Here is a 71,780-nt window from a genome sequence, read left to right as displayed (position 1 = left end):
ACTCTTACAGCTAAGCAAGACTCCTAACCACAAGCAGCTTGAGAGCACGCCGAGAGCCAGCAGCCCAGTTTTACACCCTACTTATAGTACTGGTTTTCAGGGAAAAAAATACCCATACCAAATGACCTATTGCACCAATGCATTTTAAAACCTTAATAGAAGTCATCCAGTGATAGCTGAGAGCGACTGCCCTCTCTCCCTGCTTTCTGGAGAGCTCTTGCTTGCTACAGCAGCACAGAGGCAGCAAACACTTCTAGTCCGTACTGAGGCACTTCGGCAGTGCTTTGTCACCGAAAGACATATAAGCACCACCTGGCAAGGTTTTACTCAAAGAGCTGCCTGTCTCGTGCGGTGACTGGCTGCCAAAACCAAATTACCCCCTGTCAACAGGTGAGAGCCTCTGCAACGACACCCCAACACTTCAGCATGTTGTCGTAAGCGGCTTTTCCACTCGCAGTTCTTCCTTTCAGAAGGTCAGGACCTAAATCCGTGGTGCTGACCACTTTGTTCTGCAGCTGAGAATTCAAAATATTTGTCTCCAGAGCTGGTTGTTCTTTTGTTAAACCGGTTTCAGTGCACCGGGTCTACGGAAATCGGCAGTCAGCTTTTGAATGGAAGTAGTGCTCCGTCTTTAACTTTACTATTAAATGCTGATAGTATGGGCATAAAAAAGTACAACAAATAACTAAAATTGGAACCAAAATGCCTGGCGGGCCAGCATGGAAGCTCCAGTTCCCTACACACCTGCAATTTAGGAAACATAGGAATTGTAGGATTCAGTGGCTGCTGTTTGGGGTTAGGTCTAAGGAAAAAAGTCAAAGCTTTGAAAAAGTCAGGCAGCTGAAAACAGAGAGGGTAAACACAGCTAAAAGAAGCGGAGAGCAAGTCCCCACAGATCTTCTCCTAGCGCTCAGTTTGGAGGGTGTTGCCCTCTGACTTGGTCCTATGGCTGCAGGCACAAAACGCGGTCCCAACTCGGAAGGCGAAAGGCGCTTTATTACTCACGGTTCCCGGCAGATCCTCTGGCCAGGGACAGGGCAGAAAGCAGGGCGATGAGGTTTTGCTTTCGCATGTTACCTTGGCGGCGCTGCCACCCGAGGGGTGCTTCTTCGGCGGGCTCCCCGCTTCACCCGAACATTTACATTTCCTGTTTCCTGCCAGGGTGCATCTGAGCTGCATTTCTTCAGGAGATGGACTCTCTTTGATGGGTTTTAGGAAGTGATGTAATTTCGTCTGGGCCTGTCAAGCAAGCAATGATTGCAAAAGGAAGAAGAAAAAAAAAAAAAAAGTTGCTTTTCAAGCACTAACTTGGCTGAGGCACCATTATGCTGTAGGTGAGCGAGCTCCGACTCTCCTCTACTTTTTCGACTCCCGACTTTACTACCATCTGTCTTCATCTACATGCAGTGTCATGGGGACAAACATCATACAAATACAAATCAGACACAAAATTTCATTTATGTGTGTTAACAGGAAGGTTTTAGGTTGCTTTTCAGGGTGCTTGAGCAAGCAGATTTCAATAGTGCCTCCCCCTCGTCTTGGGTTTCAAGCTGTAATTCTCCCCCCAGCACCCTGGGACACTATGTGAGCTTATGACCCCAACAGGCAACCCCAAAGCGGGGCTGTCTCCAGCAAATGGGAAAAATGGCTGGTTCACTTGGCAGCCTATAAGTGAGTGTTTTGGGCTGTTTTGAGCCAGGGAAGAGGAAAAAGCAGAAAACCACATCATTTTTCGTTAGGAGCAGGCGGCTTAGCTGGAAAACACTTAGGCACAGGTGTGACGATGGCTGTAGATGACAGGGGACAGAAGGTCTCGAGCCCCACCAGGATGCAGTGCCTGGCATGGGCGTCCATGGTGCCACGGTTGATGGAGGCGATGAGGGGGCAGGTAACTCCTGCCTCCCTTCCTCCCTCCTCTTGATTTTCGCTCCCCCCCCGGCGGTCTCTGGCTGGGCGTGCAGACGGCAGGGCACGGCTGTGTCCCCCCCACGCTGCCCCTTCCTCTGCCCACTCACTCAGGAACATGCAAGGGCTGAGCAGGGGCTTTCACGTATCGCCTGTCACTGGATAAGAGCAACGGAAGAGCTCAACACTAAACCCAACATTTTCAGTCTTCTTGCTATATGGGGCGGGCCTAGCCAGGGCTCAGAATTTGGACCTGGGTCTAAACCATACCTGTCCCCAAGCAGGGAGGGTGGCTGGACCTTAGGTTTGGCTTGTTCCACTGTACAAATAAGTGCTAGGTCTAAAATTCTTCCCTCTGAGTCCAGAAGAGTCTGCACTCCAGGTTTTACTCTGGAGCATTCAGATTTGAGCCATTTTAAATACTTGCATAGAATTTTCCAGTAATAAACTAAGGAAGAAGAAACGTATGCTGCCTGTGTAGCAGCTTCATGGTACTTCCCCTAGATATTACTCTGTGTCAAAATCTGATTTCTGGTGAATTAGTTGAAGCTGGCATTGGTGAATCTTTCTGTTAGATTGGTGGGAGCTGCTGAAGTGACCGATTGTTGCTCTGCTTCTCCAGCTAATAATTTTTCTTAACACACTGATGCTTTTATAGGTCATCAGTTATAGTTTCTTAGCTTGAGTAGCTGAGAAATAGGTCAGTGACTCATTTAATGACCAGCTTGTTAATAGATTTAAAACACTTGAATGATTTAGTTAACTAAAAATCTGAACTGCTTGCTTATTATTGGCAATGTATGTTTATGCTCTTCATAAAACAGTGGGGGGAAAAAGCAAAGCCAAGTTACAACATTGCAGCTACAAGAAGATAAAGAGGAGCTCTGATTTATGAAACTGCTGACTGAGTAATTCAATATTGCTAGGAGATATTCTTTAATATGATGTCATAGCTATACATGATAACACTTACCAGACAGAAGTGTCAGAGGTGAGACTTGCAAATGCTTTTAAGATTTCCCCATTAAAAAATGACAGAAGTTCCAAGCATTAGTAATAGTGTCTAATTGATATAGATACTTTCAGTTACGAAAGTCCAGAAATTGAGGCTACCCAGGCATCTCCTCTGTGCTCACAGGCACCTTGGCTTTGTCTCGTCTGGTGATAGGAAAATGGATAATCAGCCATCGGGCCAGCATGGGCAAAGACTGTCTGTGTTTTCACGAGCGTAGACTCAGGTCCTAAGGCTGTTACTATTGTCCAGCCCCAGCTTTTCTTTAACTTTAGTCAACAGTAGGCAAAGTCACACTTTTTAACAGTATTTTTATTGCTTTAGTGTATAAAGGATGTGCTATCCTCCTTTCCATTTCTTCCCCATCTCCTTCCCAGGTTTGCCGCTCTCAGTCTTCCTGATACCACATGGGCTGCAAACATGCTCTCCCGGTTTATTCTGCCCTGCGTATTTGGCTATTTTGCCCCATTCTGTAGACTTGGCCCAGCTCACTCATGCCTTGAGAAAACATAAACCTAGATAGAAAGACTGGAAGGGAAAAGAGGAAAGGACTTGGATCTGGTTTGTAACTTTGCTGCATTTTTATGTGGTATTTCTAATGGCTAGTATCTACAAGGCTATATCCTTTCATCTTTTCCCTTCCAGTCTTTTTGCATAGGCTGTAGTATTTGCCACTCAGATTCCCATCAACTATTTTTGACACATTTGGCTAACAACTTGTTGCTTACCCTTGAGAGCAAGATAGCCACCCACTGGTGTGCACCCAATTAATGATTTCGAAGGCAAATTAAAGTTCAGGAAATGTGACTTTATGCCACATTACATTTTAATTAAGACTTTAGAGTGATACAAAGGCAGCTTGGCATGCATTTGACTATTTTTTTTTTTTTTTTTAAATTGCAGAGAAAGAGGAAGAAGATATTTTGGATGCTGACAAATTGGACTGTCAGGGAAGGGCAGTTACCTTGGTCCATCCCCACCAATGCCACGATCGTGCTCCCCTGAAGCACTCCCAGTGGCCTCCCTTTTGCCTGCCTGGGAAGCAAGTTTAGTACCTTCGCCTGGGCCGTCATTTTCAGCCACGTGCTTCTCTCTTCACAATAGAAATATGCAAACCAAAAGCTATAGTGACAACCTTGCTGCAAAACAAACTTGTGCGTTTGGAAACCTTGGTGGCTTCAGTCACAAATTATTTTTGTAAGAGGGGTAGATTGTATCTGACAATTTCATAGGCCTTAGTGTATTTAGTAGGATCCACAAGGCACCTTAGCAAAAAGAAGTGTCTTTTCACAGGTGAGACACCTAAATTTCCTGGGTATTTTCAGCATGTGTTACCCAGCTGGAAACATCTGTGCATGCTTTTGGTACTCTTTCACCAATTTTTATGTTATAAAGGGCGTTTCTGACAACCTAGCTAGGCTGTTTGGTAATGTTCTTCCCTAATCAGAGAAGGGTTTGCATCACTGAGATTACAGGATGTCAACAGTGTGACACTTTCAGAAAAACAGAAATGTTTTGTAACACTGCAGCCACTTGATGCATGCTCTTCTTGTTCCCTTTTCCTATGAAAACTACAACAACAACAGCTAAAGTTTTGAGAGTGATCGAGCAAGTTGCTGGTTAGTTATAGGGCTTATATGATAAACTCCTGCTAGTGCAGCTTGTCTGCCGCAGATGTCAGTGGCTCATCTGCCTGCTCTGAAGTGCAGGGGCTAGTGCCAGTCAAGTTCTGCTAGTCCCTTAGTGACTTATTTCTGAGACTGGCATACGTTGGGAAAGGACAGATAACATTTTCCCATAAGTCACTGTGAAAGGATGGGAAATTGCACTGTACTGCAATTCACTGCAATGTAAAAAAAAAAAAAAAAAAAGAAAAATTAAAAGAAAATCCCTAAAGCAAAGGAGGGTGTGCAAAGCCCACAGGGATCTTCTCAAGCCAGCCTGAGCACCGGCTGCAATGGTGCTTCTGCGGGCTGCCGAGGTAAGTAAGAGTTGTAGAATCAAGGCTAAAATCCACAGCACCCTTGTGTAGAAACCTCACGTGGATCTGGAACTGCATCTGTGATTGCACTTGTTTCAGGGCAAGCTTTGCCTGGGTGAGTTGCAGAAGATAAAGCTCTCTCTCCAGTAAACTCTCTCAATTCTGGATTATATGAAAAGACAAGTTACATTTTATTTCAGCCACAGAGGTGCTCAGGAAAAAGACTTACACCTTTCTGAAATGAATGCCACCAGTATAAATTAGAACTATGCTTAGAACAATGAGATATTGTCCCTAACTGGGTATCATAAAATAACATAACTAAAATGAGAGTGATGATAAAAGCATAAAAACAAGCACCTGCCAGTTTTAAGTACCTCTTTGCTTAACTAGGCCTGTAAATTTCTACTTTCTTTTATGGTCTTTTTCTTTATTTTCTTCCTTACCCACAACACCGGCTGTTAACTCATGGCTATAATATTTTGGAGACTTCAATAGGAACAGAAAGAAAACACAAAACTATACTTGAAAATATCCAAGTATTTGTATCTAAGTTTCCTTTAACAAAATAAAAAATAGATTCAAAGAGAGAATTCTAACATCAAAATATCCTCTGAAATGAAAAAAGCCGCAGGGTGCAGCTAAGGCTCTGGCAGACTTACGTTGAAGTGTAGCTGGACGCTTTGTTTCTGCTCATTTTTTGGAAAGCAGTACATGGATTATAAATTTTGCAGACACCAAAAGCTTCTTAAGCTATTTGTAACTTGTGTATAGTCTTAAAATAGATGACGCCTGTATTCTGTTGTAGTACTGACTGTGTTTTGAAATACACTTCCTCCTGGGGGCTCAGCTGTACTTCGGGCAAAATCCGCAGCTGAAGACTGCACTTTTGAAAGGACGATGTCTGGTCAGCAAAGCCATCTCGTTACCCGACCGCTAGAGAAACATGGTGTTACTAGCCCATGTAGGTACTCCCAAGCAGTGCCTCCATGTAGCCTAGCACGGGGTTTGCCCGTGAAATCCTTCACCCGCAATATTCCAAGACTCCTACCATTGAAATCTAGGTGAGACTCCACAAGGTCTAGCTTTGTCTCAATGCAGGCTGGATAAAGGTGGGATGAACATCCCAAAGTACAGCTTCAGGGTTGGATTTTTTGGGAAGGCCTGCACATAATCCCAGCGCTGCCAGCTTCACATTCCCTTCAGCAGCTAAATAACAAGGGCTCTTATCCTAACTTTGCAACTTCTGATCGCTCCTGTGCTCCAGCAGCAGCCATGCCCTTTTCTGCCCCCCAAACTATCTGGTTTAACATGGAAAAACTGAGTGGTTGGGACAGGAGGCTGTGCCCCACTTTATTTCAAAACTATGCAGAGCACCCTCAAGAGATGTGAAGCCACGAGCATCTCAGACAAGCAGCCAAGGTCTGCGCAATGCAATTCTGAGAAATGAGTTTTCAGGGACTTTTATTAATTCTAACAATATCGCTATTATGACAGAAATTTACAGTTTATTAATCTTTTCTATTTGGATCCTTTGAGGCCAGTGATGGAATGAAACTGAAATAAAATGCATCAGTTTCCTGATCTTCTATGTATGGATAAATCAGGTTTTCACTTCTTTGCGAGCAGCACAGGGAATTATTAGCTAAAGGTTTGTCTCATTCTTTGAAAATAATTATGTAAGTGTCGTATTACAATGCTTAGGGTCTAAGCTGGAATTAGAGACTGAAATGATCTAAATATAAATTTTCTGCACGGTTGCAATGTATCCCAAACTTGTAAGTGCACATTTGGTACAAACAGTTCAAGACAAACTAATTTAAGGAACAAGTGGTTCGTTGGGGTACTACAATTCTGTTGGCAGGAGCGGGTCCCCTTCCACTCCCCATCAGAGGCTTGGGAAGACAGCTGACCTGAAGCGGACCCCCCAAAAGTAGAGTTGTGTAACAAGCTAGGAGGAACAAATTGCTTGAGATGCCCTGCAGTGGGACGTAAATGTGCTCAAATGCCTGTTCAGAACAGGAGCTGACTGCAGTCTCCGGTATCAGGAATAAAGCCATTTTGTATGGAAATGACTGTGCAGGCACAGGAGGGGAGCAGACCTTGCAGTACAGAGAGATACAGGATGGATAATACAATTGTAATGCTAAAAAGAGCATCTGTGCAATTTGGAAAAACACTTCAGAGAATGGAAATTCTCGGTGACTGCTCCTGGGAGCAAGAGAAGAAACACTGCCTGGGTGTCGGGCACAAGGATCAGAGCCATGTCTGGCCACAGGCTTTCATGTGCCAGCTCAGTTAATAGATGCACAGTCAGCAACTTAAATGGGGGAAAAAGCTGTTGGCCGGTGAATGATCTTTACATGAAATGTCAGTACTGCGTGTCTTACACGAAGGTGCCTACCCATTAGTTATCACTTTCAAGTCAGTGTTAGCTTAAGATCTGCCTTGAAAAAAACTCACAGTGCTCTATAGAAATGGAAACATTTCTCTTAAAGAGGTAGTGAAAAGTGAGATTGATGAGGTAAAGGATTGAAAAACAAACATAAATCTGTCTCGGGTGTAATCTTTGGTGAATTTAGTAAAATGAAGAGTAGAGAAACAAGGTACTTGAGGGAAAGTAAACTAGATATTTTAAACCCTTCTTATTTTTATTTCTAGGGTGTTTCAGCTGACTGTTTGAAGGTATTTTCTCAGCTTTGAACAATTCATAAGAAGATAATAAAATCTGAAAAGCACATTCCTTCAGTAATACTCGACCATAAAAAAACACACCAGCACATCCAAACTGTAATGTGAGATTTTTCCAGCCACGCCTTAAGTATCTGAAGATAAACTTTGATGTCCTAAAATTATGCTACTTAAATGTTGCTTGATACTTTTTTAGGCTGTGGCAGCTCTCATTTGATCCTCCCATCTAATCCCTTTCTCTATTCTTGAATTAAAGTGTTCTCTTCTTTTTCCTTTGCATATTTTCACTGTAATTACTGAGCTTTACTTCACAAATAGTTAATATAGAGTCCAGACTCTAAAGAAACATTAAAGGTGAGCTTTTTCTAAAGCTACGCAGATACTTAAAGATGCAAATAAGCACTAGCTACTTTCAAGACTATGGATGTCTGATCTGGGGCAAGTTTGGTTCCTAGATACTTTGAAAAAGTGTATTTTCCTAGATGGTCATTTAAATATCTTTAAAGGATCTAATGCAAGTGCCCACTTCTAGTATAGTGTTATAAGCCACCCTTTAAAATCATGGAGGCAGCCTCCAGCCCTGTCTTAGTCCCGCTCTGCAGAAGTTGTGCACATATTTAAGCGTATAAGTAGTCCCAGTACAATCAGAGCGACATCATCTGGCTGAAAACCAGACAGATATTAAAGGAAAAAAGTGTGATAGTCTATGGAGAAATTGTATTTATAATGTGTATACAAGCAAGAGGCTAAATTATGGCTGTTTGGATGGCTTTCAGCCTGTGCTTCCAGCATGTGCCTTTTTAACTTCAGGCCCCTGTACAGATAAGTGTCGAAGCTCCTGAAGGCACTTTGCCCACTCTTCTATGCCAGTGGAAACTAGGACTGAAGCAATGAAGCATAGGTGGTTATTTTAAAATGGACCTAAAAATATTTTTGAAACACAATTTAAAAAAATATATGCAATTAAAGTATTTTCTATGGCACTATATTTTTAATACTGGTTTGACCATCACAGATGCTAATATGCGATATGTCCCTTTGCCAGTGTGATCATATTAAGCACACAGATTGCTAATGCTACAAGTTTTCTACAGTCTTTGCAATGCCAAAGACGCTATTTCAGGAATTTGTAAACTTCTGCCTAGTATCTGAAATCATTCAGACGCTATGCTGAAACGTGGACAATCATGTACTACCTCCACCCTCATTTTCAGTAGGCAATGCGAGTAGTATTTTGCCTACAATTCCTACTTCTCTGAAAACAATGCCCTGTCTCAACACGTGATGTGTTAAACCACTGACCACAACTTCATGCAGGTGGTAATATTTTTTTTTTGTGGTATTTTACTCATCCAAAATGCAATCGATCACAACCCAGGAGGGACATGCTGAGTGGAGTTACGGCACCACTTCTCAGCACTCTGTGTTTAAATCTAACTTTCAGTTCAGTAGAGCTGACTGTAGTGCTGCAAGACTACCTGAAAAAAAAAATCAGAAATTTTGCCTTGTGTCTCTTCTGCTGCTTTATTTTTGTTTCTTTCTCTCTGAGATATGCCTCTCTTCATTCCCCATGAGGAGCTATGCCAGTTTATGACATTGTTAAAGTAAGTGTGTGTGTTTATTCACTTAATTTTGTCTGAACATACAGAATAGCTTCCTATTTAAGTTGCAATATAGCTGTCACTTAGTCAAACCTTAAGAATTTGATTGTTTGGCAAGTGCTGAGCTTATCAAAATGTCACTTCGTGAAACCTCATGAATCTGTATAAATTGTAGAAACGTTGAGTTTGCCAAATTACAAGCAGCTGTCTATGTCCTCTTCCTCCTGTTTGAGTCTGGTATGGGGAGAAGTCCTTTCCAAACAGCTGGGTTAGATGTGCTGTAGCTCATTTTCAGGTAGATCCATGTTTTGACCGGTATTTGTGACAGCAGTGCAAGTTGGCATGCTTTCATTAGGTATTTTTTTGGTTGCTGTAGAGAGCTGTGACAGTGAAATATACTTCACTATGGGCTAGCAGCCCAATTGCATATTTTAATAGCAGTATACAAACCGATACACCTTAACTCCTATGGCTCCCTTTCCAGGTACCTATCCATGCCAGAGTCACATCTCTGTGCCAAAGTGTAGGTGCACCAAGTGTGGTGTGATGTGAGAAGTTCCTGGGTCCAACAGGCTGCTATATTGCCTATATGCTGCTCTCTGAAGATTGATCTACTGTCAGAAGGTACCATTTTTATACTTAAGGTATACTCTCTGTACAAGGTATGCAGTATTAAAATTCTGTGAGAACTGGCATTTGTCCAGTTACAGGCAGATGCATCAAGAGTAAAACAGGTCAATGCTAATGGCTGGTAATGAAACCCATGACGGAAAGAATTGTAGATGTGATCCTACAGGAAACAGAGGCTTCCTGGAAGCTAATGTGTAATACCTCTGTTAATCCATTTTGGTTCTGAGTACTTAATTGTGAAGTTTTACGTCTTCTACCATGTCTGCAAAGGTCAATCCACATATAGCCTGAGTCTACAACCCCCTTGAAAGTCAGTAAGGGCAGATCTCCACGTGGTATAAATTCTTATTATCTCCACACGGAGAGAGAAATGTGGAGTTCATTTGAGGTCCACAGCTCATTCTTTTCCCAATAGAGCTGGAAATGCTTTTAGAGAATGCAAATATCTGGTACTCAAAAAAAGCAAAAAGATGCCTGCCAAATATAGGAGCTATATTTAAAGCCTGTAAATGAGGTGGGTGGATGGCATAGAACTATCCCAGGTTTCCGAACTGGGGGACAGATCAGATCAGGCAGGCGGCTGACGGGGAATTTTTAATCTCTGAGGAGCTGGAATGGCAGACAGGAAGGAGAGTGAAGGATGAATGATGAAAAGCAAACCAGCACCTGCATTTCTGCTTTTGGAAGATGTAATCTCACAAATATGTGCCTTGCCTGAGGAGTCGGCATCCTCGTAAGAGGCTGGCTCAACCCACTCGGGAGGCAGAGCAGCAGTTATACCTCCCGCTGGCTGGAGCATAAGGGCTGTTTTCCATAAATTGCAAAATTTCCTCCTAATTCTTGCAGACTAATATGCCTGCAAATGCTAGCAGAGCTCCCAACAAAGGCAGCTGTTCAAAATGATCATGCTACCTACCCCCCATGAGACTGCACCAGTGTAAGCACTAGGTTCTCCCCTCTGTGAGATGAAGTGAGAGGATGAAGAAATCTGAAGGAAGTTTTAAATTCATAAAGCTACCTAATCCCCATTCTAAATAATCCCTTAGGAAGCTTACATTAATGTAAATTTCATATAATCTCATTGTCCAAGATGCTATCTGCCATCCGGTGCTAGTCCTCAACAGACCAACACTGAGAATGCAGGCATTTAAAGAGGAATACAGGTTTGGAGCTGCACATGTGCATTAAGGCGGGGTATAGATAATGGTGTAGGTATTGTTAGGGAATGATCAAGTTCTTTTATTTTCCTAAAGTTATTTAACTATGAATATTTAAGATGAAATTGCAAGACGGTTTCTAACCTTCCAAGCATTAAGTTTGCCAAATGCTCTCTTGTTAGCTGTAGTGGGCAAGTGGCTGGCATTAAATTAGATTTTGACAAATCTTTGAAGGGGCTGTATGATTTAGGGCTGAGCGAAGGCCAGGTGAGAATGGGACATAAAAACCTACAAGCTTCATTATTTGTTTACTTCAGCTTTACCTTTTACAGTTCTGCTGCCAACTTCTACATACTACAAAGGTATGAAGCACGACATTGCCAAATTGGCAAGAAATTATCATATCTTAAATCTCTTTCAGTTGCTAAGAGGATTTCTTTTGCTTTTTGAAAAAAAATGGGTTCATAATGGGACATGTAGGAAAAGCCTTTCTGCTGGGGCACAGGAGGGTCCTTTATAGTCATTCAACAAGGAGAGCCGAGAGCCTGTAGCTCTCTCTGCCTGTATTTGTCTTTTCAGTCTCACTGTTGCATGTCTACAGCATATGCCACCTCTGCTCCTGCTTCTCTGCAGATGCTCACCATATAATGCAGATTCCGGTTACCCTCAGCTCTCACAGGGAATTGAGGGTTTGTCTCTGCTAGAATTTGAATTGTAGTGTTTCTCTGTGCCATGTGTTGAACGTACATGTAACGCTCTTTGCCACTTTTTCTCAGAGCAACAAAATTGATATCCATCAAGCTAGCTTTTCAAAAGTAGTTCAGTAGTTGTTGGGAACAGCATACAGTAACTATCTCTCTAACTCAGATTCCAAGCCTGTACTACAAAGTGTCTCTCGGTAACTTCTGAAAGGCCATGCCAATTTTCAAGCTCATCTGACTCTTCCTGCAACTTCTAGACTCTACAGAAATACTTCTGTTACACAGAAGTGCTGTTTCAGCCTTGCCTTGTCTCTAGGCAAATTTCTATTTGCTTACTGAATGTAGATGAGCCCTGGGCAGTGCAGTGACACACTGTTTACATAGATCATGTCTCATTAGCTCTGGGGGAAAAAAAAGCCTTGTGTCAATTAATTCTGAAGTGGAGCTGAATTATGGGTGGCCATTTCTTGCCATTCTAAACTCAGACAACCTGTGGTGTTATCTCTCGTATCAATTTCTGTGGCTAATTTGTGTATGGATATCGACTTTCAGAGGACTCTGAATATTGATTTCAAGTAAAAAGTTCTGCTGAACCTGACTTACAAGTTCTCCTCAAGTTCCTGCAGGGGAATCTCAATGGACAAGGACCTTGCCTTTTAACTCCTCCTTTTTTATGATCTGCCATGATCTCAGGCCATATGGGCTGGCTTCAAAGCCAAACTGGACATAAATATCTGAAATCTCACAAACAACTATTGAAATAGGAAAAATCAGAGTGAAAATAAACAATAAAAAATGTAAATTCAAATGGAAAACCTTGATAGAAACTAGCTACTTTCTGAGCTGGCTTTCAATCTGATTGATTCGATGCAACATTGTAACATGGTTAGCTATGTAAACAAATAGCCCCAAACTCTTTCTTTGTGCAGGTTTTGTTTGTGGGTTTATTTTTTTACAAGCTTAAAAAATGAACCAAATTCATGCTGGTGATCAGGAGTGCAAAAGAAAGCCTCAAGCAAAGGAAAGACTTGAAAGTGCTAAGAATAAAGAATGGGAGAAAACAAAATGCAAAGAGGTAAATTTAGGGAAAATAACATAGTTTTAATTATTACATAATCCTTGATCTAAGGGTATCATGAAGACATGCCAAGCAAAATAGAAAGTAAAAAACTGGTTGTCTCCAGAAACAGTTAAATATTTGGTTTTGGAGAAGAGAAATAGACATCAAATCATGGAAAGGAGGAAAAGGAAGTTTGAAAGGTAGTTTAAACATTAGATGCGGCCAGTAAAAGAGAAGGGAAGAAAGGTACAAAGAGCTGAGGTTAGGAGTATGATATTTAGAAATGGAAATGTAAAAGTGAACTGTGGCACGGATGCTATACAGGCAGATAAGGGTAAGAGATGAAAGAGAAAACGGAATGGTTTAGATGAAGATACTAAATGTCAAATTGAGAATCTCAAAAGTACAGATCAGAAGGGACCACGGACAGAAGGAAAAAATGGAGACGCCTGACAGGAGAGAAAGATTATGTGTTTTATTACCAATTCTCTCAGACATCTTGGGCGACTGGTGGAAAAAGCACTGCTCACCCTTCTGTACAAAAAGAAATATAGACGTACTAAATGTTCTCGGCTAAATGAAGCAAGGGTTTGGGAAGGCCACTAAATACAGCAATGGAGAAATTAGGGCCTGAGATCACGAGCATGTGTACCAAGAGGGTGATACTAGCTGATACATGAGATGATTCAAAAATACTACCTGCAAAAGATAATATTAGAAATAGGGAGAGTAAGGAGAAAAGCAGCTTGCCAGAAGGTTGTGCCAATGATTCTAACATTAACACTAGAATAAGCAGGATGTCAATGAATATAAAACGATGGAAGGAAATGGATGAAAAAAAGGTGGGAGAGGAAAGAAATACAATTTTGAATAGCAAAATATCGTATTGCATCATTTATACAGCTTAGAAGTATGAGGCACCAACCCTGCTAGGAGAAAAGCAGTGGTTTCAGTAAGTTGTCTCCTTGTATGGCTGACATGATGGCAGCCTCACAACACATGTCTCAAGAGACGTGGATGACTTCAGATGAGCAATCCAGCAACTAGTTATCACACGTCGAAGTAATCCTTCTTGAATAGCAAGTGTTTTGCAAGAACTTCTCCAGAGAGTAGAGCTCTTCAGCTTTCCTCCTGAGCAGGGGCCAGGAGAGCTGAGACCCCTTACCACCTTGCCGGGATGTCTCTATCAGCAATCCCGGGTCCCACAGTGTTTTCAAACTGCCATTCAATATATTATGAATGGCATTGCATTCGGTGTTTGGGGTGAGGTTGCACCATCCCATCAGACTACAACTTTCTCAGACAGATGAGTCACCACCCCAGTGATTATAACCAAGCGCTCGCACAGGCACACCAAGCAACACCAACGCAGAAGTGGAGGATGCAAACCAGGTCTGGAGCTCACTCCCCCGATGACGTGGCCGACAACCTGCGTGCAGGCTGACAGTTTGCACGGATTGTAGCTACGTGTGTGGGGAGGGGACTGACCTGTTCCCCTTGGTGCTATTCACACACAAGGCTGGGAAGTTGCACCAGAGGTAGGGTGGCATGAAAGTTTAGGAAGAACGTGACTTTCAGCTGCAATATTGTAAAGGACAGTAAGGCATTTTAAAAATTGTTGTAAATATGGCATCTTCTCACTCAGCAGATCTGGTAATTCAGTGTGGTTTTTGTTCACACTACTGATCACAGAAATATGTAATTTACACTTTTCCATTCCACTCAGAGGTGACACAGCTATGAAAAAGTTAGCAAGACACTAGTGGTTTCCCCACTCTGCCTTAACCCAGAAGTTGTACGGTTTTTACTAGACCAATGCAGTTAAACAGCTACAGTTGTAAGAGAGAAAATACATCTCAAATGGAGTAACCGTAGTAGCAAGAAGGGCAATGAGCTACACTTGAATTACTAATCTTATGAAACAATGATGTGGTTATACCCCAGTGCAGTTGTATCAGTAAAAAGGAATCACATGTCCATACAATGCTGCTGTACCAGTATAAAAGCTACATGTGAAAACAGGCTGTCAGACATAAAATTGTTATCTTTTCATCTGTTGCAAAGATTTTTCTATTGTTAATGAATGTATTGATAGAAGTACACTGTCACTCATCACATCGCAAAAAATTTCAATTAGATTTGTTTGCTTATGAATTGGCTGGGTTTGCTTCTGATTTTCCAGGAAGCAACCCCCAAAATAGGCATATTAAAACATCTAGATACAAATACTGACTTCCTTGCTTAAACATAAAAAACTCTTCTCTGCCAACAGCACCGTTCAGTTCCCAATAAGAACTTTGCAAAGTCTTCCTTTAACAATTGCCTCCCCAAAATAGGAAGCACCAGTTTTTATTGATATTAAAGGTAGAAAATAATGTGAAACACTGTCATTGCATGCCATGATTGCCCAGTTACCACACATTTTAGTTAAGTGTTGTGTAGGCCAATATTCACTCTATCATTTCAATGAGCACAACCACCAAAAAAATCTGGAAGGTATTTTACTAATATTTTAATGTTATAATTTAATTTACATTTAAGAAAATATTGCAGTTAAAGTTTAAAATCACTGAAGATTCTGTGTGTTTGAGACTATCATTCTCAAAATTTACATAGGAATGAGAAACCATCGACTTATTTACTCCCTTAACTACTTAGCTATCAAAATGTCAGAAATCTTGGGTATACAGGCACATATGGATTGCTCTCCTATAAATCCTTGACTCCCCCCTCCTCTGTTTTTGCCTAGGGCTGCAAAAACTTGTTAAAGTAATTTCCGTTTTTGGTTAGAGGTGAGTAACCTTCCTTTGAGTAACATTTTTTAAAAGGAGATGTAGTTTTATAGTTCTGAAAAGTATTGAGAACTGCACACAACAGTAACACACACAAAAAATCCGAAACAGTGTAATATTTATTAAAATTTTCAAGTGCAGATGTGTTTTGAAAAGCATACTTCATTTCACATATTACTTGTCTCAAGAATGACTCTGAGAATGCTTTTGATTATATCAAACATACTTTCCAAATATTTTTTTCTATTTTGGCCTTGTTTGGAAGTCAGTTATATTTTTAAAACTTCGTATTTTCAGTTCACACTTCTTGAAGTCACTTTGGGTTACTGAAAGTGACCTCACTGACTTGACACCAAAGCACATAATTATTATCTAACCATAGCATAAAGTAGAAAAGCATATGGGAAAAAGCACATAGTTGTCCAAACTAATACCTGAAGTATTAAAGCAAATGACAACCTTAGTAACCTGCCTTTAGTAGAAAAGGCTCTTATTTTTAAATGTGGTGCAGTCTAAAGCAGTATTATTCCTCTCCCTCCAAATCATACCACCCCAGACATAAAAAGCCACTGTCCTGGTGGTTTACCTAGACAATGTAAAAAAATCTCTAGCTCTAGCTGTGTACACAGGCTAAAATGACTAACATTTACATAGTGTACCACTTCCTTTTTCACTGCTAGCATTTCGGATCTGAGGAGCCTGCATTTCCCCGTGAATAAACACCTGAAACAGCACCAAGCTTTGAAATGGATTTCACGTTCTCTGTTTGACCATAAATGTGACAAAAATCCAAGTGAAAAGAAATATTTGGGCTCCTAAATAATTTTGAAGGCTATAGTGTTACAATATAAACTGTCTGACCTACACCAGTTTCAGTGAGTGCATTTTAGCTTGGTTTCTCAGAATGAGCTAGGAGGCTAGGAAAAAAGTCATATATTCTCTAAAGATACAGGATTTCAACGGGTTGTATGCTTTTTAAAGCAAGTTCCACAATTCACCTTCGAAGTCCAGGCCGAATTAGTAAATCCTTCCTGTTGTTTTCATGAGGGACTATGACAGCACTCAGTAATGTACTTCCTTCGTTACCAGCTAACAACGTTATTTCCCATCTCCTGATTTTCTAAGCCTCATCTTGCAAAGATTACACTTCTTATAGATCGAACCCTTGTTTAACCAAGATTTGTTGCTTACTTATGCAAGTCTTTCTCGCTCAGATCCAACACTTTGACACTCGGTATTCTCTTAGAAGGAAACAGAGTCTCCTTATCTGGATCCCAGGCCGATGAGGTCCACGTGGAGTCGAATCTTAAAGAATATACACATTTACTATATGGACAATACAAACTTTTCCCTAAACTTGCGTTTAGCAGGAGAAGCTGTCGCAAGAAAACCATAGATTTTTAAATCAAAAGAAGATTACTATAGGAAAATTATCCATAGGGCTCTGTGGGATTTATATGAACTTCAAATAAGCTTAGCCAAAATAAAAAGTACTTTTCGTAAGCTTGTTCTAAAAGTATTTAACCAAGCAAAATGTGTTGATTTATTTGACACAGCTTCCAAATTTAAAAGACTTTGCATCTGTATTTTAAAATAATAGTTTTAAAAAATAGTTAAAAGAGATAATGAGGAGGGGTACCTCTTTCATAGAATCTATAAAACTCTGTGTGGGACTTTATTTATTGGAAATTCAACAGAAATTTCTTATTTAATCAGAATATCCTTTGGATGGAATTCACATCAGATATTTCATAACAGGAAACCAGAACTTTGTGGGGTTTTTTTGTAGGGGTTCTAGTAAAACATTCATACAGTTTAGCCTTAGGCATTTTCTCCCCCCCACCCCCCAATAGTTTCAGTGTCTTCCAACAATTTGATACATTTCTGAAATGCTTTTACAAATGGATAAACTGTCCTCCACCAGAAAGAACAGTAAACAAAGCTTTAGCCAAACTATTTATTGAAAACTGAAGACGCAAATAAGTGAGAGATTGTTTCTCATGGTTTAATTATAGGCACCATAATTAACTCTATTACAGAGGTTTCCTAAAGGGCTTCCATAAAATATTATTTTCTTCCTCTAAATTAGAAAGATTATTATCTCTAACTTTTGAAAAAAATTAAAATTGACAGATATGGAAAACATTTAAAACAGGTTTTGAAAAAAGTCACAAGCAGTACATCTCATAAATTGAGATTTTTGGCTCTGGTATAATTACAGTGCTTGAAACGCATACTTGAAGATGTGTAAATGTACTGTGCATTCATGCAAACAGCACCCCTGTTAACGGTACTTAGAATAATAAACCACACTGGTGCACTGAATCCTACAGCAAAGCCTTCAGGTATAGTAAATAAAACAAGAGTTCAGTAAGATTTTGAGTGCAGATACTGCACAAGCTGATTTTTTTCTGTATTTACTGTAGAAATACATGGAGTTGCACAGAGGGACCTACATCAAATCCAAATACCAAAAAGGCTGAAAGGGAGAGAATGACCTTCTTTTTTGACCTCTTCAAAGACCAAGTAAAGGTTTGTTTGTCTTTCGACTCTAGGATAAACGATTATGCCGTTCCTGTGTATCGAGCAGCTTTAAGGAAACAAAACACATCCAAAGCTGCTAACTTTCTGCTGTTCATCATCTGCTGCAGAAATAAACTATGGCCAGAATTCTTGAACAAGGACAAAAAGAATTTATTTTAAAAAACCCTTAGTTCTCAGAACTTAAGCATCTATTTTCTGTGTTATTCATTTTTTTTTATCAAAAGCACCAAGCTGATAAATAGTTACTGTTCAACTGTCAACAATTGCAAAGACACCAATGAAATTATCAATGTGAAGAATTGCTAATCTCTTCCTGAAAAAAGAATTCTGAGTGGGCACCAGTTTACCCCGAGTGCACCGAACTGCTCAGAGAATTGCTTTTGCCTCCACTGTACTTAACTACAGTTATCATTTTAAAGGTTCAACTTATTTCCTCTCTCTACCCCAAATTTTGTGTTCTTTCCTCCTGATTTTGTGGGAAACTTCAGTTCACAGCCCTTTTTCACAATTTCAAATTTCTTTCGTTATGTACGTCTAGGCACCTGAGCAAGACACACTAGAGAATGTTGCAGCAACACTTGTTATTAAACTGCCTATTTTTGTTTACCTACACAATTCCCTTTTTTCAATTACATGCTTTCACACTTTGCTAAAATATTTATTTACATGCTACTTGTTGAATAAAACTCTCCAGGTCAGCTAGGGAATCGTGAAGTGAATCATTCGTGTCTTGACTTCTGAGAAACTTTCGAAGGGTATCCAAAGCACTCAAAGCCTCATTTTTTGATGGTAAAGGCTGCTCAGCTCCCTGAAATCGATCACTTTCATCCTCATCTTCATCACCAACACATATCCCAGCTTTATCTGCTGTTCTTTCTTTGGCACACATCCTTTCATTATTTGCGGGCACTTCGTAAATTACCAAGCCATCATCTAGAGCTGCATATTCCTCCAAAGATAAACCTTCTGGAAACTCCACTCCAGCTGCCTGTGCATGTGCAATCACATCAAAGTTACTTTCAACCTCTGTGTCATTACCATTTGCTTTGGTTTCTAATCTGAATCCTGCTTCATTGTAACTTTTTACAATAGTCTCTGGTGTCACTTCCCTCCAGCACAGGTACAACATCTCAATTGCATCAAGAAGAGTCAGCATAAACTCTTTATTGCCTTCTACACAGTCAACAAATCTCTTGATAAGACAGTGCCTGTATTTAACCTTCAGACTTCTGATAATCCCTTGTTTCGTAGCTGTACATGAAGAAGAGTCTAGAGGAGAGAACACTAATTTGACAGATTTCAGGTTCTTTACTTCTGTGTGAGCTGGGAGAGAATCAACGAGAATAACTACTCGTCGCTGCTGTGCTTGAAATCTGTCATCAAGTTTACGCACCCACTGTTCAAACACTTCTGAAGTCATCCACGCCATATCATTTGCTTCATAATCCACAGGTAGCGACTTCCCATCTTTAAAAGAGCACGGACTTTTTTTTCCTATAACAAGCAAAGGAAGTTTCTCGGAGCCATCCATATTTGTACCCACCACGACGGTTATTCTGTCTTTGCTTAGTGCACCTACAGAACAAGTCTCCCCTTTAAATGCAAATGTGTTATGTGGTAACATCTGATACAACAATCCAGTCTCCTGTATATAAAACACGTTTTTTGGCTGATAATCGTTTAAATAATAAAGAAGAACATTTTGGTACCAAAGAGTTGGGGCATCCACTTGGGTAGTATGAGCTGCTTCTACAGGCTGAGCTCTGAAAACTAAACCGTACCTTGACTTGAAACGATCGAGCCAGCCATTACTGCATTTAAAATCACTATGTCCGAGCTTCTGGGCAAAATCATTGGCCTTGAGGCGCAGCATAGGACCGTTTACCGGCACATTCAAGCACTGAGCAATTCTGTACCATTTCATCAACGCCTCCTCCAGGTCGACGTAAAAAGCAGTCCTTAGCCTTTTTCTTTTCGGATCAAATCGTAAAGATTCAAAGGCTTCCAAAACTTTTTCTTTATTCTTCATAATCGAAGACAAGGAATTCTTCTTTATGCCGTACTTGGCTGCAACGTCTGCCTTTTTCTTGCCACTCTCCACGGCACTGATGATGTCAATTTTCTCCTCAATAGATATGCTTTTTTTCCTCCTCACCGCGGGTTCGGGCAGAGGACTCCCCGAGGCCTCTGCCATGGCACCGCCACCGACTTCCCGGCGCGCACCCCCACACGCGGGCGGGCACCCTGCGGCTCTGCCGCTTGCGGCTGCGGGCGCCTTCGACCGAGCCGGTTTTCGAGACCGCCTCTGATCTCAGGGGCATGGCACCTGGCAGACGCCGGAGCAGCCTCCCGACTGCAGCCGGCGGACACACGCCAGCGCCGCGGAGCAGCTTAATTCCGCCAATGCCTCGGCCGGGGAGCAGCCGGCCCTGAGCAGCAGGCCCAGAAGGGCGCCTCAGGCCCGAACGAGGAAGACGGCCTGCCCGCACGCCCGCCGAGGGCCGGGCACCGCCGCCACCACCGCCGTGACCGGTGCAACCCGCCCTCGCCGCCGCCTCCCCGCCTCTGGGCGCCCCCCCAGACCCGGGCCGCGCTTCCAGAGGCCTCCGCCGGGCGGTAGTACAAGACAAGCGCCGGCAGGAGCGGGCAGGGCGAGCGGGCAGGGGCGGCCCCGTCTCCGGTTGCTATGGCTACGGCTCGGCGGGGCAGCGACCATAGACACAGGCGCGCTGCCGCCGCCTAGAGAGACCGCTTCCCGCCGCACCTCCGCCGGCGAGGCCGCCGTCAGCCTCTTTTCCGGCCAAGCGCTTCCGGCTCCTGCTGGTACCGGAGAAGGAAGAAAATAAAGCTGGAGACGGGGCACCGGCGCCGCCCCGCCCCGCTTCCTCCTTCCCCCCCTCCCTCCCTCCGCCCCGTCCTCCCTCCCCCCGCAGCACGACGCCCCTGGGGCCGCAGCAGCGCCGCCGGCAGGTGAGGGACGGGCCGGGGCAGGCCGTTGGGCCCCGGGTTCGGGTCGGGCCGGGCCTGACCTACGTGTCGCACGGCGGGAGCGGCCTCCGCTTGCCCGGCCTCCCCGCCAGCCCGCGGGTGCGGGCAGCGGCCGGCTGGGCCTGCCGGCGGAGTGGGGGGAGCCCGCAGCCCCCAGCGGGGCTCGGCTGGGGGCTGCCCCCGCCCGCCCTTCGTCCTGCCCGCCGGCCCAGGTGCTGGGCGGGTGCCCTCGCCGTCGGGTTCGGGAGTGCGGTGCGGCTTGGGGGGTCTGCCCGTCTCCTCGCCTACTTGCGGGGTTCGCGGCGGGGTCCCCGCGCCGGAGGGCGGCGGGCACCCCGAGAGGGCGGGCAGAGCCTGAGCATGGTAGAAGGTGGGTTTCACGAGAGAGAAGAGGAACCTGTTTGTTGGTGGAGGAAGAAAACTCTAGGTGTTGCATAAATCTCACGCCCCTGGGACTTATTCCGCACCCTGAGAGTTACTGTTCTAAGTGTTCCAGTTTGTCTTTTGCAGCTGGCTTACTATTCTTAAAACGTGGAAGCACTGTGGTGGTGTGTGAAAAGCAGGTGTTGCATCTGGTATTGTTTATAAACTATAAGCAATTCTTCTGGTGTTGCTTATAGCCCATCTCTGATCTATCGTTTTTAACTGAAACCCCCTCATAGCCTTTCATGTTGCGTCCCCTGAACTGGATGTAGTTTCAGCGTCCAACGTGTGCTTTTTATGCGTGGTGGAACTAGTAACAAGGAGTTAGCTCTTGCAGTCGGTGGTGCTGTTATCCAAGTGTTGATTCTGTAGAAAAGATAGCAGAAGGGTTCTTTTGCAGGGCTGGAGAAGGATGTCATGTGATCAGTGCAACTCCAAAACTAAATGGCTGTCTGAATCATGTAAATGTTTATGTATATATTCATGTACACACACAGTTAAAAAGTAAGGAGTAAGTAATCCAGAAGAACATTAGATTGGAAAAATCGGAAGCTGAGGATATATCTTGATCAGCTGCTGCTTTCTGTTTTGGTAGAAGTTGAGACCGTAACGGGAGCCCATGCCATAGCTAATCTGGAGACGAGCAGGGCGTTAAAGAACTTAGGGGCAGGTTGACCTAGAGTAGGGAGTGTGGAAGTTAGTGGCAGCCCTGTTCTCCAGTCCTTATCTCCATCATGTCTTGTAACTTGCAAGCATAATTAGATCTTGCAAGTGCAGCAGCCAGGGAATTCAAGAGTGTAAAGAGAAAACTATGGTGTGATTGCAGCAGAAAGTATTTAATGCAGTTCTTCAAATTCTTTTTAAAAAGCAATTGATCTTGAAAAGAACTAGTGATAGTGTTCTTAGTTAGAAATTTAAATTCAGAAAATATGTTTTACATACATCTTGTTTTCCACGAGCACTTGCATTTTCTGCAGTGTTACAAAAACTTTTATCACTTATCTATGCAGTGGAGTAATAAGACAGCAGTAAAAGTGTGTAATAAACTTTATTTGGACAGAAGATATCTTGCTTTTACCTTACTGGCAATCAATTTAAGAGAAAACTGAAGTGAAGCAGCCAGTGCATCCTGCTTGGAAAAGCAGATGTAATTGTCGAGAATCCCATGGCTCTCGTTTCTGACACCGTAAGTCATTTACTTAAGTAATGTAACTATGTTAAAAATAAACCCCTTATTCAAAAAGGATTTATTGTTGATGACGTTTAATTCATATTTGCATGAATAAACAAATACAAATCTGCCTTTTTAATGAAAAGTCCATAAGTGTGCTCTTATAACCATTGATTATAATTGGTTAAATGTCTCTGAAGTCTTCATCCTAGAGGAAGCTTAGTATGTTGTTTATAAGTTTTTTGCTTTGCTTTGCTTTTTACTTTGCCAGTTGAAGAAATGGTATATAAATCCCCAGGACTTAAAAATTGTGCAGTTTTATTTATGGTGAGCAGAACTTAAAATGACTGAGGTTGTGATCTGATGTGCATTTGAGGTGGCTTTGCCATGTGGGGGAAAATTCTCGGTCTATTTTGTCTCTTCTGTTCTACTCTGGTGCCGTAGTTCTGTGGATTTGCAGAATTGGTCTAATGGGGGAAAAAATGAAAATCCAGAGGGGCAGGGGTGATGAGGGCAGGGTTTCAGGCTTAAATTAATGTCAGAATATGGATTAGGTGTGTATTTCCAAGTAGAATGTCTCTGAGTTGCTGTAGTTGCAGCTGATGGTAACGAATGTTCTGGTACACTAAAGAGTCACCTACTATGTTCTAAAGTTGTGGCTGTTTTAGTGAAGAAATAATCAATAATGCAGAATTCATACTGTACTGAAGATTAGCAAGCTCTTACAAAGAATGGCCCTTTGACACCTGTAAGAGAAAATCAGGAACTACTGAGATACAGAAGTCTATGTGCATTTCTGTAATGGAACCTTAAATATAAGTAATATATGTATGTAGATGCCATGTTGGCCACAATTTCACGTGAACATCTTAACTTCTGAATCTTTGTAAACATGTAGAAAGTTTTCATCCTTACATCCAGCATTTGATATGTACATCCCCATTTTTTTGCTATAGAAGCAGTTGTCAGGGAATTCTGTAGTTAAACTAGAATGTGCAGTTAAACTTTTTACAAAAGCCACCTTTAATCTACAGTTTTCCCCTTCTCTTGTTTTCCAGTTTGTCAGTGTGATCCTGCAGAGCTGTGTTAGAAGCGTTGATACTGTTTGCAGGAAAAGAATACTGTACAAAAAGTTGGTGTGTGGGGGAGGCTGTAACACAAATGGTGAATTAAATTTGGATTTTTAAAAAATGAATTCTTTGTCTTTACACAGTGTCGTCTACATGGGTTTGTGAGATGGTTCATGCCTCTAGATTAGGTTATTAAGAGTTCTTAAGGCTATCAAGAAAATGTTTTTGCTGCTTATAGCATTTCATAGTTTTAAACAGCGATACTGTGGTGTGTAAGTTTGTATGTGAGGTACAAACATAACTCCAGGATCACTGATGTGGTAAAACTGAGGTACAGATTGTCTTAACCAAGGCTGCGCTACAAGATGAATTTAGCTTCTTGTTTAACCATCAGAGCAAAGAAGTCACACTTACTCTTCTAGTCCATAATGGAAATTTTTTATCTACTTGGAAATAAGCTGTAAAACATGGAGGTTGTTTTCAACCTCAAGCAGAGTTTGGACAGGATTGTGTGGGAAAACAGCATCTCTGCTGTATGGTCTTTCATATTCAAAAGAATTATAGAAAATTAAGAAAGTTATATAGAGTAGTTATACTTCTTTCTTAATTACTTCAAAAGGAATTTTGTATTGGTTGGAGAAAAATCCAACTTCATTCAGTGATAGCCCTGAATGAATTGTTTTACTGAATGAATTGTTTTACTGGAGGAAATGTCTTATTTTATTCTGTTTTCCAAAGTAAAGTAGTAGGTTATCCAGTGTAATATGATCTAGATGATTCAGCTTCTCAGCCTTTGTGTCCTTATTTTATTTCCCTTGTCATGTGAGCTGCTTACCTTATTAATTATTTGCTTTAATTAAAATGTTTTATAGCTTAGGAAATTGAAATACAATATAAATATAAATAGTGATCTCTATAACTTTTCTTAATTTGGTATGTGGCTGAACATCTGTAAAATGGTGTAAGACTTAATGAACTGAAGTCATGTGTGATTATACTCAATACTGACAGACTCAGTTTAATTTTTAATGATTGGTTGTCTCCTCTCAAACAGCTGAGGGAATTGCAGTATAACCTGTAGTTACCAGCTATTTGAAATCAAATTTAGATACTTTTCTTATTTAAGCTGTATTAGGTTTCTAACTTGCCTTGCATGATCACAGAGTTGATTGCTTTCACAGAGTGCTCAGTATTACCAACTTTCTTTGCCTCTGTAGGTGAGATTTTTTTTTTTTTTGAATAAAATGGAAGGGATTCTGTTTCTAGTTAGGTATAACAGACTGAACAGCTTGCTAGGTCCCAGTGGTTTAGCATCAATATAAACTTGCAACATTTGGATAAATCTCCTGTCTTAACAAAATTGTGATCTTTGCAATGGTAGAATACAGTCAGTGTATTGTTGCAGGTGACAGTAAATATCAGCTGAAGAACCTTGTTTGACTTCCTGGGTTTTACATTGCAAGCTTAGCTGTCTGTGCGTGGAAGGTTGCTTTGGTAGTGGAAGCTTATGCTAGACTGTATTCCTAGTCTTGGTTAGATTTTGGAGAGGTAAAAGCCCGGTCACCATCAAAAGAGGGAGGTTCCTCTTTGCTTTATCAGAACTTGTAAAAGAAGTGTTTTCTGAAAGCCTACTTCACTTTCTGTAAGGTGCAACATCCAGCTCCCTTCACATCAATTAATGCATGCCAAACCTATTTTATTTTCAGGTATGTCAGAACACAGCAGTGAATCCACAGCACTTGATGAATCTCATCCAGCTGCAGAAGAGGTCCAGTCTGACTCTGAGGTGATTGGGTGATAGTTATATTAGTGTAAAATCAACCAATCCCAGCAACAGTTTCAGACTGCCAAAAATTCTGATATACATAGCACAGTGAAATTAGTAGGGGGACATGAGTTCATGCACATTATCTTGAATGGGTGGGGTTGGTTTTGAGACATTATTAAGAACAATCCAATTAATTCATAAAAAAGGATTACTTCAACCAGTAGTCTATTGCTGTGTTGCGGTATTTGTTTTGTAAGTTGAATAGTTATAGGCGTGGTAGAGTCTGAAAAGTTTTAAGTACTGCAGGAAGAAAGAGTTGGTATTTAAAAGGCAGCAATCTTTGTGTAACTTCACTATAACAAGGCATTCTATCTGCTGCTGGAGTGGTGAATTTTTTTTATTTATTTTTTTTTCTTGGAAGCAGATACAGCTTGTACCTTCTTTGTGGAGAAATCTGAGACTTTTTAAAATTATGATCAAATTCCTAAGGTTCCCAATAATATTTAGCCAATCAGTTGTGTTTGGGAGGCTGTTTCAGAAACATAAAGAGTAAACGTTTCCCTGACTGTTCTAGAATAACAATGAAAAAGGTGATGCTGACTTTATCACTATTAGAGTTTCAGTGCCAGTAAATTGTTTTTAAGCTTTTTATAGAAACGGAATAGTGATTCCACAGATAGTTAGCATCTCTCCAAACCTGGTATTTGTAAACAGATGTGTGACGAAGGTAGTCATTAAGTTACTAAAGGATGAATATATTTTTTTCTACATAAAATGTCCAGCTGAAACTTCATGATTTTCTGTAGTGCTTATGTCATTCATGCCTAATACATCAATACAAATTTAGGAACTTCTTCAGATTTACTTCAGGCTCTTCCTATATATGATAAATTTTCTTCTGAGGATTCAGTTTCTTTGTATACTTAGTTTAAATCAGCTGAGGGCTACGCTTGACAAAGGGATACTTAATTCAGCAATCGTACTCATTGTTGCAACAGAAATACTGTGGTGGTTTGGTGGTTTAGTTTTCTCTCAGATCAGTAAACTTACCTTAATTGTGTGAGGTTGCAGGAACATGCATCCAGAGGTAAAGAGAAATGGCAGCTGGTTTTGGCAGTATCCTACAGTTAGAGTAAGTATTTTGAGACACTGCACTGCTGAAGTAAGCTGATGTTGTGGCTGAGAGCAGTCCTTCATTCTCAGTAGTTTCTTACTGCATTATTACCCCCTCTGTTTCATAGGCACAAGTGTTGGAGCTGTGTGATGAACTGTTTTGGAGAACTGATTTGAGTGGAAAAATTACCCATCCCCTTTTTGGGCATAGGTCACCTTCTTTTAACCTGCAGCATTTCCTCAATCTTGTTTGCTGTACAGATACATTATTCTGGCCCAGGGAAGAGGTGGGGGAATGGGGAAGGCTGATGGGGAGGAAGAGTTAGGAGTAAAGGGCAGAAAAAAAGGCAAGGATTTGTTCTTGGCAGCAGTTCTAGCTTAGACTGTTGACTAAAATGCAGGCAGTGATTTCTTGTTATGACTGAGCCAAATTAGCAGTTTATCCCACTTTCCTTTTTCAGCTGCTCATTTCATGTCTTTGGTGCTTGTCGGACCTCATTGCAAACTGGTTCAACTCACTGAAACTGTGGAAAATGAACCCAGTGAAAAGGTCTATTGCCAGGCTAGTGAGTTGAGTGTGTTTACTGCACAGCCAGGTGAGTGGCTGGGAGATGGGACACTGTATGGCTCACAGTAGGGACTGGAAAAGCAGAGTGGTGAAATGTCCTCCTTTCAGCAATGGAGAATGGTGGTTTAGTTCAGATGTAACATGAAACTGAAGTTAGCAAGTCATTTTTTTGCTTTCTCTGAATTTGATACATACGTTTGACTCAAGTAGGAATGCTTAAAAAATATGTGAATTGCTTCTAGGTTGTCTTAGATTTCAAAAGTTGTCCAGAGAAGCTGATGAATTTTTATCTGATACATGTATTTACTAGAGACACGTATGCATATGCATAAGCGTGTATATCTCTGAATAAATGCATAAACATATATCAATGTACAATATTAGCAAAGTAGAAGTATAGTTCCTAGCAGTCTTGGAGTTTAAGCAGTTGTGAGATTTAGAGCAAGCTCGAGCTATTGAACAGATTTCCGAAATTAAAATCTAAAATGGCAGGTAACTAGAACATTTTATCTAATGGTGTTGTATAGCAACTCCCTGTGAGGAGCAGGGACTTGGACTCGATCCTTATGGGTCCCTTCCAATTTGACATATTCTGTTCTATGAAATGAAACAAATTACTGTTTTAAAAGTATTCATAAAATAAACATAGACCTTTTGATGTGCTTCAGTTTTTTCATTTACTTAAAGGCTATGAGTTTAGAGTTTGTTCTATTGTGTGAAGAATGACCCAAAACTGTGTTCTAGTTGTGGGTGAAGACTGGACTATATGGAGAATTTGGTATGCTAGACCAATGTGAATATATGGCATGTGAGCTATTCCTTCCTAGTACTGAAAGAAGGCACTTACTGGGTCCTAAATGAGAGGGATCGATGGGGTAAGTTAGTGTGTTATAAAGTCACTTTTTCTTGAATTCATAGCATGCTGACTTTTTCTTAAATGATTTGAAATCTGTTCTTTGTGTATTTAGAATTTTTTTTCAAAAGCTGTGCCTAAATGTTTAGCTTCTCCTCTTAGGGAAGTGTTTCATAAAGCACTATTTTTGAAAGAGTAGCTTTCAATTCAGTTTTGTTAAGTTAGTTGTAGAGAAAGTCTTGATCCTCAAAAGGGGAAAATGTATCACCTCAGATAGTATTTTATGGGTGTAGTTCATATGTATGGTTCTTGGAGTGGCTTGTCCTTGGCCTTTTTCGTTCTCTTCACCATATGGGTAAAAGGCAGCATTACTCAGTGGACTTTTGGTGGTGTTTTATGCTGCTAATTGAAGAAGCTTATTACACTTTCAGAAATGTAAATGGGATTTTGTAGATACCAAATAAAGTTTGAGTAGTGAACTCTGCTTCAAAAGACCAACAGAGATGAAGTCTCAGTAATTTACAGTCTTTGGAAGAAGCTATAGTAACACACAGCTTTGAAAGCAATCAGGAGTTAGAGGAGCATGTTTATTGGAGTGCACAGACAGTGACTAGTTAGAATAAAAGCTTGGGAGGCCTCAAAGCTTACTAAGGAAATCAAGCTTACTAATGTAAATGAAGTGGTGAGAGGTGGTAGTGGGGGAAATATTGGCAATGGGATATGACAGAAGATGTTGCTGATTAAGAATGGTGCAGGTGATCCTGAGTAAGTACCAATAAAATCTTTGTGTTATATGGATATCCTGTAAAAGCTCCACATGTGGTTGGAGAAGCTGCTGGCTCTTCAGCCTGATGTCAGACTGGGCCACTTCCTGACCCTTTGACTGAAAAGAGCTGGTTCAGTTTGATGATCTAGGAGCTTTAAGCAAAGAAAGCACCTATTCTTAAGTACGCCTTGATGGTGTACCAGGTCTTGCCAGTCTTGCACAGGTGCATGGACTGGTTTGAAGACTTCAGACAACTTTTATATAAGTAATTGAAGAAACACTGCTTTGGTTGTGTGTTGATTTTTTTCTACTGTTTACACTTTAGTTGACTAATGAAGCTGTCTTGCAGAGTTAGGGGTAGTTTTTTTGAGAGGGCCGAAATTTTCAGTTTCTCTTAGTTTTGGGGAGTGTTAGGGTGCCATTCCCTCTTCAGGTGCTTGTAAATGGTGTGTGTTTCTTCTGGGAATGTCCCTTCCAGGTTATACCTTAGGTCATTCTTGAAAGCCATGGTTTCACAGCTGCTGCTACTGTTCACAATGCAGCTGCATTTTAAAACTAACTTTGATTCTTGAATTGCATTGGTGCTTTTAAGTTCTTGTTTCTGCATTTCACTTCAGATTTACCGCTGACTGAATGACAGTTGCATACCGACAGTTTAGTCAGAAGGTGGCACTATATTATGAGAAAATAAGAAGCAAGTTAAACTATTTTATAGTTTGGAATCAGTACTTTTCTTTTTGTAACACATGATTAAACTCATTTTACTTCTCTAATATTTCTTGCTTACCATTAGCTAGTACAATTTTTTTTTTTTAGCCAGCTCACCTTTTTTATAGTTTGAGGTACATAAACTACTCTTAAGGGTCGAGTGTGTGTAGAAAATATTTGTCTGGTCCCACATGTCTCATTTGTGTCTGACACTCCCCTACCCCCCACATCAATAGGTTAAATTTTAGTGTTTCATTTCTCTTAGATCTTGAAGCTTTAAATTACTTCTGTCTGAGCTGTGCTAGCATATTAATGTGATTTCGGTATGTGATTAAATGAATGTATACAGACCTAGTATATCAGAATATTACCAATAGGAGTTTGAAATAAAATCAACTGTTATGAAACCTATACATCAAATATTTTCATATAGATCACTCATTAGAAATTGAAGACAAATGCTAACTTGTTTGCCCTTATACTATAGGAAGGTGCAATGGCTCAAGAGTCTCCGAAAAATTCAGCAGCAGAAATTCCTGTGACTAGCAATGGACAGCTGGAAGATTCTCACGAGCACAGCTTTAACAAGGTAAGAATTTTCTTTGCTGTCTAATAACGTCCCATTATCAGAAATGCTAGAGTTACAATGCAATGCATAGCAGACTTCACTTGACAGTTTTCTAGAGCTTTAATGGAAAAACTCCTTTGAAGCTCATAAATTATTATTTGACATAATGTGATTGCACATTGCAATAACCTTTTTTGTATAAAAGGCATGTTAGTAGTGGCAAATATTTCTGAACATGAAATAGTGTAAATAATTGGGTGCTCTGTAATGCACAATCAAGTGCATATGCTTCTGCATTCTTGTCTCTGATGCTTGAGGATACTGATTTTTAATCCGACAATTTTATTCATAAAACAGGACAGCAAGCACTTTTAAAATATAAGACTTAACAGGTCTTGTAAATTCAGGCTAACAAATCCTAAATCTTTTATGAAAAAGTATAAAATTGTTTAGGCAAGGTACTTCTAAGGGGTATTAAGTTTAGAAGCAACATGCCTAAAAGTAAAGAAAGATAGTCAAGTTCTAATCTGAAGTTGTAAACAGGAGAGAAGTAACTTTTCTTGTGCTGAAAATGAAAAATTACTACTGTATTGCTATATGCTATATATATGAGATTTATCAGAATCCATCTTATTTGTTGTATGTTGAAAAAAAGTTATACTTCCATGATCATCTGTATGCAATTTTGAGTTCTTTCCCTTAACCTCGATGTATTTTACTATCAGTTCTTGTGTTTGCCTGTCCAGCAGAGGGTGCTATGGTATAGTTTATGTAATTTGTGGTTCTGTGGTTTTTTTTGTTGTTTTTTTTTTTTGCTTTTCAGTTGGAAATATGAGGTCTAGTTAATTATCCACATTTATTAGATATCTGTTGAGACTTAGATTTTAAGGAAGCTTTAACACTCCCATGCTGACTTGCAGTGCAGGATTATTTCTAAAAGAAATACTGAGCAGAACTTCAACATTTTATTCTGTCCTGCTAAAATGCTGATTAGAGGGGGGAACCTTCATAAGTTTAAAAACAAATTACATCTACATCCTGAATATTGGTAAAATAAGCATCTGCCTAATTTTGTCTGCTGGTTTTAGCTTTAATGGAAAAACTCCTTCAAAGTTGATAAATTATTGTTAAAGTTGACTTAAAAACCCAAAGCAGATACTGCACCTTGCAATAACTTTTTTGTGTGAAAGGTATGTTAGTAGTGGCAAATCTTTTCTGACTGTTAAATAGTGTAAAATATTGGGTGCTCTGTAATGCACAATCAAGTGTATACTTTTCTAATTATTGATTCTAAGCCTTGAGAATACTGACTTTTAGTCCAGCAATTTTATTCATAAAACGGGAAAACAAGCATTTAAATATATATTAAAAGTATAATTTTAAACATGTATTTATTATATTATCATTATAAAGAAAAATGTTAACTAAATATGTAAAAATATATATTTTAAAAATAAAATACATCTTGAAAACAACATCTGAGACCATTTGACTATGATTGCAGGATAGATGTATAGTGAGCATGGCTGTAAAAAAAAAAGGCATAAAACTTCATGAGATGAAAATGCATCCATATTAGAGCTCTTATTAAAAAAATACTGCACTTATTACTGGGCAGTTTTTCTACTTCTGCTGAATGGGCCATGATTTTTTTTTATGAATAGCACTGCAATGAGGGAAGGCTTATGTTTCTTAGGATTTGACATTCAACTTAGATCTACCAGTAACATAATGTAAAAATTAGGACGATGTTTAATGAAATAAAGTTAAAACTAAATTTTGATAAAGATGTACCTATGTTTAGGGGGGACAACAAAAATAAACCTTTAAGTGGTGATGAATTTGGGTTCACCTGGAAGTAGAGAAACAGATTTACTATTTTTAAGCCTAATGACCTTGATGCTGCTGTGACATGACTGCTAAGTTATCTTTTAATTACATAGTAATTGCTCCTTCAGTGTAGTGCATCCAATATTTATTTATTTATTAGTTACAGTAAACGGAACTTTCAGTGTTGTTGACTTGGTCAGAGCCCTTGTTCAGTCAAAATACAACCACCATTTTCAATGGAAAGTTCAAATGTTAAGGTAGTTTCTTTTCTATGGCCACATATAAAAGCTGAAGTAGGTTTTTCCTGGCATGTTAATTATTTTGCTGGCTTGGAGTCAACTATATTTTGAAACTTCCACAAAATGGGTCAGATATTTGGTCGAGTTGCAGAAAATTTATACTATGCACACATAGTTGAGTTTGCTGCTGTAATTATTTTCACAATGCTTATTCTGAGATCAATGAAGATGAAGTGTGCTTCAAATATTTTTTTGAACTCTTGTACAAGTTAACACCCGCATGTGTGACCTAAACTCAGAATATGTGATAATCAGGGCTTCTTATAAACAAAACAAAGAAAATAAACTTCTTGGAGTTAACATCTAGGTCTGTTTACTAATCTGTTAGTCTGAAATTCTAATATTTAGCTTCTATTCATCTTGCTTCATGTTTGTTATTTCTAATGCTTAATGCTATACTTTCTCTTTTTTTCCTTGCCAGGTAATTTTTTGTTTTAACCTAAAGCAATATGCATTGCACCACAAAATTTCTGTGCCAAGTTTTCAGGGGTCTATTTTCCTATCGACTTACGGAAATGACAAGCCAAGTACTGATTTTTAGGAGGTTGCTTAGGAAAGGGGCAAGAAACCATTACCACTTGAAGTTGCACTGTTACCACAGTCCTCAGTAAGAGTATGTGACCACAGTAGAGTTTAGAGGACTCAAACTCCAATATACTGATTTCAGTTACACCTTCTTGGGAAGCTGGGAAACAAGGTTATTTTAGTTTCTTGTTTTCTTATTGTTATGATCAGGGAGCTGTTCATCTAGATGTTGTACAATTCAGATGTAAACAATAAAACATCATTTATCCTGTTGTTTTTTTTTTTGTCTTCTACAACCTTTTCTTCAGAGTTCTTTAATTACAAAACTAAGCTTTCCTCTAGACTTGCCTTCTGTTTAGTGCTTTCATCAGACCTCGTCCATAAGCTGCTCAGGCGTGAAAATGCGTGTTTACTGTCCTCCAAATGCAGTATTTGTATGTACTCAAGCATGAGAAGTATTTCACTTTGCAAGGCAAGGTAGTGCAAATGTATTTACCTGGAAGTGGCAAAGTGGGGTTGCTCCTTCTTTGAAGAAAAATACCATTAGTTTTGCAGAACATCAGACAGCATAGATTGCCATAATGTCATTTCAGAAGGAAGCTTATTAGTTCCAGTCTTGTGGGAATGTGATATAGCACTACTTGATGCATCTTCTTTGTTTCTTATGTTTAAGAAAAAGAATCAAAAGCATATTTTATAAGGTAACTTAAATAAGTGTTTGCCTAACTACAAAGTCTCAGTCAGAAATATGCTGCTACATTCTAATTCTGTCTTGTTTGTAATAATAAGAGATGCCTGTGGAATTCTGACAAGTTTTGTCCTGCCCGTATGATGGATGGAAACTTTTTTTAACTAAAAAAGGCTGTAGCTTCAGTCATCACTGGATGAAATGTCTAATGTCCTTTCATTACGAAAAAGCTTGACCCAGTGCTTTTCAGCTCTCCAAGCTCTGTTGGAACTCGCTTAAGCTTTAAACATTTAGTGTATAGAACTGTTTAGCCAATGTTGGGATGTTTGTTAGTCTGTTTTAATAACAGAGGACTTCAGCATTTCCTAATCAAACGTGTTTTTCTTACTACTTTGTACAAGAAAACTCAACATACAAGAAAGTCTTGCTGGTTTATTTTCTGCACTGGTTTATCTCACTTATCCCTGACTTCTGGAACACAGTTTTCCTCCCATGCTATTATTATTATGTGATTAGAATAGTGGTGTTTTATTGTCACTGAGGGGATTGGGAGCTGAGGACTGTGGTAAGGAGTGAGGAAGTGTATTATTCCTAATTCAGTAACATGCCATATAGTGTGAAAGCTGTGTAGGAATAAATTAAATTAATCAAAAAACCTGTTTGGTCTGCCTGTAAAGGTGTTCAGGCAGCTGTAAGCTATTTGTTATGTTTAAACTATTCTACAAAGTCTATATGAAGTTATTATCAGTCTGAGTCTCTGAAATTGTTGTTCCAATTGTTTCCTTTCATTTTCAGTGTAGACTCTCTTCTCCTGGCTCTTTTTGTATTCTTATGGGGAGCAAAACCATTATTAAATGTGTATGTAATACTAGTAATAAACTTTAGGCTGCAAAAGATAAATTAACTTTGTTGTGAGTCTTCAGTTTATCTTATTAAAAGTAGGAAGTAAGTTCTGGGATCTGATGAATCTGAGTGCATGTGTTCAGCATCTTGTTCTGTAATTCCGTTGCCAGGCTGCACAAATAGATAACGTCAATTCTTTTTTGTCTTTTGCTTTCTGAAAAAAATGCCAGCCTTGTCACTCACATTCTACCTGAAAGATCTGAGTTAATCTCTTAGGTTTTGCCATGTTGACTGGCATAGTTAGATTTTACTTTGGGCAATTACATTTTAATTAATGTAGACTGATTTAAAATACAGTTCTGTGTGTCAGTTCTAGAAAACTGTTTTTAGGAGATGGAACAAAAAAGACCAGTCTTTCTTTTTGTTGCCAAGTGGTCTGCTTCATACAGTCTTAAAAACCCCAAATACCAATGTTAATGATGAGAGTAGAAGGGAAACTAATTTAAAACTGAATTGTAGTATGATATTAGGTAAGTCAAAAGGGATGTAGTAGAAGAAAGGGTCTTCTGAGTGAAGAGCAATGTATTGGAGAATAGAAGAAACATGTCAGTCTATGTTGTTTGCCACTTCAGCATCAATTAAAGCCTTCAGCTCTCCTCCCATTTATTTTTGTGCCTGAATTTATATTGATGTGAGGATCTAGTGGCTTAATTAATGGAAAATAGGAGCTGAGTGATATAATAGGGCAAAGAGAAGAAGAAAATGCTGAATATGTACAAGGAGCTCCACTTGCACATGAATTAGGATAAGAAGCTAAAGTTCAGAGCCAGTTATCTTACTGGACAGGTGTTATGTCTATCCACATTACGTTTTATTTCATGGGACTTGTAGTCTTTAAAACTTTAAACTGTGAACTTTACAGTAAGATGTGTTGCAAATTTTTCCTGAAAGTAACTTGAGTAGTTTTATTTAAAATGTCATCCATCATTAAAAAATAAATGAGCATATGATTGTTCCCAGTTTAGTCACTCCACTTTTAATGGACTCCCTGACCTAGGTAGTGATGTGCGGTTTTTTAAATACCTTTATTCAAGATAGTAAAGGCAAGTAAAACCATATCTGTTAAACTTACTCTTAGTACTAAGCAAAAGGTTATGCTTAGTCATGCATTAATAATGGATTGACATAACTAAGAAATTAATACAATTAATACTTGCTTCATAGTTTCTACTAAGCTGCTGCAGAGTGACTGTGCTTCTAAGTTTCTTAGTATGTTTCTCCTGAGCGCCTTTCTCCTGAGTGTGTTTGGACCGAGTTTCTACAAAGTTTGTACAAAGTATGTTTCAACTGAGTTCCTATTAAGTTTCTTAAGTATGTTTTGACTGAGTTTCTCCTGAGTGCATTTGTCCTGAGTGTTTGTATTATGTTTCTACTAAGTTAGTTTCGACTAGGTATGTTTCTAAGTTTTGACTAGGTTGGTTTGTACTGGTGGAGAAACAATACAGTTCTGGTATCTTTCCCCTCTTCATTTTAGATCATTATGATAGCATGGATGGGAAGTAACTTTTTGGAGGTAATCTTGTAATTCAGGCAACTTTCCTTCATGAACATGCATTCTGAGCACCTTCTTTGCTGTGTCTACTGTCTTAACAGGATTGATATTTCAAAAACACATACTGGTTCATCTGGATGATCCGTATAATAAACTGATGAATATTGCTGTTGTGTAAATAAGACTAACCTTACAAAATACGTTTAGTTTAATATGGTGATTTGAACTAATTAAAATGGGATTTTAACAAAGGGTTAAAGTGCTTTAAATGCTCTATTCAATATAGGTTTGCACTGTCTTGGCTAGATCTAATTAAGCTAGTACAGCTGTTCTGTGTACCTATATTTCATGCTTTTGCTTCTTTAAGCCTTTAGCATGCTAAATGGCTGAGAGAGGGATAGGTAATCCAACCTTTTAACAACTGGGAATATTCTGAGTTGTAGACATTTTAGACCTCTAGCTCTGGGTCTCAGTGAAGTTATAATATTAAAATACTTCTGCTAGATGATAATTGCATAAACATGCAATAGTTTTCAGCCTCATGCAATTGAAAATTATGAATGAAGCATCTTATTTCTTTTTTTTTGTTTGTGATGGTAATCCCTTAACAGATTTGTAGTTTTGAAATACACCAACAAATTTTGATGAATTCTAAAGACTTGATTTCCCTTTTATGAAGAAGGGGGGAAATCACTTATGAGTTTGAGAGCAGATCTTTTGATCATCAAAATCTTCCTAGCTAGAAGAGCAATACGTAGTCAAAATATAATCACCTGATTGTAGTAGGGTCATCTGTCGTTACTTCCCGTGTTGTAACAGCAAACCTACATTTAGTGGGAACAAAAAAAAAAAAAGCAGGCTATTTACCTTGCCTTCTTACCACTCTAAAAACTCCTTAAGTACTGTCATATCTTCTCTTAAATGTGGGGTTTTATGCACAATCTTTTCTTAGTCTAAGACTGTTTCTAAATTATCCTTCTTTGTAAATTATCGAAGGGATAAATTGCTTTGTCAGAATGATTACAGATTTTTGGGTAGCTTTTTTTCTTTATCTACACTTGCATAAAAAAAAAAAGCAAGCACAGTCAGTTACAAGAATGGCATGTTGGAAATTGAAGTTTACATGCAGAAGTGTGTCTCCACTGAACAGTAACTTGCATGTTTATAAACAAAAAAAGTAGTGTTTTGATGATCACTGACTTTTTGATGACAATTCTGGTCATGTGTAAATGGACAAATGGTGAATATCTTAAATTCATATGCAAGGATAACTTACTTCAGCAGGGTATATTTCAAATAGTTAATTAGGTGTTTAAAAACAGGTTTGAATGCAGTTCTTTACAGTGAACTTTGCCTTTTTGCTAATGAAAAATGTGTAGATATCTTCAACAAATATGTGTTTGTGTACCTATACATACATATGTATATATTTATGTAAAAAAACCTGATATGTATATATACACAATTGTAGATCTTAGTAATTTTCATGATCCAAATATCAGGTTTTTATTTAAGAGAAGGGTGTGTTTTAATATGCTGATTTATTTAACTCTGAAGTTTGTTCAGCCTATGTTTAGCTTCAAATTAGAATTAAGTTGAATGTACAGAAGTAGTACAGTTGTTTAAGTTTAGATATAAACTTTTGTCTTTACAAAGCAGATGTTCTGCATTTTAACCTTAAATACAGATGATTGCTTAGATTCCTATTGCGAACATGCTTAAGCAGGTTACCTGTCTACATTTGTCTGGCTACAGATTTAGGTATTTCTGAAAACTATGCAATGTGCCAAGGTGCCTTCAGGAAAAAAAAAAAAAAAAAAGATGCCATGTCCTTTTTGTTAAATCAGTGCATCTTCTCCTCTGCAGTCTGGTTATCCTTTTTCAAGTCTGTCTGCTTTTTCAGCTTCTAGTGACTTGCTATGTTTTTAGTTAAATGGACTCTGTTAGCTAACCTAAATTGAAGCAAAGGCTTTGCAGCATACCTCCAACTGCAAGTACTTAAATGGAAGCACCAGTGTTAAGTCAGTAGTGAAGACTGGAAAGAGTATGTATCCAATGTTGTTATATGCTTAATTTGTGAATCAGGTTCTGCATGTGACTACTATTTGTTGTTCATGCTGTTTATTTTTCCTTTTTCTTTTTTTTTTTTTTTTTTGTATAATGCTACAGATACACAAATATAGCATAATCTATTGTTAAGTAGCCAGTTCATGTGAGTGAAAGTATGGCTATAGGAATTAGTTACTCTGATTGCAGTAACATCCTGGGTTTTCAATATCAACAAGATTTCTGTTCTGCTGGAATTCATATGTTTGTAGTTCTTCCTTTTTTCCTCCTCCTAGGAGTTTGTCTTAAACTGAAGACAACTAACTAAATCTGTGGGGCTGTCATCCAAAGCCAGTTCTTGACAGTCTGAGCCTCTAGGCAGTATCATTCTTATGTACTAGCTTGCTTCTGGTTTGTGGATCGAGTGACTACAGTAATACGTCAAACATGGATTGGATTTTAAAGGTTGTGTTTTCTTTGTAATTAGAAGCATTGCGTATATCATAAATAGTTACTGCACATGTCCAGACACTGACATCTTAAAGCTATGTAGTTTTTCTCTGCAAATTTCACTATTGCTCCTCTATACTTTTTCATCTTTTTTGCCTCTATATGGAAGCACAGGGGATGCAAAAGAGTACCTGACTCCACAAACTTCCAGTTTTCCAATTTCTTGATGCTTAAGTTTTTTAAGTGTATTTTACCTTTTTGCTTTTGCTTCCAGAGTAGCTTTTCACCCACTTCTTATTTTATGAATTAGTGGTTTTAAATTGCTTTGAATACCTGAACTTTTTTTAAAGCCCTAAGTATATTCCATAACACCAGAGGCTTAAACTTCAATCAGATGACTGGAAATATAGTCCCAGAAACCTTTAGGAGCTATTTGTAGAGGTGGGTAAGATAGCAAAAATGGGCAGTAGGATGGTATGTGAATTGATATGTGAATTCATAGCTCAGTAATAGGCCTGCATTGGGCTTTTGTGAAAACTTCAGGTGCATTGAAGTTAGTTGTAGTAGTTAACCTAGCTCTCAAAAGTTTAAACAAGGTGATCTCAGGCAATTTTAAATCAATGAGTTTCAAAAGCAAACAGAAGTAAATTGCAACTTTGTGCTGTGAGCACTTGTGATGATGTAGAGTAGGTGCTCAGAAGGAAGCTGTTGAAGTGATGCCTTTCTGGATGTTTCTCCCATGTCAAATATTAAAGAGATTTCCTGTGCTATTTGTAGAAATTAAGGATGCTGTGAATTTTAAAGCTATTTCTTGCTTAGAGTGAAGTAATTTTTTTTTTTTATCTTTAGCATTATGACAGTTGCTTCCACATTTTTGGTTTGTAAAATGTTGTCTGCTCTTAGTCTTAGATCATTCTGTACCCCTGTTGGTTTTTAACTGGAAACATTATTAAACTGATATGGCTGTTTGGACCAGCTTCAGACCACATAACATGATGTTGCGGGCCACGTTTTTGGTAACTGCTGCTCTAAGAGATGGCATTCTAGTTCTTCATCAATATAAAAGAAAATTCTAGAATAAATACACAGGCTATACTTAGAGTGTTTCTTATTCATTTATTTGTGCATCGCAGTAGAATGCTATGACACCAGTGAAGACATTCCAGGCTAAAGGCAGAATTGCCTGTCTGAGAGCTGCTGAAATTGCATTATAATACTTCTGAGTCACTTTTATCTTTTTTTTTTAAACATTAACTTTCCATTTTTATTAAAATATTTCCAAGGACTTGAAACATTCATTACCAGTTGGACTTGGACTTTCTGAAACCAAAATAACATCTCATGGCTTTGACAGCACCAAAGAGGGAGTCGTTGAGGCAGGACCATTTCCAGGTAAAGGTAACTGCTTTTTTTGTCTTTACTTCTCAATTTAAAATCTTCAGGCATATTTTCACATGGTCAGGTATACAATGTTCTGTAGCTGCTTTGAGCATTTTGGTGTAAATGTACACATTGAGATATGCATTAGTGACAATCTGTTTATCTCCTCTGGTAGCTCGGTTGTTAAAATAGAGAGAATATGGTACACTTGTACTATCTGTCAAGCGACTAGTGGAAGCGACTTAGTGTTAAATTGGTCTGTGTTTACAGAAAGGGAAGTCCTTGAGCACCTTGAAATGGTGTCAGACTGAAGAATTTTACTATTACATTTCATTGAAGCTTTCTTTAAATGTTGCAGGTACTGTTCTGATTTAAAACATAACTGAAGAGTCACTTATTTCTTGATACACAGCTCACTTATCTGGAGCAGATTAATGAGTGGAATTCTTCTTTGTTGCCCCTGAGACTTGTCTCTCCTTTTTTTTGTTGTAGTGCCTATATTACTTTAATGTATTTGGGTCTCTTTTTCCAGGTACTACGTAATGAAAAAATGTCTGTTCTCATATTTTCTCAGCACAAAGTTGCGGTTGTTTATACCAGAAGAATTTTAGTTAATATTTAATTCACTATGCAAGTATTAATGTATGTTTTAGAGAATCTAAGCTAGTATTAAACAATGAGAAGTATAAAGTGATAAACAAGCCAGTAATGTCAGTGTTTCCCATCTGTCTAAAAACAAGAGTGCCACAATATAGTATGTGAAAGTGATATTTTAATGAATTGTGTGGCTTCAACAATTTCTGAATTTGAAAGGTTTGAAATTATCTCAAATGAGCAGCTGTGAAAATAAGTCTCTTTGTAGTCATAGATTTAATTTACATTTTGCTTCATTTGCTGTTTGGTAAAATTCGGTGCTTATGAAAACAATGATTTACATGCTGTACTTTACATATATTATGAAGTGAATGCTGTGGTTTCTTTAAGTCTTTGAAATTAGCAAAATATCTAGCTAAAAACTGGCCAGATAGCAAACTGCTCACCATTCTTGCCTTTTTGTATTCTATTAGCAGGATAACTGTAGCAGCTGTAAAGTGCATTAACCTGTAAGGGAAAAAGTGTCTAAGATGTGTTTCAAGCTACATTAATATGTTTGAAATCCAAATGTTCTGTAGAAAGTTATGTACACAAATGATGAGTTTTGGACATGTCATTTTTAACACTTTAGATACCACAGTTTTCCTCCAAGAATGTTTTCTTGAGATTTTTCCTAATGCTCTAACCAAATCAGAGGGAGAGAGAAGTGGTAGAAATTAAGGCTTCTTATGAAACTATGGACAAAAGTAGAATGATTGTCCTATTTCTAGAAATTCTGTTTTCTGTTTGAGTGTCCTTATTAGGGCTGCATTTTTGAATGCAAAGTAGGCAATACTGGAGGGGAAGGGTTTTTAGAATTTGGGGGATGTTAAACGATGACGCATGCGTAAAGCTGCATTAATACTCTGTCAAATGATAAGGATTTTTTTTAACTGCTTGTCTTGGCTCGCTTGCTGAAGTGATTCAGTCTTTAGGCCTTTAGCATGATCTTGCAGTCAAACTTCTCTGCCTGGATGAATCCAGTTGCAGCTCTTATGCAATGTATTGCTATAGAAGGACACAGCGAGTGAGCCATCTTTCAATCTTGTCTTTTCTGTGTAATTGGATCCAAATCATTGGATTCATGTACCCCATGTTAGTAGTGCTCAGTGGTATGTTTAAAAGGCAAAAGCTGATTGTTGATTCAGGTACGTTGAGTGATATTTTTGATATTACTGATAATTTTGTTGAAACGGCTAAAGTTTAGGCTTGATTTCCTTTCCCTCCCGGCACACTGTTAGCCCTGAAGTATCTCCGAATTTCTCAGCAAGCATAGTAAAAGCTCCCCCCCCAATAGGATGGTTACTCATCCCTACAGGCAAAAAGTTAATTTGTTTGATTGGTTTTTCAATCCTGAAAATTTCATAAGAATGCCACTTCACATTTATGTGATATGGAAGTGGCAAAGCTCTGAAAAGCCTGATCCTAGAACACCTTAGAGAACACACATGGTGCAGGTCATTTAAAGTTGGGTTTGTTTTTTGTTTGTTTTTTTTTTTAAAGAGAACAAGCAAGTGCTGTAAAAATCTTTCTTTTGGGAAGGAGATTACACACCTTAACAACTAATGGCTCGTATGATCTTCAGGATAGCTTATTGCTGTGTGTTTACACAGACTTAGGAGTAGATGTTAATCAAGTATATCTGAAATTGGCACAGACTTCAGAGCTTACTTCACCCCTTAATGCTGTGGGTACCATTCAGTGACAGTGCAGAGTGAAATCTACCTAGACCTGAAAAAGAAGGTTTCAGCTGTGAAAGCTGTATATAACAATCTTTCCTGGAATTTTCTGGTGATAGTATATACTTTACTCATGAAGCTGTCAGTTGTGTTTTGATTACTCTTACCAAAAAAAAAAAAAAAAAAATTGGCATCATGACCTAGAGAAAAAGATTAAATCATGAAAACTTGGAGTAGTTCACATGAACAGCTGCACCTCTTAAAAAGCATTTCCATCAGAAATTCCAGTAACTTTTCTGCGAACACTTCTATCTAGTGTGTTGCTGAAGCAAATGTTTCTTTGTTTTGAAAAAAACACCCTATGTGTGTAAAAGTGCACATTGCCTTCGAAGGGAAGATGATGGATTTTCATGGTTAAATGTGTCCCCTTTTCAGGTTCCTCAGCATCACCCAAATCATCTGTTATATCTCCTAGCAGTGCAGCAGCTAGCAGACTGGCTGGACAAGGTTGCGATTTAATTATTCCCACAGGTATCATAGCACTGAATGGATAACGCCCTTGTCTCTGCTGACACTGTACTAACTCCTTCATGTCTCTAATAATTTGATTTACTGTTAGTTGCAAATATAACTTTTGGGGTTTTTTGGTGGCTCTCATTTCTGGCTTTTAACAGTTCACAAGGTAACCTCTGCTTTCCTTTCTGTATGCTGCTTTTTGCTCTATAATATTTAAAAAATAATTACCAAATATTAATAATAAACAGTAGCTAAAATAGGAGTAACCAAAATCTTTTATTTAGGTTAAAGCTGAAACTTTTGGCATTTTTTGCCAAAATGATCACATACTCCAGTAGAATAGAGTATGAGGTGGCCATTAGGAATTCATAACACCCAATCTAGGCTTTGCCACTTGACTCATTTTGTGCCTATGGGTGAATTACTTAACATCTTTGTCTGTTTCCTCCTATATAAAAGGAGAAAACTTATTCAGTTACCTCATAAGGGTGTTGAGAGGATTAATTACTTAATGTTTGCACAACATTTTGAAGACGTAAAGAACATAGTAGAGCTTGATGCTAAAGGAGTATCTTGAGGCATCTGTATAGACTTTTTTCCAAATTCTTATTTACATAAATAACCTGGCAAGGCTAAGGTGACTGTAAGTAGCAGTAGGGATTAGAGGCAGGAGTAGTCAGAATTGTATATGAATAAATAAAAATGTTCCTTAAAAAGTGGTAATGCTTTGCAGTTCTTACTGTTTAGGACACTAAGAAATATTTTTGCAATGGAATCCACATGATATCCCATACTAGCTTGAAAATGCTAAGTATTGGCAATTAACGTGTGGTGGTTTGCCCTAGATATTTTAATTTGTTGCTTTAAATATTTTCTTTGTTGCTGTTTTTATACTGGTGGTTTGTATAATTAATTATTCCTAATACAATGAGCTAATAAAGTTGAAATAAATAAGTTAAATATTGGCTGAACACATCTTCTGGAAAGGATGGCATTCATTGGAAAAGATAAAAAAATCTGTTTTGAAACTTATTAGTTGTACTCTGACAACAGTTTTTTATATGCCGATAATTTTCATTTATAGTCTGCAGGTTGTAAACAGACTTCTAGATTGGCTAAATACAAGAGGTTGTTCAACTGCTGGAACTTTAAAACATAGATTAATAAATATATCTCAAGCTGTTTTAAGGTTGGTTAGTAAAACTGTGCATTCAGGTAAGCTTTACTCAGCCTATTACTACATGAAATACTGAGAGATTTACATGCTTTATATCAGTTTTTAAATAATTCTTTCTCTCTGGAGGTGATTTTGAAAATCTGCATATTCGTCTTCAGTTTTTACTGTCATCTTGCTCTGCTTTTTTCTGCAATTGCACAAATCTTTCATGCCTGCTATTGATCCCTTAAAACAAAAAAAACCCAAGGCCTTGAAGATTTGCTTTGTGTCTGACATAGGGGGCAGAGCTCAGCAGAAGAGTGGACCTGTTGTGTTAGCAGATGAAGTAAAGAATCCAGCAATGGAGAAATTGGAATTGGTGAGAAAGTGGAGCCTGAACACTTACAAGGTATGCAGACATATATTTGTGTGTGTATGTATGTATTCTAGAAATGAGTTTGCTGCTAGATCGGACTAAAGCTTTCAAAGTATTGTACTACTGTATGAAAGTAATCTGTTGTTGCAGTGAGCATAAGCAAGAATGCATAGGGAAGGCTTAGTTTTCTCCCATGTAGCATTCTTTGTAAGCCTTTTTAAATCCTTAGTTTTAAGTGGAAAATCTTTCACAGGTATTATTGATTTAACAACGTAAAGAATGTTCCATTTCTAATGTCCCCTTCAACATACAGAATGTACAGATTTCAGCACTAATGGTTGTAATTTTTGCTATCTTTGAGTTGATTGCTGATACAATAAAATTTTAGCTGATGGGGGAAAAAAGACCCATCTACAGATTCCATACATGTTAATCGCTGTTCTGATGTTTTTGTTGTCTTGGCTGGTTGTTTTTTCTTAGTGTTGGAATTGTTGCTTCAGTTTGCGTGTGTTTTACTCTTGTGTGGTCCTTCTTTGTGATCAATTGGGATTTGATGAAATTAAAATAATAACAAAAGAATAAAGAAAAGGTGCTTAAAGCACACCGGTTTGCCACAAGTGACTCTTATTGAAAAGCCATAAGGTAAGGAACAATTGTCAGGGAATATGTTACTCTCAGGAGTTTTAAATGAAGACCAGTTTTGAAAAATAGCTTTTTGTTATGCCTGCAACTTAAATGACAGAGCTGTGGACAGGTGGGTTGTGCATCAGTGGGATCCACATCAAACTGTGAAGAAATGAAGAATCTGTGGAAAAAACTTCTTGTAAAACACAAGTCTGAATGCCTCCAGTGTTCTTAAGTCAAGGTAAAGACTTCCTCCCCAGTGAGGATGGGAAGTAGGGGTGGAGACATTCTGCCCACTAGTAAATGCTTAAGCTGTTCTTTATGTTAGAATCAGAAGTTTGCATTTTTTAATGTCTAATTAAATGGCTTTTAGAATTTCTATGTTTCTTGTAATCTAAATTTTGTAGCAGCTGCAGATGTCTGTCAGCTGCTCCTGGAGTATGCTGTGATCCAATCAGAATATGTGCTATTCAGCTGTAGCTGTTCTTTAAAATTCTGTTTAAGAAACATTGACTCTTGAGATTGAATCTGCTATATCACAACTAAATAGGAGAGAACTTGAACTTATTCTCTCTTTTTGGTGCCTTGATTTAGAAAACAAACCCAGAACTTCCCCATGTCTCAATTGCAGAATGATTGCAAACCCACTTATGTAAAGCAATAGCCAGAGGACTAGTGAAAAATGCATGGAAAAGTGGTCTCAGATCCTTGTTTAGAACATTATTTCTTTGGCAGTAGTCTTTGCAAAGTCTGGAATTTTAGACTTCTTTCTTGGCTTAAACCTTCCCCTCCCTGAAATCCAGAATCTCACCAGTTATGGCATAGCAAACAAAGACTAGCACTTTCAGAGAACTTAAATGAATCTGTTTGCTTGAAATCTATAAGCTTGAAGTTGTTTCCCAAATATGTCTTAAGGAGATAGGTCAGTTATGATCTTTCTAGAGTCTCACACTGACTTCTTGTACAGCTTTTTTTGAGGAATAGGATTGTTCAGAGAGAGCTTATGAACTGATTCTGAGTTGAGGGAGCATTATGCAAATGTCCCTGGAGATGCCATACATTTGAAAACACTTTATATGTAGGCTACATGCAAAAAAGCATATTTAATTTGATTAAGGACAGTATTTCACTTTGTAGACATACTGGCTTGCTTTGGTTCCCATTAGGAAGGTCACGGGAAGAAGTTTGTTCCTTATCTCATAATAGCTAACTGATCAGAGGTTAGAAGATGCAGAAATACAGGGCAAGAGTAAATGGTTAGTGGAGGGAAGTCAGCAGCTGAACCCCTCTGAGCTGAAATCTGTGCTATTCAATGTACCAGACGTTAATCTGCAAGTGGAGTTAGTGGTGAAACTTGCTGTTAGGAAGTTCTTTAGGAATCTGACACGAGTAGTTCCTCATGGTGTCTGTATCAGGAGTTGTGAAATCTAAATTGGATATGTTCAGAAGTCATACCCATCTGTGAAGAGATGATTAAGTATGCCTTCATATATTTTGACTACCTTTCATTTTGTCCTATATGCATTTCTGTGAATGAGACAATTATTTTATTATCTCCCACTTATTTCTGTTTCAAGAAACTGTTTCCAACTGAAAATCACAGGAGGTTAAAGCTGCTCTTCTGTTTAGCCTAACCATGAAGTTTTGTAGACTGTATTTACTTTTTCCCATAATTTATAACTTGATAAGATTATTCTGTTGCCTTTGCAACTACTGTCCCTCTTCACTCTTTCCAATCTTATGCTCCCTAGGAATCATGACTTAGCATCAAAAGAAATTGCCCTTCTTTCCATAATCAAGTGGCAAGAGCTTTTTCTGTTCTTTCCCCTTCCCCTCCCTCCCCCTTTGGATGAGAAAGGTGTTTTCAGTTTAGCAAAAAGACATAGGTACAAGAAAGTTGTGACGCTTCCTGACTTTCAGCAATTCCAATAAAAAGCTTATCTTTTTGTTTTTCGTAAAACTTCTTAAACTTTGAGGGGAAAAAAAACCCTATATGCCTGTTTTACAAGCCTCTCTTTAATACTGAGCTAATAGTGGAACATCTGTTTGAGGCATGTCCAGTAATGTCTCTGTTAATCTTTTAACATATGCAATTTAAAATATATTTCGCTTAAATGTATTTTGGTGGAGTTATTTCTTTGAGAGAGTTGTTTTTGTTAAACTTTGCCTTGCGTGACTTCTTTTTGAGGAGCATGGTCTTATTCAGGACAGTGTTCTTTTATAGATACTCTTTTAGAACAAAGCAAAATGGAATTAATATATGGAATTTTCTCCATTTGCTAGTGAGAATATACAGCAACTTTTGTGCCTGTACTAGTCTCTTCAGAACCAGAGTAAATCAAAATAGATAGGTGCATCTTCTTTCTCAATTATTCTTGTTCAGTCTCAGTGTTCAACTTTATCTTTAGCTACATCTCAGTTTAACAAAGTGTGCAGTTTAAGTCTTTCCAATTACTAGTTTTTCCTTACTTGTGGCTGCTGGGGTTTTTTAGGTGTTTTACTGTAACTTCTGAAGCAAATACTCCTTGGTTGAAAATAATTCCTTCCTTTAATTTATTATTGCTTCCAAGTTTTGCCTTCCGTGATTCAGATTTTTCTCTTGCATTTCCATCCATAGAAGGGTGTGTGTGTCTCAACTTTTTTTGAAAAGTAGCCAAAATTTGCCTACCCATTCCATAGTTCCTAGTGAAATGGTTATTTATGCTCTGACCATACTCATTGCTAAGCTGTATTTTGCATTTTCTGTTGCAGACTGTAAAGTTGTATTCTGTGTTGATATGATGTGTTATGCTCTCCCAGATTTCTGATTCTTGACAGACAAATGTCTCCTAGATTAGCTGTGCTCCCTCTTGTTAATTGGTTGAATCTAATGAAGTAGCCCAAATAGTCTGTACTTCCCAATCTAAAGCTTATGAGTTATGACCAGCTCATTCAGCTTGATGATTCTTGAGTCTTTCCTCTGTTTGTCTATTAAATTTAGAAAGGACATAAAAGTTCTAGCAGGTTAAATGTGTATCTCCTTTGGATGTAAGTAAAGACTGGATTAAACTAAAGTCCTTGAATTTAGAAACCCCAGGAAATCCAGTGCTGTAATGTATTTGCGGAATGTGGTGTAAGATCGGCTTGGGCATTATTTCACCTAACAAAATAGCAGCTTTGCACTTAAGTCCCTTCAGAGTAGTTGTGGCCTTGACTACTAACTTAATTTCCTTGTAATTTGATTTCTAGCAGTAACTCTTCATATGTGTAACTTGGTTATCTCTTCACCTCTTGGGACCACAGATTAACTTCAAGTAACTTGCCATAACAGTAAATAATTTCTGCTTTCCATAGAGAAATTGTATGGCTTTGCTACACATGTGCTTTGCAAATGGCTTCTCCTATGTCTCTGTCGAGGGAAACCCCAGTGTGCATCTTGGGAGGCTCACTGCCAAGTTGGGCTCAAATCTCTGGAAGATAAGTGGAATGTGGTAGCAGCCTGAGCTGTCACAGCCATTGGCTGGGTGAAAGTGTCTACAGCCTTGTAAGAGCATGTTGTCTGCTCACTGTGTTAATGAACTGCAAATCTGTTAAGAATTTGACTTGTGACAGAGAAGAAATACTAAGTCTTTCTGAGACAATCAGCTCCATTTTATAGATTTGTAAATAATGAGAAATGCATTTTAATAATTTTACATATTTCTCAGTAGGAGTTCCCAGTTTCCCAGTCAGCTTTAAAAAACATGCTGAAAACCACCACCTCCTTACCTCTCCCCCAAAAAACCCTCCAAAAATAACATTTTTGGAAAGCATACCATGGGTGATCTGGAATTAGATGGTTGATAGACAAAGTCCAAAAGATCACTAAATAGATATTTTTATGCAGAACTAGTAATACTCCCATTAACTGACTTTAATGCAGTGGGCTAAATTGCTTCTTTTAACTTAATGATATTCACCAAACCTAAAAAGAGATAAGTGCTCTTTTACTTGAGAAACAATTAGTTATGCTCTTGATTTGTTAACTTGAATATTCATCTTAGTAGGAGTTGAGACTTGTCCAACTGTTCTTGCTGAGTCCAGATAAACTTCTAAAGAGTGTGTTGTTTTTTCAGTTTGTTGTGCAAACTTATATTGGGAGGGGTGATTGTGAAAGAATTGTGTGTAATTATACATCCCTTGAAGCTGAAAATGGGTGTATGCTGTGTTGTCTTGAATATACTTGATTCTTTAAATTTTTTTTCCCCAGTGTACACGTCAGATCATCTCTGAAAAATTGGGTCGTGGCTCAAGAACAGTAGATCTGGAACTAGAAGCTCAAATAGACATATTGAGAGATAACAAAAAAAAATATGAAAATATCTTGAGACTGGCACAGACACTGTCCACACAACTTTTCCAGATGGTACATACCCAAAGGCAACTTGGAGATGCATTTGCTGACCTGAGTTTGAAATCATTGGAACTTCATGTAAGACTTTTATAGTGTTAAAAAATAAAATGGCAGAGATGAAGATAAGCCTAATTGACTCGTGCAGGGTATATAGTAGTTAGCAGCTACTTTACTAAACATTGTAGTTAAAAATATATTACATGCTCTTTATGTTAAAAGCTTATGTAATTCACTTAAAACTATAGGAAATTATTGAAATTACTGTAGTTCATTATTGTTTCTTAAATGTTTGCCTTTAGTTGATGGTTGGACTCAAGAACTGACAACTTTCCTTTGTATAGAAAATGCATTTTACTATTAATTTTTGCTTCTAATGAAATGTCATCAAAGCGTTCCAGAGTGTTACGTAATTTCGATTACAGGATGTCTTTGGGGAATATGCCTGGGAGTAAGTAGAGTAGAGCACGTTACTTCACTTGTGCACATTGAATGTCAGTAAATTATTTTTCGGTAGCATATTTAAGCATTGAGATTTCATCTCAAAGTCCTTTTTTAATCAGAATTTTGCTACTAATAGGACTAAGCCATATTCTTATGTTGTTTGGAGTTTCTGAGCAAGAGAGGCAATCTTTAGATATCTGCATTGGGGTTGTTATGATTCCTTGGTTTAGAAGTTTATGTAACACTGGCACTTCTTGTTGCCGATAATAAAACTGTCTGCTGTAAAGAGACAGAAGGTAGATGTTGCATACGAAACATAGTAGCTGCCTCGCTTCTACATTGATTGTTCTGTACTTCCGAAGTTAAAGCAATTTGATACTGCTACTGATCCTTTGGAAGAGCAGCATTAAGGGGCTCAGTGATTCCCTAAAACATAGCTGCTGAAACAGCCCAAATTATCTTTGTGGTTATTAAACTTAAAACCTCTGTCTGTTTTTCCCTTTTCATGATTGTCTATTCCCATTGAGGGCGGAGGTGGAGTTCATGCTTGCACAGAGGAACCTTACTTAACTGATAGCTAGCTGAAAAAAAATGGAGAGTCCTGCACTGGAGTACAGGAGTTTTTAATATTACAGTCTGACAGATGAAAATCTATGAAAGTAGAGCACTACTAGCAGCTAAGAAATTAAATAATCTGCTAAAAGAAGAAGTTTTTAATAATCAGTTTACTCTTGACACAAATACGGGCGTGTGGTTTGTGGCAGAACTTAGTGATTGTTATGACGTATGTGCTGAAGCAGGATGTTTCTTCTGAAACTTGGATTAAATCTGGCATCATGCTCTTGTTTAATGAATGCGGGGTTTTTCCATGAATAGCTTGTAACTTCTAATGGGAATACTGTCCTTCCAGGTTCTTTCAGCATCTTGTACTGGTCTTGGAATTTGTTTCAGTCATTCATCTCTTGTGTAGATTATTGAATGGGGCTGTTGATGAAAATCAAATAAAGGTTTCTGCTGCTGTAATAAAAGTTATCTAACCTTGCCTCTTGGAGACTTGCCTGATGTTTGTCTCTTTCCTCTTTGTGTTTCCCCTTTGTTTAACCTGTACTGTATTACCATCTGTAGCCTGGCCTGTTCTTCCTGGATGCTTGGATAGCATTGTTGCCTCTAAAACTTGTGCAAGACTAAAAGTAAAATTTCTGAACAGGTAGTCTTTAACATTTAACATGATAACAGGATATAAGTCTAAAAAAAAAACAAACAAAAAACCAAAAAACCCCACAAAACCCCAACAAAAACCCTGAAACAAACAAAAGCAAACCCCACACCACTTCTTAAGGTAGTATTTCTTATTTTATACATGATAACAACATGAGATCCTGATGTGTTATCTGCAGAGGTATTACTTAATGCGAATGTTCTTCTGTTTCTCTTTTGGATGCAAAGAGATCTCCTGGTTCCATGCTCATGCGCCTGCAGTTACACAGAGAGATTAATTCCAATTTTAATTGACCTGTGCGTAGAGCATGAACTGAGTGTAAACTCTTGATACAGAAAGGATTTCCTGTCTGTTTTGTAAGCGGTATCTGCAGAGGTCATGGACAAAACTCCAAAGCTTTTGTATGAAACTGTACAAACCAGTAGGAGGATAGTTTTGGTGGCTAGCATGTTTCTTAGTACTGCAGGCCACTGCAGTCCCATCCTTCTTACCCCCCTTTTTTTGAATTGGTAGTGTTGCTCGTTTGGGTCTGTGATGATCTGGGTCAGAGGACCAGCTGGAAAACTAGTTGCAGTCTTGCTGCAGGAGGGAAAAGAGATGGGACCAAACACTGCTGAAAGGGGCAGTCCCACTGCTGTTGTCTCTGCCTGTATACTCTATTTCTTCCACCTGTTAGTGCTTGTGTTACTGTGTATCTGGCAATGTTAGAGCAAAACCTGCTGAAAAAGACTATTTTTTTTGTTTGTTTGTTTCAGCAAGATCTGTAGTGATTTGGCTGACTGCTTTTTGCCACCCAAGCAGCTGTGCAAAGCAAAGGTGACAGATCTTTCATAGTGTTTACAGGGCTTAGCTCATGAAAACTTGCCCTAAGTTCTCTTTTTTTCTTCTTCAAATTGCTCACTTCCACTGCACCTCCTTTTCTAGAGGATTCTTCCCTTACCATTGCCCATCACCCTTACCCTCATGAAGTTGTTAATGTTAACATGAAATATCATTTGGCTTTGCTGTTTGTGTTCTAGACAGATGAAAGGAAACTGGGAGAATACAGCACTTCTGAGTCAATTGTTGGCAGTGTGCAAGCCTAAAAAGACCAAGTTCCAAATATGAACCTAGTGTGTTTTACAGCCATTACAACCAGAGATTGCACTCTTTTGTGAGAAGTCCCATCTGCAGAATATGAAGATGCCATATGGATGACATAAATATAATAATTGGACTCGTTTGGCATCCATGCATTAGGAAAATCTTTGCAGCCTTGATCAGGGCTTACACTGCTGTTAACAAAAAGACATGAACAACCATATATCCAAATGTGACTGAAATGCCTTGGAAATAATTTTGCCCTTGTCCCTTTAAAATTTATGGCTGAGCTACATCATAATTTTTATTTGCTATCCATTATAATGCTCTGCTCTTCAATTATTTACAGCCTGTTAAACTGTGATAGATGTTAGGGTTTTCTGCAGTTCTCTTTTCCAGAATGTAAGAATAAAACTTAATAGCTAATTAATGCTGTGTGCCCTTGTGAATTTAGTTATATTACTGTATTTAATGTAGTGGTGTCTCTGTTGGTATTAAAGCATTACCTAGACAACCACATGAGAGATGCTGGATTAAAACCCTGCTTAATGACAATGTAAAGATTACATTAGTGCTTACTTCTAATTAACATTCAAGACTTCTGAGTGCAGAAAAATCATGTTATAAAATAGGATTTAACATCACGCCTGGTAACAAAATTGTGAACTATGGTTTACTGATGTTAGAGAGATTTCATAAAAAACTGTGAACTTAATATTTTATTGAAATCTTATCTGTTTAATCATAACCATACCCAAACAGAAGTGAAAGAACTGCCACATCTGTGTGTTTGTATTTTTTTATATAGTTGCTGATGAATGTTATGACTTTAAATAATCTACAGTTTTGTTTTCTCTGCTCTTTGTTTATAGGAGGAGTTTGGCTACAATGCAGAAACACAGAAACTTCTAGCTAAAAATGGAGAAACTCTTCTTGGGGCTATTAACTTTTTTATTGCCAGTGTGAATACATTGGTGAATAAAACAATTGAAGATACTTTATTGACTGTGAAACAGTATGAAAGTGCCAGGTAGCTATTCTGTGTCTAGCTATTTTCATTACAGACTAATCTTCAGGAAACAGACTTTGTATTAGCCTAGTCCTTGTATTTTAGTGACTAACCTGTCAGATAGAAACCTTGTAACACAACTCTCATATAATTAGGATTTACAGATAACTGCCTTGTTGCACATATCTTCAAATGTTTTGTAAATGTTCTGTTGTAGACTTAATTTTACTTGTTAGCTTTAGGTGTAATTATAGTGATCTTTTCCTGCATGCTAGATTAAGGTGGCTTTCTAAGCAGCGTGACAGTGCAAGATAAACCCTTTTATCCAACTTTGTTGCAATAGGTGAAATAATCTCTTTGACTGAAAAATATTTAATCTTGTGTTTCTGTTGATGCACAATATGTGCAATTCATACTTCAATTTTTATGCAGAAGTTGCAGGCTTGGTCAGAAAGGGGAAAATAAAAAAGAAATTTCTTAGCGAGTGAATAACATCTAGCAGTGGATAATGGGTTTCCTGCCCTGGAGAAGGTTACTTCTGGATGTAGCGTAGTACTCTAAAGCTAGGTTCCCTTTTCCTGTCAGGGTTTGGACTTGTGGTCCTTTCCGATGCTTGGTTCCATTCTGACTTTCTTTCACTTAACAGGATAAAGTATGTTTCTTTTAATTTGCCAAAGGCTGTAGCTTATGCATATAATTTTTTGTGATTTTTTTTTTTTTTTGGTCAAAAATTGCAAACCACTTGAGTTTTGAAGTTCTTTCCCCCCCTTTTTCTAAATTGTTCTGTTCTAACGCTTATTTATAAGCAAAATAGTAGGTTATTGTTTTGATATTTAGGTAAACTTTCAAAAGGTATGAAAGGGAGAATTAATATGAACATATAACATATTGCTTTATTTTTGACACTAAAGTATTTAAAAAGAAAAAAAAATCAGTTCACACATTTTCCAGGTGTCTCCTTGAAAACTTACACAAAATAAATCTGCTACAATTGTTCTTGCCAGTCATTGTCAATATATGGTTATTCCCCCCTGAAATACCTTCATTACTTTCCCTTTCTGTTCATTAAAGAAATCAAGTATTTTGCCATTTCAATAAGGCAAATAAATTACAGAGGTTCTTTCCTTACATAGCCAGTCCATCATTTTGCAATGTGAAAATAGGTCACATTTATTTCTGTGCCTCTTCTTCCCTGTCCCCAGTTGCAATTCAGCATTCATCTGTTCCCCTCTTCTGTCAACTCTCTATTGGTTTGTTTCCTTTTTGGAATTAAGTCGTAAACTCTCTAAATAAAGCCTGAATCATAGTGGCAATGAGAATCAGGAAGAGCCCTGTGAATATTACTCCTTTTGCCTCTGAAAACGTTGTATTTTATTTTGGAGAAGCTATACCAACTGAAAAGTTTTTTATAACCAGTTTTTAATCCTGATTTGTTTCCAGTTTTAGTAGTGTCTGTGAGAAAGCATATTTGAAAAAGCCAGAAATAGGTTGGTTTGTTCCATTAAAATTGGCATCTATCACGTGCTGATGTGCTAGGTTCCATTATTTGAAAGCTACAAAGAAGTATGGAAGGAAGAGTGAGACTTTGGGCAGGGCTGCCCACAGCCTTCGATTGATTTCTGGTTATTGTCTGTTGCTTTACTTGGTCAAGTGCTAGATGGCTGTGAACAAAGGAGCATATGCTGCAGAAGAGGAGGAAGAAGAAAGTTAGAGGTTATTATTACATTTGTCTCACTCATTTGCAATAATGTTTTAAAACATAAAAACAGTTTATCTGGCAAGGATCCAGTGCTTGGTAGGCTTGTGTGTAACACTGGAAAGCAGAAGATTAATTTAGTGATACAGTCTTTAAACTATGAAGATTCCGTAGGTGCTTTTCCCACCTAAATGCTATGTGTTGATGAATAGAAAGCTTAACTTAAATAAACTTTCTTGGGGGGGAAAAAAAAGTTAATGTTTCTGAAGACAAAACTGAGTATTCAAACTTACTTCTGTATTAAAAAATACTTTTAAGACATTCTGATTTTTTGCCATTAAAATGAGAAAGAAGGTATGACTGGTTCATCTCTATTCACGTAATAAAATGGTATAGTCTAATATGGAAGGATATCAAGGAGGTTTATAACTATTTTAATAAATAGTGGTGTATGAAGATTAACTGGTTCAATTAAAAAGTTGTCAGGTATCTGGAGGCAAGAGCCTATAGCATAACATCAATTCTGTTTTTGCTAGCAGTATCCAGGGTAAATCCTTTGGAGAGAACAAGAATAAAATTCAAAAAAACTTTTCATCTGTCTTATCTAGAAGCAGGATATATACTTTTAGTGCAGAGTTAGCTTAAATACTTACCTGGCTGTTAGTCTTAACTTTCCGTCTTTCTCTTCCCTTATCTCCTTCAGTGGTGGTATTGATCCAGAGAGTCTGACTTCCGTAAGAAAAAAAGATAGGCCCTCAGCAGAGTATAAGTAATGCATCATCTTTTTGCAGCCTGTTTTTCCATAGGGCAGACAAGTTATCTCAAAACTATTTGTGAAAGAACTATAAAACTGTTCTGATTAATGCATACAGAGAAGCCTAGAGCATGCTGAAAAAGCCTTGGGACAGTTTGGTAGAAGTGAGCCATTGCTCAAACATCTGCTTAAAGGGGATGTCCTGCTCTTGGTGCTTCTCTTGCTCTCAACACAAACTCTTCACTGAACTGATGCAACAGCAGAAGAATAACCTGAAAAAAAATTACTAGCTTTATCTGGGTTAATAAGCTGAGATGTCCCAGGAAAGGCTCTGACCACTGAAGCCAGTGCAAAACAAAGGGTTGGGTGCATGTGGTTGAGACAGGAGCAGAAGAGGGAGGGTACTTGTTGAGGTGGCTTTATACAATGTACTTAAGGGAGGTTTTGCTTGATAAATGGGGGGGGAACTTGCCTGGGTTTTTTATTTTTTCTGTACTTGACTGTTTTGTTCATCTTCTATTGTACTTGGCCCCATATGTAAGGTCTGGTTTGAGACACTGTGCCTTCAGATTTTTTTTCCTCGTGCTCTTTCTTCTCAGGATTGAATATGATGCCTATCGAACAGACCTAGAAGAGCTGAATCTTGGCCCTCGTGATGCAAATACTCTGCCAAAGATTGAGCAATCACAACAACTGTTTCAAGTGCATAAAGAGAAATATGATAAAATGCGTAATGATGTATCTATCAAATTGAAATTTTTGGAAGAAAATAAGGTAAGCTACAACTGATGTTATGTTTAGGTGTTTTGACTTGTAAGTTTCTGCTTTGCTAGAAATACTTTAGTTGTTAGATCTTAAAATATATCTTAATTAAAAAGTAGAGTGAGCAAAGAAAATAAGCTGAATTTTCTGAGTTCTTGCTGTATCACTGGAGGACATGCTTTTAGAGCAGGTAACCTTAAAAGTCCCTAATCAAGCTGCTCCAGCTACAAATGGCAAACATTCCGGCAGTAAGTCTCTTGTTGATATGGGAGGTTTCAAGTTTGGAAAAGCATTACTTTTCCAGTTTATTGCATTTAATGATAAAATGAGTTGTATAACTACTGATTTAAGATTCAAAGTAATACTTATGTTTGACGACACTGCCATGGAGGATATGCACAAAGAAAGTGAGAGAACTCTGAAGAGGCTTCTTGAAAATTAAGCTTTCTTTAATAATTTGAACTGAGAAATACAACTTTCTATAATTAATGCCCTTATTGTTTTTTAATTCTAAGCAGGGCTCTTGAACTGTTGAAGGGTTTTTTTTTCCCATATGTGTTTATTCCAACCGTACCATTTCATCTATACCCTTTTAACGATGGGATTCTTACTCCTCTTATTCTGTCTACCAGGCAAAAATAGAATTACCATACAGAACACACTTTTAAACTGTGCTTTCTTTGATAAACAAGTCCTTCTAAATTGTTTCTAATTAGATGTAAAAATTAGTGTCTTTCAAGACGCTAATTATGATCATCTGTGGCTACATTTCCTATGTCTTCAGAGGGAGGAAAAGATGATAAAAATTTACACAAAAGATAGCAGTTTGTCAGTTTGTCCATGTCTAGCAGTGGATTAACATTTTCAGTATGGGTTAGTTCATATATTTTAAAGATCTGAATGTAGGTGACAACTGCCTGTCAGAGAATACAGGAGTGGCCCCAAATGACAACAGTAGCAAACCATGCTCCTTGCGTGGAAGGAAGAAACTAAGGGAAAATCATGGGAACAAGCTAAACCAATTAAAACTGATTATTATTCTGAATTCTTAAATATATTATCATATACGCAGTTGTGTCAGCTACTTAGAATAAAGATGGAAGACAGGAAAGAAACAAGAACCATCAACAGATGAGAAGAAAGAAGTGGAGAAAATCAACAAACCTGTTGGTTTCTCAAAACAGTATATGCTAAAAATGTACCTCCTGAGCACTGTTACTTCATATAGGCATTTTGCATTAGGACCAGGGGTCTGGAATCACATAGCCATGAAGAGTTGATGAACCAGATCATCAGATGATTAAGAACTGGTATTGCCCTGACTTTCATTGGTTGTTCTTGCTGAACTTGTAGCCCATTAACTTTCAAATTGAAAATTGAAAAAAATCCATATTGAAATTAATTTTCTTGAACAAGCTGAAGTCTACTCTAAATGGTGATAGTTATGCTTAAATTAAAAGATGCTCATAAGAACTGAGTTTTAAAACTATGCTAGGCTGAAAACAGGTATACTGAAGGTGTGTCTCCCTCACCCTTTGTTTTCATCTTCTAGCAAGCTGTTTGCTACTAATACCATGTACTTCTGTTGAAATTGTTTGATCCTTCCAGCTCATATCTCTGCAGGAATTCTGATACTTAAGTTCAAATTGGTTGAAAATAGCACTTAGCCTGCTTCCTCTTGCTCTTGGTTTGCATTAACTGTATAGCTAACTGATCAATTTACATTTATACAGATAGAAAAGCTTCAGAGTGAAAGCATTTTATTTCCATTTTGTACAAAAAAGTTTCCATATTTTTTAAAAAAATAAATGAGATAATTTAGGGAACACTAATGAAGTTGTCTTCCTAGTGACAGTCTTGAATTAGATCAAGCATCCTGTTAGCAGTCACAGCCTACAAATTTTGTTTCTGAAGGAGATTGTTTTTTCCTTCCTGCCTTTGCTTTTAGATTAATAGAGTACTTTCACATGCTTAAGCCTTTTTATCACTGATTGACATTTCTCAGTTTTGACACTAGAGATGTCAAAATATTTGCTAAAGGGTGGATGTAATTTTGTTCCCAAATAAGCCATAGAAAGGACTTCCCTTACAGTCAAATATTGGCTTAAATATAATTATCTACTCAAAACTTTACTCAGGTAAGCTTTACTTTGATGTTTTCTATTTATTGTATAGGATTCTCCATAGTAAACAATATGTAATCTTAATCCTAATCCTAAATTTATTTTCATTTCAGGAGCACTTTTTTTTCCAGCTTGCATCTGTCTCCGTTAGTTTTTATTCTTCTATTGCCCAGAATGCTTCCTGGGGTGTAGTGGGAGGCAGTGGTTATCTGAGAGATGAGTGGTTATCTGAGATTCCTTACCAATCTGAAGTCTTTATTCCTTTTTCTGGTGTCAACCTTTCTTTTTCTTTTTTTTTTCTTTTTTTTTTTTTTTTTTTTTTAATGTCAGTGTGGGGGGGGAGCTCCTGTTAGACCTCATGCTTATACTGCAGCTAGTATTAAGGAATTGGAATGCACAATTGATTTGCCAGACAGCTATATAACCATTCTAAATATTACTTTTAATTTTTAGCCTCATACAAAGTATATGTGACTGCTCTTAAGTCAATTACTTTTTATATTTTAACGGATTATTAACTCAGTAAATATAGGATCAGTAAGTATAGCAACTAGATTTTAATTTCAGTTAGATTTAATAATCTCAGATGTTCTACTTCTTCCAAAGGTACATAATAACAGTTGCTATGATCCATCATAATTTAAACATCTATAAATATAGCATGTGCCTAACATGAAGGAGAAGAAAGAAACAAGAAAGAGCACAATGGCTACAGCTGTATGAGTGTGTCTGTAACACAGCTGCTTCAGCTGTGGGAGGAGTGCACGGTTTAGGAGATTGCTTAAACTGAAGAGCATATATGATGCTGAATTCCCAAGTGGAAGGGCGATTTTGGTATTGTTAAGCTGTTTCTGTAGTCCCAGGGAGGGAATTATACTGGTTATACTGATACTATATTCTTAGTAACAGGAGCTTGCCATTTTGTATGTCTGTCCCCAGGACCACATTGGTGCCCATTAATAGAATGGGAGATCAAAACAAAGGAAGATCAGACGGACAAAATGCTTAGTCTCTCACAAAGGGCCTTTTTGTAGCCTGTTTAGAAAGCCTGTGTTGTTGCAGGCTTATTGCATACAAGGCAAATGGGGGCTAGTATTTGAGCAGCTATATCAAGGTGCGGCCTTGCCAGACTCATGTTACAATATACTAGAACATGCAAATCTTTAATCATCAATTTTATTAATACATATTCTCATGGTGCTGAATCCAGATGTGAATTATTTCTTCTGAGTCTAATTAAAGAAGCTTTTTTAGGTAAGAAAATGGTATGGTAGCCATATAATTTTTCTATTGTAGATTTTAAACCTTTGGGCTTCAAGTCTTGTATATGTTGATACAGGATGTAGTACAGTGTAGTCTCAAGCTTAGATGTTATTATCATTTCTGTGTTGAAAACAGAGTTGTGTAATGAAACCTTGCCATTGCAAAGCAATTAAGCAATTTAGGGTTTAATTTTAGATTAGATAAATCAGCTCATGATTATCTCCCAATAAATGTTTTCACAGTCTGACCAATATTGTGTATTTTTGGCCTGACAAATTAACGTTAAAACAGAATCCTAGGTGTTCTTTTGTAAATGTACCTCCACTAGATGCACTCAGTTATGCTCCCACTCAAAAGTTGTGTCCCATATTTGGTTAAGCATGACATATGAGGAGAGCAGGGAAAATGGGGAGGTGATTCAAGCTGTTACTGCAAGGGAACTATAAAGCCAGTTTAACTGGCTGGTGGGCTCCAATCGGTGCATTGCTGCAAATGTCACCAAACAGCCGTAATCTAGCTGGGCCTATGTTTACGGGAAAAAAGACATCATGTGGTTGCAGTCTCTTTGTGCCTCTTCTCCTGGGTTTACATGTTAGCATTTCAATTAAAAGCCCCCAAAGCTTCAGAGAACTGCATTACAGTAAAGCTGGGATTGCAAGTTTCTGTCTGTAAAACCAAGATACACAAGATTTCTATTCACTTTCAATATAGCATTTGATCTTGAAGTTAGAAATTATTTTTTTTTAATGTTGCTGCAAGGTTGTATTGGTGCTATCCCCAGCCAGCAGAGTTCTGTGCAAGTTTGTGGTATTGGGTAATGAGTATAAGAATACCTGCAGTCAAAATCTGTAGCTTACAAATAGTTAATTTTTTTTTTTCCTAATAAGGATTGTGGCCTGTTCTTAGCTTAAAGATTTCTGCCACTGAAAAATTTTTGAAAAGGCATTGTAATTTTGAGAAAGGAAAAACTGTGATTCATGTATGCACTTGAGAAATGTCAAATATCATTCTGTGTAGAGGAAGAAATTGAATTCATTTCTGTGAGCTGTACTTCAGGAGTTTAATGTTTAAAGGCTTGCTTTTACAAATGAAAGCAATATGCCATCTAATGGAAACCCAGATGATGTAACTGTTTAGACTGAATAACTTCAAATAAGATAGCTAGGGGAAACGATTCTGATAGTTTTGAAGAAGTACAAACTGACAGAAAGGTTAGAATCAGGGTAGTCTTTTTGGTTGTTGAGATGGCTGAAAATCTGAATGAGGAGGATGTAAAGAAATTTGTACTTACTGTGCCATGGAAAGTATGGTTTTCAGAGGAAGGTGGGGGGAAGAGGACAGTATTTAAAAAGAAATTAAATGTTAAGTGCATCCAGAGGAAATGTGAAAACTCGGATCCAACCTATAGTATCTTCTGTATATGAAACTTAATGTTTAGAGCATGCCCATTTTTCATGCTTATCCACAAAGTTCAGTTTTGTTTTGAGACTTAAGTTTGCCAAGTCTATTATGGAGTGCATACTCTGCTCGTAATTAGGAACAAATAGGTGTATGTAGTTAATTAAGGAACAATGATTTTAAATGATGTTCAGCTGTAAAACGTGATGGCTTTTTGACAGGCATGCTAGTCATACATTGGAACCCATATTTTAGCAACATACCATTAACATTCTTTGAAAGGCAAATCTTCAAATGCTCCTTTACTGGAGTAGGTGCTACAGCTTGGTGCTCAAGAGTTGGCCTTCAGCGCTGTAGTCTGACAGTCACTTCAAGGCTTTGCTGCAAAAAAAAAAAAAAAAAGTGGTCCCTTCATCTTCTATCCCCCTTCCCCCACATTGCCTTCTCTGTTGTGTTTACAAAAGTGTTTTTGCAGCTGTGCAGAGAATCAGATTGGGGAACGGATCCAGGTTGAGGTGAATATGTTGTTTGGTTAGTTTTAATCTAGATCTGTTCCCTGATCCAACTGACTACATAACTGCATGAATGTTTTGCCAACAGAGGGCTAAGGTGAAACATAGTGTGGAAGTACGAATCAATGGCTGGATACGGGAGTGGGTAAGGCTGAGATTCTTTCATGGGAAAACTGGTTAGGTTTGAACTTGGCTTTAAGTGAATACTTGTTGTCCAATTCTTAGCTGTGATTGCAGGTGTTTTTGCAGTGGACATCAGGTGATTTGAGATGTTACAGCGTTTTCTCTTTTCTCTTAGCTGGCTGCTGCTTCATAGTAGGGCTTCTTTGTACAGTGTCAGACAGTTTAAGTGGTCTTTTTCTAGAAATTTAATCTTAAAGTTTTCTGAATGAAGCTATGGATAAGAAGATCCCACCATTACTTTTGGGATTCAATTAGCAATCAGTTTCTGAAGGAGGAGAGCAGAAGTTGTAACACCTTGAACCTCTGCAACCAGTTTGATAATGATCACAAAATTTACACCACAATGATGTGGCTTGGGGATAGAACCTCATACAATGAGGTAGCTCTGGTAGTTCAAAAAACCCCACCAAAACATATTTTTTCAGTCCAAATCATCTGCCTCTACACTGTCAGTTCCTGCCTCTGTTTGTGTGTGCATGCATGCTTGAGCCCAGGCCTGACTGAATTTGTAAAATTATCAGAAGACTTAAGGACAGTTCACAGAAGTTTTCTGTTAAAAGCTCCCCTAAGAAAGTACCAAATTTGATCTCAAATTGATGAACTTAGTCTGGGAAGGTGGATTAATTACCCCTGTTTTATTTCAGTTCCTATAAACAGTATGAATAAAACTCCTGCAGCATTTTAATAATATGCTAGAATAGTGAGTGTACTTCTATGTAGAATTCCTAGCTTGGATTGTGTGAAGTCTCCTGTGTCAATGATGAAAGAATCTGCTCAAGACTGTAACTGCTAAATTTTTTGCTCTCTAAACTTTTAAAAGCAAACCCTTCATGTTGTTGTGACATTTTCCACTTGTATGATGTAATATTTTTGGGATGAAAATTTTTATAGATTAAAAAAATACATGTATTTATATAGGTACATTCCCACACAAACTGAAAAAGAAGCCATCTTTTATGACTTGGAAAAGCTGAACTATGTTTGTTGAACAAGTGTAGTTAGCTAAATTCTCTATCTCCTATATGTTAAAATGTCTGTACGTGATGAATTTTGTGAAGTCTATTGTAAATGAAAAAAACATTGTCTCAAGATATGATGTGCCTGGTGAACTCCTTTCTAACCATACACACCTCTTGTGTTTTTTCTTGGAGACCCTTTTGATGGAATAACCTACCATTTTACACCATTAATGAGGTAAAAAGCCTATTCTTTGACATGTATTTAGTTAAATCAGCCTGAATTATTAGGGGAGAAAACATAGGGATACCAGTTTTCAAATTGTCAGAGCAACTTAGACCAAGATTTGGGCCACCAAAGAGAGGTTATGACTTAAGTAGCATACTAAGGTCTGTACAGTTGTCAGTTTATGGGCAAAACTTAATTCACGAAATAAGGCTATTCAGAAAAAAAAAAAAAAAAAAGTTGTATACTCAGAAAAGAAATTCCAACTTTTAGTGCTGAAAATTCTATATACACCTGTGTGCATGCATGCACACACACACATGCTCAGCCCATTTTTTCTCAAAGTATTCCATTTTAAAAGTATATTATTACATGTCTTTGTAATAGTGTAAATGTTATACTCTTCCAGTGTAATAGCATGTTTAATATATGTTGTTTTTTAATTTGAGATCTTTTCTTAAATGAAGGCAATGAAGTATGTGTGTGTTGAGTCGCATGCATTTCAGAAAAACATTAGCCCAATAACCTGTTAGAACAGGCATGGCCAACTGGTAGGCATAGGCCAGACCTGGCCCAAGGACAATTTTGCTTCCCAGCATGACAATAGTAGATTGTCCCTTGTGGATTGTGCTGAGAGACGAGGCAGTGACCCAAAATTTGAGTAGAGAAAGTTTAATCTGCTACCTACCACGTGCTCCCTTTGGGCTCAGTCAGCCACCCTGTTCCTCCATTCTCTTCTGTTGGCTAAATGCTATTGAGCTCAAGGTCTTGCAGGCTGAAAACAGTTACAGGGCCACCACCTTAGGGATTTGGGCTCTGACACAAGAGTAAGGTTATGCTGGGCTGAGAGTGCACTTGAGAACAAAAAGGACAAGTTTTGATTGTAGGAGAAACTGGACAGATGCCTTTTCAGCATACTACTGTTCATCATTCACAACTTCAGGTTTACTGGTGTGCTAGGATAAGAATGTAACATTTGTTTAACTTTGACTTCATCAGTGCTATAGCTTGTCATCGTAGACTAGACTGGAAGAGAAAAACAGTGATGGCCTCCAGCTGCTCTTGTGCTCTTCTCCCCAAGTTTTGATTGCTGCTGTGACCTGTGTGTTTCATGACTACTTTGCACAAATGTTACAGTCAAAATATTGACCAAGTGCTGTAAATAATCCTGTGTTACAGGAGATGGTCAAGAAATACTTCTGGGAAAAGAACATCAGTTTCATTTGACTTAGGTATACATGAGCTGGAAAAGGGCAACTTTCTGCAAGGGGGGCAAATAAATGAATTGTATACTTAGTTAATGCATTTGTCATGTACTGTCTCAGGGAAGTCCATTCAGCCTGCAGGTAGGTATCTTATACAGAGGCTTGGCATCTAATTTCAAGGAATCAAGTACTTGCAGTCAAGTGTTTGATATTTGATAACATTATGCTGTTTAGTGAATTGCTTTTGGTCCATGCATACTGAGTCGGTATTGACTGTTAAGAATACTTTATGAAAACTCTAAATTGCTTTAATGTTGAAGAATTTTGTATTTGTGTTTTTGAACTTTTATTAAATAAACCTGTATGAAGTCTGAGCATCTCAAATACACCTGTTTTTTTATAACTGACCTGTGATATGGTTAACATCTGCCTCTTCCTCTTTATCTCTATCCTTGCCTGCAGGTTAAGGTGTTGCACAATCAGCTTGTTCTGTTCCACAATGCCATTGCTGCGTACTTTGCTGGGAATCAAAAGCAGCTTGAACAGACACTTAAACAGTTCCACATCAAATTGAAAACTCCTGGAGCAGATGCCCCATCCTGGCTTGAAGAACAGTAATTGGGTTAGAGAAGAGGACCCAATGTTAACCTAAAATCTTTAAATCTGATAATAATTAAGGGTTGGGGTTGAAGGACTGTTGTAGTGATTCTTGCACAGACAGCTTTAAATTTTTTTCCCCTTTTCTAATACTGTAGAACTGAATTTGTTGGGAAAGTGGGTGACTTTAAGGTAACCAAACATAATTTCTGTCATTTCAAATATAAAGCACTCCTTTTTTTATGTAAAGGTTGGTGGTTATTTCTGTAAGTGGGATGGGGGAGGGAGGGAAGGGAAACAAAACTATTATAGATTTGCACTGACAAATGATGTTTGTGTTTTCTGGTCATTTTGGTGGCTAGTCAAAATATTTCCAAATGGAGGTTTACATGATTTGTACCAACATCTGGTATTTTATAGGTGAATATAGAAAACATCTTTAGTAATTTTCATATGACTTTTAAAAAGGAGAGAGTTAAAAGAGTATTTTGCAGATTAATAATATAAGGCCTATATGCGATATCTGCATATAAGGCAACAGTAGCAGATGGCTCATTGACTAGTGGAATTGCAGCAAATGCCTTTTTAAAAGATGTACCTTTCCATCATAGGTTCAAAAAAGAAAAAAGAGAAGAGAAACACTAAAGCAAGAATCACTGTCGGTCTGAGGCTTCTAAGCACATATTTTTGCTTTGCACCAAGTGGTTTGCTGAATGAGGCCAACCATGCAATGTACTAATTTCATTTAAAATTTTACTTTCTCTATGAAACAAATACCGTACTAGCCTTAAATCACAGGTATGTGCCTTTTTATTAGATAATATTTTCCACCAGTGTACATAGTCCAAGAACCCTTTCACATAATGGTTTGTCAGTTCCCAATAAGGGGAAAGAGACTGTGTAAACGCTGTTTCATTGTACATTTAGAGCAAGTTAAAGCTTTAGTTAACCTTCATGGTATGATTTTGAGAGAGCAAATTGGGCCAGTATGGTTTTTCTATTTAATTGAAAAGCGTACTTCAGTAATGGGAGTAACATGGAGGATACTTTTTTAATTTCTCCATCAATCATGTAGTCCTTAAATGTAAAATTCTATGTCAATTTTATTATAGACATTTTAAATTCAATATATTGGAGTCTTCATTTGCACGTTATGTTGCTTTGCGTTCTATTAAGTAAAATGAAATACTTCAAATCTGTTATTTACAGCGGTGTGGATTGTATGATTTATGTACTGTATGTTCAAATGCCTTTCAGCTCACATTCTTAAAGTTTTCAGTGTTTAACACAACTGTAATGTAACTGTAAATCAAACTTTTTAATCATTCCTCATTAAATTCTTGGCCTGACAGAGCCTTCTTTATGTTTTTATTCTGTCAGGATCTCTTGTAATAGTTCATTTATGTTCCCTCGAATGTATATCCTATGTGAATTTTGTATTCATATTAAAGTGTTTGCAGTCAAACTTCCTTGACTTGTGATGGTTAAGAGTAGAACTCGGCTTCTGCAGTGAAAGCTTAGTCCTGTTTTTCTGAGTTGCCATCCCTGCCCAAGAATTTCTGGTAAAGCAGTACTAGGTAACAGTGATGGTGTTTTATTTCAGGGTGATTTAATAGTGTGCAAGTTCAACTTGAATTTAAACTCACAGTGAAACAAATCTTTCAGTATATGTAATTCTTGACTTAACCTTTTAAAGGATATTTCATTACATTTATAACTCTTACAAAGCCATTGACTTCCACTGTCTCTGAATCTTGGCATGCATATGGTATGATGGTACAAGAAAGAAGTTAGCTGTATAACTGTACAGTTGAGCTAGGAAATGCAGATAGCATTATAGCAAGGATGAAGAATGCAAACCTACTGACTACAATTGAAATATCAGCTTTCAGAACACTATAGGAAAAGGATACATATGGAAAATGTGCTATTGGTTTCTATCTCAGATTCACATGTTTCCTGCTGAGGATAGTCCCTGCCCAGAAGGAACTGATCTGTCAGAAACAGTAAAAGTGAACTTGAATCAAATTGCCTCATGCAGGAATGACCCATGTGGCATTGTGTAACCCTCAAACTTTTGCAATGGCTTAAAACTGCTAGAGGCTCTTCACCTGGAAGAAAAGGTTGGACAAAAGAGACTACTCGCTAAAATCTGTCTGTGTATTGTTTAATACCAGGGGAAGGAAGAATTACTTCCATTTTGCTCACCCAAGCAATTGTTGTAATTGATAGCCTCAGTGAGGAGGGTTCTGCGTTCAGCTGATCGATAGGATATTAAACTGATTGCCTTTTGTAGTACTTCAACTTTCTTCCTTTGCCCCCATTCAAATATATGTGCTTATGAAATAATTCAAGCTCATGTAAAGAACTAACTTTGAATATAAGACATCTAACCAAATTTAGAAACTTTTGCTTCTGGTGATCATATGAGGAAGACACTTCTGAAGTTTCTAATGGGAAGTAATTACGGTTGTCAGGCTTTCTGATACTAACAAAAAAGCTGTATAAATATCTTAAGGTTGTAATGCTGGCATTTATCTAGGTAGACGGTTGTCAGGATGGATTTTTTGTTTGTTTGAAGAGGGCGCCATACCTACCTAGTAGAGTCTTGTCTGAAAGATTTCATCTCTGTTGCAAGTTACCACATTAGTGCTTCTAGTGTTGTGCGAGGTTTCTCAGGAAGAATTTAAAGCAGTTAATAGCGTTTCAGATACGCTATTGTAGCTTCTCTACCAAACAGATACCCAGGGAGCTGTTTTGTTTCTTAGTGACCATACTATAAGTTATCTGCACTCCTGGCTTGTACGAAACTTGTAGCTCCTGTTATTTTGTTTGTATGAATTCTACAAACGCCTTTTTTTCTCTAACAAGCCTCTTTGGCATACTTCATCCTTTGTCAAGCCTTTACAAAGAACCTTTCTGGTTATAAAATGTATCTATAATTATATTTGAAGAGAGATCTATGCAAGTAGAGTACAGTAACACACCAATATCATTAAAGTAACAGCTTGATTTCAATCTTCTGTCAACTGGTTTTCCCAGCAACCTTATCTCTGTTCTGTCTCTGGTTCAAAAAAATGATCAAAGTAATATAAAAGGAAAGCTAAATGTTCCCCTCAACTCTGTTTTGAACTGAACGGGGGGCATGTTCAGTTTCTATTCTCTGCTTATCTGCTCTTGTTCCTTGTTGTGGTGTTACAGGAATAATAAGATGTTATAATTATTTAGCATTCCTCTTCTGCAATTATCTTTAGGGTTGTTTTTTTTTTAGTCTGGTTATCTTTTCCATGCTGTATGCTTGATGTGGGGGTTGTACTAGTCACAGATTTTTTAAGTTGTCATTAATCTTTTCACATTTTGTTGTTGTCCCCACCCCAAACTTATCCGACTACTGGCAGCTAAGTTGTGTCAAATTGGAAGTTTATTTTTTTGATGAGAAGATCCACGGAGGAGTTGACTGTTGCTTGGTTTATATTTTTTCTCTGTTCTCCTTGTTACTTGGCCTTGTTAGTAGTTCTTTGACATCTTTGTGGTTTTTTCAGGTTGTTTTGGTGTTAAAGCTAATGATGCATAGAAAGCATGGTTCTGTGTCTGTGACAGCAGTCTTTTTCACCTTACTGCACCTATTTTCATCAAGGTCCTTTCTCTGCGTTTCTGTCAGTCTTATATAGAAACCAAGTGGCCAGGTAGATGGGGTGTGTTTTACACATTTTTGTCATCATGGCAATAGTTTGAAGTGAATTAAGGAAGTACCTTACCCTGTAGCATAAGAGTAGCAAGTAGGATGGCTTGCGCCTTCCTTGGAGAAGGGGGGCATAAATTGATGGAGCAGCAGTGGAAGGGAAAAAGTGATGTGTTGCTGTTTCATCAGAGTCCCTATACTGAAATGCAGAGATGCAGCGTGTGAACCTTACAGAGCAATGGCCTTGGATATAAAAGCTCAATCTATAGTTTGCAGATCTTTTGTTTCCTACGGCTGAGAGTGCTGGCACAAAAGCATTACTTTTTACACTTAGCTGCCTTTCTAAAAAAATTTTTTTTATGAAGGGGGCAGGAGCAGCAACGATTCTGTGCTGTCTGCTATTGGTTGTGTATTTCTGTTAAGTACTTGCACTCAGCAAAATGTGTTCAACTTTTGGTAATTGCTGTTGGTGGAAAAAACTTTGTTTTCTGAGAAAATACACTCAGTCTCATCTTTTTATGAGAACCCACTTTAAAGATAGTAGCTATTGGAAGAATGGAAATATTTGATATGCCAGGAGAGGCAGAAAAAGAGTTCAAGAGTGTCTTTCCAGAGTTCCCTTGCATCATCGGTTGGTAGAACTTACATGGGTATCAGTGTGGCTGTATGATAACATTTCTTAATTAAGTACAGAGATCAGATATAGAACAGAGTAAACCTGAAACAAATTTTTAGTTCAGGTTTGCCCTGTTATTACTGTTTATGCCAGCATAAATGCATTGGTTCAGTCAGGAACAGTTCAGCTATCAGCAATGTGTTCCTAGTAGATGGTACTGAACAAATGGTATGTCCTACTGTGCTAATTAAAAAAATAATTATACACCTTGCTGCCTTTTAAAGAATACTGAAGGCTGTAAATTCAAGCACTTAAGAGTTAAATAATGCTAAAAATAGTGTTGCCTGTTCAGTCTTGATTTGCCTTTCTTACATATGTGTATGCATAATGCTAGTTTTATGTGATAGTGGTAATGAATTGCAGGGTTTTTTTCTGAGAGGTTAACTACCACAGTGCTTAATTTTGAAACCAAATAGAACCTGGTTTTTATCTGACTGGCGTGTCACAATTAACTTTGTCTCCTGCCTTTGTCTGAACACTGTAGAAATGAGTGCTTGTAATGAAGATGACACCTCTTGTTCAGGTGGTATAAATTGCTTTGTTCCCATTAGATCTGTTTGGCCACTAAATTCATGTTCAGCCTAAAGCGTTAGAAGCTCTTTGTGCTCTAAAGAAAAGCAGTTTACAAAAGACTTTTTTTTTTTCCTCATAAGAAAAAAAAGGTAGTGCCTTAAAAGAAGTAGTCATCTTAAAAACCATTTGGAGCATTTTATTAACTAGAAATCTTAAAATATTAACAGTAGGATTTGTTCTTGTATTATACCAACCCATCTAAATGCTATCTGTTCTAGGGAGGTGCATTTGTTGCTTGTTATAGGTGGGGCTGCTCGATCTACCTATTATTAAAGTTGCTTAACACTTCCTACTGTAAAGACCTGTTTTCAGTTGTTTGTAACTCGGGTTAATTTTAGCCATGTGGGCAAAATCTTTGCCTGCTGAGTGTTCACATTTTTAGGGGGAAAATATCAGCTGAAAACTTCATTTGCTAACATTGTCTTTTGGAAAAGCTCTGGGGAAAAAATCCACAGGGTGAGGAAAAGTTAAGAGTTTAACTTCACGTCCAGACTGGCTCCCAGGTCCTCTGCTGCCCTGTTCGGTTTTTGGGTTATTATTTTTTTAAGACAATGCCATTTTGCAAGTCTCTTGTTTGGCTTGCTCTTTCCATCTTACTTTGAGTGAACATTTGTGCTCATGACTGGCAGCAACGAATACGAGTCTCTTTGGTTCCAACACAAGCAGCTACAGTCCAAGCAGCAATGCGCTTCCTCACTGACGACCTCAGGGGTGACCCGACACTCTTGAGGAATGTCCGTGCTGGCTCAAAGCTGAGCGTGTCCTCCCCAGCTGCTGCTAACTCTGCCAAGCGGAGATGTGTGGCGTGATATGAATTGCCATTTACCGCAGCTGAACTGTTTTTCACTTGGTGAATTTTGAGCTTAAATGACCAGGTTCTGACATCGCATTCCTTAAATTTTCCTTTTGTTCTAATACTTGTTTTTTGGTTTTTTGTTTTTTTTTAAATCGAGTGACTCAAACAGGCTGTCTTGCCAGACCAGTAGGTCAGATCTCTGGCCGCAGAACTGTAAGCCTGGATGGTGTAGCCTCAGCAACCACGAGCTGGGATGATGTAACCTCAGCAACCACGGGCCTGGGCTCTAGGTCTGGGTCCGGAGGAGGTTGCCTGGCCTCCCCCTCTTCCTCCGGTTCCTGCCTCCCGACCCCCGGGCAGAGGCAGCAGTACAGGTTAAGCACTCTGCACCAAGATGAGACACACTTTCGTCCTCCTGCTCCTGCCTTCTCACCCCTGGCCGTGCCTACGTGTTGTTTTCTCTCTCGCGCTCAGCTCGGAAGCTCTGGTGGCTGATTGTGCAAGGCTGGAGGTGAGGGTTTTTTTCTTTCTCCCTCCCTCCTTTCTCAGGAAAGGAAGCATTTCTGATCCTGCCTCGGAATTGGCTTCCCGTAAAAAGTAGTGCTGGGGTGTGGACGCTGTGTTTGTTCCTTACAGCTGTGACTATATATTTACTCAAGCAAAGCGCTTCACCTTTACTCTTTGGGAAAATGGTTTTATTTTTGAAATGTGATCCAATCTCTTGGTAAAATATTTTCAGACAATGTATTTGCAGTATCATCTGTGGATGTTACTTTGGCTTTCAGGTGTCCACAAGTCATGTGAGCTGCCTAGGGGGACACTAACCCAGGGCTGCGATCGTACCTTAAGTCTGTCTGATGCTTTCTCGCCCCATCCACTTCGGACACTGACAGGGAAGTGCCGGGGTGTGGTGGCGGTGTGGGGAGGGAATGGAAAAAGGGATGCCTGCCCGGGAGCCAGGGCAGAAGGCGAAAGGCTTCAGCCGTGGAAGGGAGCCCGTTCCTTCTAACCGGGAGCGTGGCCCAGAGCGCTGCCGCCCTGTTTCTATGGAAATAGTTGCTGTGAGTCAGGTGGTAGCATGCGGTAAATGATATATATACATATATATATATATACACACACACATATTCCTATGCCCATCCAACAGCTTTGCAGGAGCTTGCTTAGACCACGACCCACCGCGGACGCCGATGCCCACCGCCGCAGCGGGCAGCACTGGGCGCTGGGGAAAAGCGGGTCGCCCTCCTCCCGCACAGGCGTTTCGGTAGCACCGGCCGGCGACGGAAGGAGACGGGGCGCCGCTGCCCCGCGGCCCGGGGGAGGGCGGGCGGAGGCCGGGGCACTCCCGGGGGCTGCCGCTGTCGCCGCCGCCGCTGTCACCTGCCGCGGCCCCGCCCGCGCCGCGCCTGCGCGCGCGGCCCCGCCCCCGCCCGCTCCGGCGGCGCGGCCGCGGCGCGATGGGAGGAGGCGGCGGCGGCGGCACCGGGCCCTGCTGCGCGCGGCGCCGCGTGCTCCCGCGGGCGCGGAGGTGAGGGGCGCGGCGCGGCGTGGAGGGGGCTGGGGGGCGTGTGTGTGTGCGTTCTCCGCGCG

The 71,780-nt window shown here is 38.5% G+C and overlaps 3 protein-coding genes across 7 annotated transcripts in view; 1 reads left to right on the top strand and 2 right to left on the bottom strand.

The window, feature by feature from the left end:
* TMEM154 (transmembrane protein 154) overlaps positions 1–1,352 on the bottom strand; it is a 21,006-nt gene extending 19,654 nt beyond the window's left edge. The window contains exon 1 of the mRNA XM_075029740.1: positions 1,006–1,352. Coding sequence (XP_074885841.1) covers positions 1,006–1,072 — 67 coding nt within the window. The 5' untranslated portion in view covers positions 1,073–1,352. The remainder of the gene's footprint in view (positions 1–1,005) is intronic.
* A 14,033-nt stretch (positions 1,353–15,385) lies between these two features.
* Positions 15,386–20,850, bottom strand: TIGD4 (tigger transposable element derived 4). The gene has a single exon (XM_075029680.1). It carries the CDS (start codon positions 20,266–20,268, stop codon positions 18,733–18,735), a length of 1,536 nt encoding a protein of 511 aa, XP_074885781.1. The 5' UTR covers positions 20,269–20,850; the 3' UTR covers positions 15,386–18,732.
* Positions 20,851–20,901: 51 nt separating this feature from the next.
* ARFIP1 (ARF interacting protein 1) lies at positions 20,902–65,932 on the top strand. Of its 5 annotated transcripts, none has more exons than XM_075029693.1 (10): positions 20,921–21,044; positions 25,433–25,512; positions 29,990–30,091; positions 39,587–39,695; positions 42,431–42,526; positions 43,967–44,076; positions 48,896–49,117; positions 52,652–52,809; positions 55,838–56,012; positions 64,329–65,932. In XM_075029693.1, the coding sequence occupies exons 2-10, from the start codon at positions 25,435–25,437 to the stop codon at positions 64,482–64,484; spliced, it is 1,206 nt and encodes a 401-aa protein (XP_074885794.1). In that variant the 5' UTR covers positions 20,921–21,044; positions 25,433–25,434; the 3' UTR covers positions 64,485–65,932. The 5 variants fall into 5 exon arrangements, with proteins under 5 accessions (XP_074885811.1, XP_074885794.1, XP_074885817.1 ...); XM_075029725.1 differs by having other exon boundaries at positions 20,978–21,044; positions 39,587–39,701; XM_075029710.1 differs by lacking the exon at positions 25,433–25,512 and having other exon boundaries at positions 20,902–21,044; positions 39,587–39,701.
* Positions 65,933–71,780: the final 5,848 nt, after the last annotated feature.

The sequence above is a fragment of the Buteo buteo genome, chromosome 1 (genome assembly GCF_964188355.1).
Source record: "Buteo buteo chromosome 1, bButBut1.hap1.1, whole genome shotgun sequence".
Classification (NCBI taxonomy): domain Eukaryota; kingdom Metazoa; phylum Chordata; class Aves; order Accipitriformes; family Accipitridae; genus Buteo; species Buteo buteo.
The sequence above is the reverse complement of the archived record's forward strand: the minus strand, read 5'-3'. Positions and strand labels throughout refer to the sequence as shown.

Coding starts and splice junctions, on each gene's coding strand:
- TIGD4 (XM_075029680.1), bottom strand. CDS start 20,268: ATGGCAGAGGCCTCGGGGAGTCCTCTGCCCGAACCCGCGGTGAGGAGG.
- ARFIP1 (XM_075029725.1), top strand. CDS start 25,435: ATGTCAGAACACAGCAGTGAATCCACAGCACTTGATGAATCTCATCCA. Junction 44,077..48,895: donor GGAGCCTGAACACTTACAAG/GTATGCAGACAT, acceptor TTTTTTCCCCAG/TGTACACGTCAGATCATCTC. Junction 49,118..52,651: donor TGAAATCATTGGAACTTCAT/GTAAGACTTTTA, acceptor CTTTGTTTATAG/GAGGAGTTTGGCTACAATGC.